The sequence below is a fragment of the Nuphar pumila genome, chromosome 12 (assembly GCF_984573655.1).
Source record: "Nuphar pumila chromosome 12, dmNupPumi1.hap1.1, whole genome shotgun sequence".
Taxonomy (NCBI): Eukaryota; Viridiplantae; Streptophyta; class Magnoliopsida; order Nymphaeales; family Nymphaeaceae; genus Nuphar; species Nuphar pumila.
Genome location: NC_143260.1, coordinates 37,983,222 through 38,055,310, shown reverse-complemented (window position 1 = coordinate 38,055,310; position 72,089 = coordinate 37,983,222). Strand labels below are relative to the sequence as shown.

General features: G+C 37.7%; 1 protein-coding gene and 1 pseudogene across 3 annotated transcripts; one reads left to right on the top strand and one right to left on the bottom strand.

Moving 5' to 3' along the window:
* The window catches only part of LOC149820744 (aspartic proteinase CDR1 pseudogene), a 1,341-nt pseudogene extending 151 nt beyond the window's left edge, over positions 1-1,190 (top strand).
* Positions 1,191-11,948: 10,758 nt separating this feature from the next.
* LOC149820743 (phytyl ester synthase 1, chloroplastic-like) lies at positions 11,949-63,590 on the bottom strand. Of its 3 annotated transcripts, XM_089982421.1 has the most exons (14): positions 62,509-63,590; positions 62,347-62,398; positions 61,462-61,517; positions 59,809-59,967; positions 59,594-59,698; positions 51,526-51,632; positions 50,832-50,953; positions 48,441-48,549; positions 34,248-34,381; positions 33,786-34,155; positions 32,114-32,227; positions 31,643-31,728; positions 30,418-30,745; positions 11,949-12,086 (listed from the first exon to the last, which is right to left on the bottom strand). In XM_089982421.1, the coding sequence occupies exons 1-13, from the start codon at positions 62,963-62,965 to the stop codon at positions 30,448-30,450; spliced, it is 2,169 nt and encodes a 722-aa protein (XP_089838547.1). In that variant the 5' UTR covers positions 62,966-63,590; the 3' UTR covers positions 11,949-12,086; positions 30,418-30,447. The 3 variants fall into 3 exon arrangements, with proteins under 3 accessions (XP_089838547.1, XP_089838548.1, XP_089838546.1); XM_089982422.1 differs by lacking the exon at positions 11,949-12,086 and having other exon boundaries at positions 30,355-30,773; XM_089982420.1 differs by lacking the exon at positions 11,949-12,086 and having other exon boundaries at positions 30,355-30,745.
* Between the last annotated feature and the right edge of the window lie 8,499 nt (positions 63,591-72,089).

Below are 72,089 nucleotides of genomic sequence, written 5' to 3'. Positions count from 1 at the left end.
ACCCAACCTCTACACCCTCTGACCGTGCTAGGCAGGCAGCAGAGCGGTCACTCTTAAGGCATGCCCACTTATCCTCTGGACTGTCCACCAATGGCATTCAATCCAAGGTGGTCCCCGGCCCTGGAGATTACCTCATTAAGCTCGCCATCGGTTCACCGCCGCTTGAGTTCTTGGCGATCCTCGACACAGGTAGCGACCTTATATGGACTCAATGCCGCCCTTGCAAACATTGCTACAACCAGTCGATGCGAATCTTCGATCCCCACCGCTCGTCTACTTACAAGAAGTTGGGGTGCAATTCCACCCTCTGCAATGATCTCTCTCTAGGCCAAAAATCTTGCGGCCACAACAATCACTGCCGGTATGTATATCAATATGCTGATGGCTCATACACGCAGGGCAACCTCGCCTCTGAGACCTTCTCCTTCAGTTCAGGCTCGAAAGGGAAGGTGAAGATCCCCAAGATCGGCTTCGGTTGCGGCCATGACAATGGCGGGAATTTGGCCTATTCCGCGGCCGCCGGGCTCGTTGGCCTCGGAGCTGGCCCGCTATCTCTCATCTCCCAGTTGGGTTCCTCCGTCGGCCACAAATTCTCGTACTGTTTAGTCCCATACGGCCATAATTCGAGCAGCTTACTGAGATTGGGCGAGGATGCAAAGTTTTCCGGCCACGGAAAAGTGCTGCGGACTCCCATAGTGAAAGTTCTGGGGCAGGAGACATTCTATTACCTGACTCTCACCGGTATAAGTGTCGGGAAGAAGAGGCTGCACGTACCGCCAGGAACATTCAAACCTTCGGCCACCGGCGAAGGCGGGTTCATAATAGATTCAGGCACCACCTTGACACTGTTGGTCTCTGATGCATATGAAGTGCTGGAGCCCGTTCTGAAGAGGGCCATTAAACTGAAAGAAACATCGCCACCCCGTCCATTCAGTTTGTGCTACAGTGTTGAGGATTCCGGCGATCTCGAGGGATTGCCGGACGTGACCTTCCATTTCAAGGGTGCAGATTGGGTGATGCCACCCATCAACAGTTTCGTGCTCGTGGGCAACGGCGTGCTGTGCAGCGCGATCATCCCTATCGAAGGCTTCTCCATATTTGGGAACATAGCACAGCAAAACGTGCATGTGGAGTATGATCTGCAGAAGAAGGTGCTGTCTTTTGTGAGGACAGATTGCAGTAGGAACTAGGGGTTTCGGTTCATGTGGCGTTGGACATGGGTGGTATGCTCAGTTTTGCTTGTGATTGGTATTTTTTATGGAGGATGAGCACTTTTGCTTTCAATGATGCTAGAAGAATAACCCCTAGATTGTGTTAGTTACACCACCCTCTAAGATTGTCCTTTGCAATGAAATTCAACGGAATGAACTCTTCTTTATCATGATACCAGTTCATGCATGCTCATAGCAATCTCTCTCTCTCTCTCTCTCTCTCTCTCTCTCTCTCTCTCTCTCTAGATATATATTTATAGTCACTGGAATATGAGAACTAATTTGTGAACAGTGATGAATTTTTTGTTTCTTTTCTCTTGAATCTAACTGTACGGATGTGTACATGCTTGGTTTTACAAGAGCTCGTTCTAAAAATCTCCCCATTTTGATGCATAAACTAGATTTTTTAAGGCTTTAAAAGCAATGGCTCATAATCTTCATAAATATTCAAGCATTCAAAAATCACATTTTTTCTTCAAAATACATGATCTAATGGTTGATTTTTAGTACTTTTAAAATTTAAATCTTTTTAGAAAACGCTTTTTTTCTTCATTGTTTGTTTTAGTAGGAATTAAGGTAGGAAACTAATTAAGGTATTGGCTAATAATTAATGAGTAGAAAACACTTTTTTCTTCAATTTTATTTTTATTTTTTGTAGAGCAAATGTTACAGTTGTGATCTTCATGGTTTGTTTAATAGGAGTCTTTGTTTTGACTCATGTGATTATGGTGAGTAATTAAGTTTTTAAAGGGGTCAAAAAAATCAACAGCCCACAATGTGCCAAAATTTCAAAATATCACATTTGTACTGTCCATGGCAGTTTAGATGCGGCCTTCTTCGGGTGAAAAGATCAGGTACAATATGATCGCACAAATATTTGTGCATTAAGAACCTGATCACCGTCCATCTTTGGGACATGGCCGTCAGATGTAGGACCCAAGACCTGATGGAGGGTGATGGGGTGCTTAATGCACAAATTGTTGTGCAATCATATTGCACCCGATCCAGACTCCTTCAGGCCTCCATCTACATCATAAAAAGCATGATAGCTCTAGAATATCTAAATTGTTCATGAATCTTTCATGAACTCTCGTTGTCCTCCGGAAGGACTTCAAATTTTTTTCTTGTTGTGAGAGGAATGTAAGATGAAGGTATTTTGGATGGACATATGTTAATTATTTTTTTTTTCATTTTTTTGAGGAAAATTACTTCACTTACAATGGGGCTGGGAAACAAGCCAAGCTGATTGTGGTTCAACTCATGTTTGGCTCTTAAAGTGATTGTTCAAACTAGTAAAATAGGCTCAAGCTGAATGTGAACAATAGCTTGACTCATGCAAGCTCTCTAAATAGTAAAAAATACATATGTTTATGCTATATATATATATATATATATATATATATATATATATATATATATATATATATATATATATATATATATATATATATATATATATATGTGCGCAACTGCGCACCAAACCGAGAGAGCGAGAGAGAGAGAGAGGTACCTAGTACATATACCTGTTATCTTGGTTTTCTCTTTTTCATCCTTTTACATCAAGTCAATATAAAAATAAAATAAAACCTAGCAAGTCGTTGTGTTCTATGTCAGCACTAAAAGAAATCACTCTCCCACTTGTTTTGGGAATGTGAATACATGAGGCACTTATTGGACCAGACCTGGGGGTGATTTTAATTTAAACTAAGAAAATTTTGTCTTCCTAAGAGATATTTTAGTTGCAGCACATCCGAATTAAAAAGGTAAACACTGAAAATATATCTGGAGAGTTTGGTTGTTAACGATTTAGAAGCTAATCTGTACTGAGAGTAACCAACAAAATTTTAAGGGAATCTACAGTTATCTTGGTGCCCCACAAAATTATTAAGATGGGAAATTACGGACAAAGCTCGTAGAAAATGGCCTCGGTGCCTGATTGATTGGATTAAGGGTAATAGACCAATTATTTTCTAAGGTCTCCAAGATCACCACCTATTTTTCTGCTCTCAATCCATTGTTCTCCTTCGTATTTTCTGGTACGTAAACATGATTTTTGCTGCTTGCTGGGTCTTGATATACCCTGATCGGGTCTTATATACAATACCTATAACACCCCGATCTGAAACCTCAGAAGTTCGAGTTCGATTGATATTAATTTCCAGAGAAAAAATAGTTCAAAGTTCACATAGAAAAAATATGATAATTTTTTTTTCATTTTATTCTCATAATCAACTTTTTTTTTTACAATGTTCATTATTCATAACAAAAGAAAAACAATTACATCTTTATTCAATGATAAGGAAATAAAATATACCAAGTACTCTGTTGATGATGAAGAAGCTGCTCACGTCCTATTTGTGCTAATATACCTGGAACCTACAGTTGTAATTAAACATGGGGTGAGTCTACAACCCAGTAAAGAATAATTATAAGTAAATAAATATTTAAACTTATAACTGTAGTGGGCTCTAAGCCCCTAGTCTTAGTTTAGTTTTTGACATACCATACAAGTTTGTATATTTTAATTACCCCTATTCATTTCTCAAACGCTCTCTCTCAACAACTATCACTAAGTCGGTTATACCGGTCATAGCCGTCTATAGGCATAGCAACCTGCGTAGAACACCCAAATTCTAAAATGTTGGCTAGACAATGAATCATACACTCCTATTGGTCTCCAGACCACCAGGCATTGTAGTGAAACCACCACGGGGACCCCACTGGTAGCTAGCCGAGAGGTCAGGCTCTCAATCTCGATATGGTTCATGCTACATCCTAACCATGATGGTTATCAACCATCCATGGTTCTCTAGAGTCCCAACCCAATGTGTGTGTAACCTTAAGTCATAACTAAGTTCAACACATTGAACCATATTCACAAAACTTGTACTTCACTCATTCTTTCATGAGTGATGTCGTAAACTGATCATGATGAATCTCACTCTTTAATCTCATGATGATATTAAGACTCACACGATCTCTCACTAAGTATACAATAATGTAGTGTCTATACAACGTTAAATTATTGGTGACCCACTCTCCATGGTGGCTGCACTCTGACCGTGAACCAGGTAGCCCTTACCATAGGTTGCCACTTTTGGAATTTAAGGGGTTATGCATGCTGATCTCAATATATCCATTTATATACCATGAATAGAATAAATGAGACTCCAATCTAAATATAATTTCATCACTATGCATGTTATTAATAATCACACAGACATGCGATCACAAAATAATCTCTTTCTAACATGCATGACATACCACAACTAACATGTATATCATAACTAACATGTATATAAAATCAACTCATAATGTCAAGCATGAAAATTTTATGCATGTCATGGTCTCACTAAAAAATCATGCTAATCATATTCATTTACAATATTACAATAACATGCAACGTAAAAATATTTATTTACATCTAAAATTGCTTATAATATCAATTACTCAAATATGAATATTGTGCTCTTATCGTAATCAAGTCTCAAGATGTTCTACTAGTATGATTTGGTCATTACACAAACATGCTCGCATCAATGCACAAAACCTCTTACATAATTATCAAAATACCCCTCCTAAATTGACTCATGAAACTTCAATTTTTATGTCACTAATTTGACCAAAACCAATAAACAAGTAGATTTTCTTCTACGATATGAATCCAACACACCAAACCTCACTCAATTCAGAGTTCGGGGTGCAAAGTTATATCCATTTTACCAAAATGGATCTCGAGTACCCAAAATGGTATTTTGGTCATTTCAGATTTTGGTACAATTGTAGAATTACCCAATCCAAATCCATCTATGATCTGAATCCAATATAGTTTAACTGAATTCAGATCCATTACTCATCTGGGTTTAAAACTATCTGACTAGATCCAGAACAGTCTCACTAGATCTAGACAGTCTAATTGGATCTAGACTCACTCAGAACAAGTCCAAATCAAACTGGATCCGAACTAAGAACCAAGATTTAGTCAGATCAAATCGGTTTGGTCTGACTCAGGTTGATCCAAACTGGTTCAGCTCAGACCGACTCAGTCTGAATTAGTTCCCCGTGAACCGATTTGGTCTGAACCAGTTCAGTTCATATCGATTCGATCTAAATCGACCCACATAAACCGGTTCGGCTAGACCTGGTTTGGTCTGAACCTTCAACCCAAAATGGTTAAACCAACATTTTTTTTCGTACAGACTCAACCTCTAGAGGCTTCATTCGTCAAGCAGAATCTTAAATGAGGAGCGGTAAGAGAATCACATCAGAGATTTGGAGTTGATCTCTATTTGAACACTCATTTACGCGCGCCATATATGTAATATAAGCAGAAGCCTGTGCTTTATATGGCGGCAACATAAAGGAAATGTATATACTTATTGTTCGAGGTGTGTAACCGAATGAAATATTCTACATATATATTTGCAGAAAGCAGGAGCCTTGGCGTTATTCAACGCGATGATGTAAGTAAATGCATAATCAGAAGTGAAGAATCGGAAATACATAATAAAAAATTGCAGAAAGCAGGGAGTCTTGGCATAATACGATGCGACGACAAAGGTAAATTACACGAGCCTTGGCGATATAAGACGCGACGGTCAATTTCAGATGATATATACCAAGATTTGTATCCAACGATAGTTATGAGGCGAACGAGTGAACACCGAAGTGTCCTAGAGGGCTCAACCAGAAACTAGGGCGAGATACAACCAGACCTACCTTTGGTTTCACCATAAAAAGCTAAAAGGGCAAAGCCCCTTTTATTTACAAAGAGGGGGGGCGGCCACCGACTGACCTTATCCTCTATACCCAATAGGGTACGAGTCGACAGTCAGCGTCGGTCGGCCCTCCCTATGACAAAGGAATCAACCATTAGCATCAGCCAACCGACCCTCTCTCTCTCTCTCTCTCCCATCTTCCTTGATTTTTTTTCTTTTTTCCTACATCTCACCAGCAACAATGGCTGCCAGCCTACCTCTGCAAATCATCGACAACCATGGTTGTCGGCCCTCACCTATTTTCTCGAAAAAAAGTAGGAAGAAGAAGAAGAAGAAGAAGATGAAGGAGGTGGAGGGTTTTACCTCATCGCTGGAGCCGAAATCTGTTAAGCTCCACCTTTTTTTTCTTTCCTCCCTTTGCTCTCTCTCTGCTTTCTCTTGTTCGAGTGAGGGGGAGGGGCGCACCGTGAGGGCTATAAATAGCCCTCACGGTGGGGTGAGGATAACCCTCACCCCCTCTGATGATCGTGGGGGTGAGGTTTATCCTCATCCCCCAATTTTTTTCAGGGGGAACACAGTTTCCCCAAATGGAAAATTGACTTTTCCTTAATAATTTTTTTCGATGTGTATTCCCTCCGACGATCTCGCCGAATGGAGTTACAATTCTACCTCCCTTAAAAAAATATTTGTCTTGAATCTTACCTATAAACAAATAACAAAATTGCTCACAGATGTCTGATTTACACTCCCATGTAGCCTCCTTATTACTATGATGACTCCATTTAACTAATACCAGAGGTATATCTTTAGTTCTCAGTTTTTGTAACTTTGCATTCAAGATTTTGATCGGCTTCTCACTCATGCTTAAGTCATCTTGAACTTCTAGCACTGACTCAACAGTATCCAGTATGTGAGGGGTCAGGCACATACTTCCGCAACATATATACGTGAATCACATTGTGAATTCGAGACAAGGAAGGTAGCAACGCCAGTTTGTATGCCGTCTGATAAACTATCGCGAGTATCTCAAAGGGTCCAATATATCTTGGATTCAATTTTTCTCTTCAACCAAAACACATCACTCCCTTAAAATGAGATATCTTCAAAAATATATGATCACCTTGCTCAAATTCTAACTCGCGACATCTTTGGTCTGCATAACTTTTCTGTCGACTTTGAGCTGCCAAAAGATGTTCTCGAATAAATCTCACTTGGTCGGCCATCCGCTGTACCAAACTAGGCCCTAACAATCTTCTTTCTCCGACCTCATCCCAACACAAAGGTATTCGACACCATCGACTATACAACGCCTCAAATGGAGCCATGCTTATACTTGCTTGAAAGCTATTATTGTAGGCTAACTCCATCAGAAGTAGAATATCATTCCACGAGTCATTATACTTTAAAGCATATCTTTCAGGGTCTAAATGGTTCATTCTGATTATCCGTTAGACTGGGGGTGAAAAGTCATACTCATTTTTAACTGTGTTCCCATAACTTCTTGAAAACTCTGCCAGAATCATGATGTAAACTTTGAGTCTTTATCAGAAATAATTGAATCTGATACTCCATGAAGTCTGACAATATATTTGATGAAAAGTTGGGCCAACTGGTCACAAAAGTGAGTTGTCTTAAAGGCCAAAAAGTGAGCTGACTTAGTTAGTCTGTCTACAATAACTCATACATAATCCATCTCATTCTTGGTTCTTGGAAGTCCTGAGATGAAATCTATAGTGATATCTGCCCATTTCCATTCAGGTATGAAGAGTGGTTGCAGTAGTCCACCAAGTCGTTGGTGCTCAATCTTCACTTGCTAGCACACCAACCACTTGCTTACAAATTCAGCAATGTCTCTCTTCATACTGCCCCACAAAAACATATCTTTTAAATCTTGTTACATTTTTGTGCTACCAGGATAGATGGCATATCTAGAGTGGTGTGCCTAGCCCAATAACTATTGCCTAAGTTGATTATTCTTTGAAATGCACAGCCTATTACAAAATTTGAGAAGTCATTGATCATCAACTTTGAAGTCTGACTCCTCACTTTCTGAAATCTTCAGCCTCACTTGGGCCAACTCAGGGTCTAAGAGTTGTTTTTCCTTAATTTTCTCCCATAATTCTGACCTCAATATAGTTTGCACGAATAATAATCGACCTGGTAAGCATTGGGCTTTTACTTTCTGATGCACGATTGAAGAAAACAAATCCCAATTTGCGAGCCTGGCCAATGCTCCTAACTTTCTGCTAAGAGCATCCGCGACTATATTCACTTTTTTTTGTGTGATATTTTAGCTCAAAATCATAATCTTTTAAAAATTTCAGCCATTTTCTTTGCCTCAAGTTTAAGTCTCTTTGCGAAAACAAATATTTAAGGCTTCGAAGGTCGGTAAAAACTTTAATTTGTTCATCATATAAATAATGCATCCATATCTTGAGGGTGAAAATGATCACTGTATGCTCTAAGTCATGCGTCAGATAGTTGACTTCATGTGTTTTGAGTTGGCGAGATGCATAAGCTATCACCTTGCCATGCTACATTAGAGCACAACCCAATCCCTTATGAGAGGCATCACTATAAATAATGAAACCTCTGAATCCATAAGGTAAGACCAACATTAGAACAATGGTCAAACACTTCTTTATCTCCTGAAAACTCTGCTCACACTTGTCATTTCACTCAAACTTTATGTCTTTCTTAGTGAGCTTTGTCATTAGAGCAGTTAATAGGGAAAATCTTTCCACTAATCGTCGATAGTACCCAACTAATCTCAAGAAACTACGAATCTTGGTAAGATTTTTGGGTCTCGACCAATTGGTGACTGCTTCAATTTTTGTAGGGTCTACCATAATTCCATCTTTAGAAACAATATGTCCAAAGAAGAACACTTGTTCTAACCAAAAGACACACTTAGAGAATTTAGCGTAAAGTTGATGCTCTCTTAGTGTCTGTAGGACTATTCTCAGGTGTTTTTCATGTTGCTCTCTCGTGGTGAAATAAATGAGGATGTCATCAATAAATACCATCACGAACTTATCCAAATATGATTTGAAAACTCTATTCATCATATCCATAAAGGTTGCAGGTGTATTAGTCAGACCAAAAGGCATGACAAAAAATTCATAATGGCCATATCTCGATGTAAAAGTCGTTTTAGCTACATCTTTCTTCTTAATTTTCAGCTGATGATAACCCGATTTTATATCCAACTTCGAGAAACATGCATCTCCTTGAAGTTAATCAAACAAATCATCAATCTGTGTCAATGAATATTTATTCTTGATGGTCATTGCATTCAGTTGTCGATAATCTATATGCATTCACAGTGATTTATCATTCTTCTTGGTGAACAAGATTGGAACACCCCAAGGAGATATTGATGGTCAAATAAATCCTTTCTCCAGTAACTCTTGCAGTTGCTCCTTAAGTTATGCGGGTCCCATCCGATAAGGGGCATTCAAAATAGGAGTTGTTCCTAGGACAAGGTCTATCTAGAATTCAGTTTTTTGATCGGGAGGGAGACCTGGAAGGCCTTCAAGAAAAACATCAGCATATTCCTAAACTATGTCCACGTTAGTTCACTACAAGAAAAATGCTAATTAGCGATGAAAATTTACGACGGATTAGCGAGAGAAAACTATCTGTCGCTAACATTCAAAATATTTACAAAATTAACGACGAAAATATCTCCCTCACTAAATCCATCGCTAATTAGCAATGGATTAGCGACAATATTTTTTCGTCGCCAAAGCACTACAAAAACATGCTAATTAACAACGGAATTAGCGAGGGAATTGTTCCATCGCTAACCCATCGCTAATTAGCGATAGAAAAATTTCTTCGCTAATTTTCGATTTAAACCGTCCCACCTGGGGTGCGAAATCCCCCCGCCCTCCCGTTCGAAATTTAAATCGACTGAGATTTAAACTATTCCACTTACCTGACCAGAGGGCCTCCTTGACTTCTCGAACGAGGACAACTTTGTGGCGGAGGAACGCGAGGAAGAAGAGGAGTCAGAGTTGTCTACTGATGCTGGAGGACAAGGTCGGCCCGACCTCTCTGGTTGCTACTTAACATTGAAAATTCTGCGATGAAATCTATCCAACGCTAATCCGTCGCTAAACTATTTAGCGATGGATTAGCGTCGGATTAGAGACAGATATAGGTCGTCACTAATCCACAGGTTTCTTGTAGTGGATATGGTGAGATCTTCTCTCTCTTCGGTCTTTATGTCAGCTAGAAATCCCATGCATCCTTCTTGAATGTATCTGTTGGCCTTTAGGTGAGATATGATCGTTGGTTTCAGTAGTTTTTTAACACCCTGATAAGTGAAAGTTAGAGTTTAGTTTTTTTGAAAACTAATGATTTTCTTTCTACAGTCAATGGTGGCATGATGATCTGCCAACCAGTCCATATCAAGAACGATGTCTGTCCTTGAAATCGAGTTGCAATAAGTTCACAGGCAACTCACGATTTTCTATTTTCACTATGCAATTATTATATACCGTGTCCACAACGGTGGACTCGCCTACAGGTGTTTCTATCAAAGAACACTGAATCGTGAAAGTGCAATGGGGCAATTGTTTTTCAAAAGTTGAGGGGTGATGAAGGTGCCCTCCGGGATGGTCCAGCAAGGTATTCTCCATTCCCAACTGCTGCGTCGAGTCAACCCATCTCTTGCCTAGCGGCCACAGTGTCCTTAGATAGACAAGATGTTTTCCTATGAGTGACCATATATGTTGCATTAAAATTATCACATAATGAGGTTATCCTTATTTGGTTTATTTATACTCATACGAAATCGTATTAGATGCAAACGATTATGATACTCATTGATCAAAAATATTTTATTTTATTTCATCAATCAATCCAGTACATGTAAAAAACTTATTACTAGCAAGCAAGACGAAAAACAATGCAAGACAAAAAGATAGAACTTAAATAAATAAGCTAACTATTCCTAGCGTTTTGCCACATCACTATTCAATCCACTTGAAGCTTGGTACTTTCCCTGAACTCCTTCATGTCTGATGAGGGTGATTCACATGAAGAACATTCAGGTCATACTGGGGTGAAGCAGGGGTATATGTAGGCGTGGAAGGACTGTGGGTAGGTGAGGCAAGATCATCAGTGGGGTCTTCATCCTTGCCTCTTTCCTCCAAACTCCCCAAGGCTGCCTATATGTACCCCAATCCTAAGCCGCTCTTGCTTGCTTCATCAGCTTGCCATGTTGCTTCAACGGCATGAATCGTCGCCCTCTTAGTTTCTTCAGAAATAAACTCCTCTGGTTGTGACACTCCTCGATTGTTTGCACTCATTGCAGTCACATAATTAGCTCGAGACATATGTCGTTCCCGTGCACTAGTCATATGAGAACCTCATTGAGATGCAAAATAGGTATTAGGGGATGCTCTCCTTGTGACTCCTCCTTGATCCGTCATTCAATCTTTTCTCATCTGGTCATGAACTGAACGAGCTCTTTGACGATGAGACTAATGAATCCTTCGCCCGTAGGATTGTGTCTGCTGCTCCTGAGTAGTGTCGGGGTAGCCCTATCGGTAAGTGTCTCTTTCCTCCAACAATGATATAAATTAGATCTCTAACTATTTGAGCCATGTTTGCCATGACTCCAGTCGGCATTGCCATTGCAGCGACAAACTTATCCCTTTCTACTAGTGTGAGTTTTGAAAAATGAATTTTAAAACAATATTTTTAATGAAAACAAGTGTGAAAGCCAGACACCAAATAATAAAAATCGGTTCGCACGAGTGGTGGAGTCCGGGTCGATCTCAGGGAACATGAGATACTTGTATTTAATCACACAATCTACACTACTCTTTATTGCAAAAAAGAAAAAAATTAATTAAATGACTAAAGAAGTATGACCCTAAACAGAGGGCTTAAACAAAATAAATAGATAGCCTTATACAACCCAATTGAGTTAAATGAATGAAATAATTAAAATCCTAAACTAAAAGAAAGGGGGAAAATGATCTTCAGTGTTGAGGTCTTTGTGTTCTTTTGTGTTCCTTCACCAATCTTTTTTCTATTTCTACTTCCTTAAGGGCTCCCTGTGGGCACTTCTGAGGGCTTAAGAGAACCCCAGATAGTACTTTTAGGGCACAAAAAGCGCTTTGCCGCACGCCCAAATGCTTTCCTGCAAAACACAAAAACAAAACAAAGCAGTACGATGAAAACTAAACAAGAAATTAATAACTAATAACTAAAAATATTCAACAAAAACGAGATTTGAAGTAACTAAACTAAACTAAAGTAAACTACATGAAAACTAAACAAGAAATTAATAACTAATGACTAAAAATATTCAACAAAAACGAGATTTGAAGTAACTAAACTAAACTAAAGTAAACTACACATGAACTAAACTATGAACAAACTAATCTAACAACCTAACACTGAAAGACAAAATAGCAAAACAGATTTAACTCACTAGAATTCAAGAATTAGTTTTAGCAAAACTAATTCAAGAAAATCTAACTAATGATTTAATTAATTCAAGAAAGCAACAATTCACACGCTAATTCATTTAATAAGAACTAAAAAAAATAGCTAGTGCTAATCTATAATAATCAGCTAATTAATCTGAATTAATTAACACTCATTATTAAACACAAGCAAGATTAAAACTATTAACTGATGAATGACAAAATACACTAATTTAGCCTGAACTCTACGCTGGACGGGAATATGAATATAAGCTAACTGAATCTGGAAATAAAACACAAGCTAACCTAATAACCTATCTATTTGAATAAATCAAATTAAGCTATGAACCAAAAAAGGAAACCAGCCATCAGTTAGTATGTTAGGCTAACTAATTTACTTATCAGGTTTGAATTGACTCTAACCAAACAACTGTCTAAACTAAACTACTTAATTAGATGTTAGGAACAATAACTAACTAGCTATTTAATAAAAAGTTAAAAGAACTGACACAATAACCCGCTGATTTCTATGCACTCGTTGAAATAAAATAAATAAACAGCCTATACTATAAACAAGTCTGACTCCACTACCTAACTGCATTAACACTACCCTAAAGAAATATGTACATTGCTATTAATGTAAAGTGACTAACATTATTCCTAATCTAAATCAGTGTCCCCAAATTTGGTGGCTTACCTATTAAATATTCAGTCCTCCTCCCTTAGTTTACACATTGAATATTTGTTTCTTCTAATTTTCAAGGTTATTTTAGCATTATATATTTATTTCTCTCTTCTTAATGCTTTTACATGGCAATTTGATTGTGCTACTTGGGAAAGATATGTCCAATACAGTCAGAATCTTAAAACAGACTCCCAATCAGATGTAAGAATTGAAAAATCTTGTAGCTTCCAAATCCAAAACTTGAAAATTCTAGGATTTATCATCTTTTTTTTTTAAGGAAAAATAAAATAATATTTATTTCAACTGTTAAAATAAAAAGCGGTTAGGCCGATGAGGCATAGACCCCAGTACAACAAAGAGGACCACCCATAGTGACAAACATTTTTGTCGGCAATTTCTCATTTTTCAAAAAACTCACGAGAAATTGAAAGAATTTCATAAATCTCGCATTTTTTTGGCAAAATCTCTGCAATAAAAAAATTAATTAAAAATAAAAAATTATTTTTATAAGGAAATATTAATAAAAATTATTTAAAAAATAAAAATACATGATTTTTTGGTGATAAATAGCTGTTTAAAACGTAAATATCACGTTTAAATAATGGTAATTATGTTTTTTTCATAAATCTCACGATATTTTGAAAATCTCGCGAGAAATTGCCGTTTTAAACTTTCAGGCAATTTCTCGCGAGATTTTCATAAATCTCGCGATATTTGTCACTATGAGACCACCACCGCTTGGACAATAAGGCTTCGTTCCTAAGCGAAAAGGGAGTGATCACCAACCCTCCTTGCTCAGTTGGCTTAGCAACCCTAGACCAAGCCACCATCGTGATCCGAAGGTTTTAAGGATGCAAAGAATCCTCATCATCTGCTAGATGGAGTCCTCGCTGAAGATGATGAAGTCACCAGCAAAGTGAAGTCAAACCCAAAGAAAGACATTGGGTTTATAAACCCGATCCATGTGGTCTCCTGATAGAATTATGAAAATCCGTGTGCTATGAAAGTATAGTCAATTATATGAATTCTTCAAGGCTGTCCCACTGCGAACCATGGTTATCTTTTATTTTTACGATAGATGGATTTGTGGCACAACTACTCCTTTATATATATATATATATATATATATATATATATATATATATATATATATATATATATATATATATATATATATATAGAGAGAGAGAGAGAGAGAGAGAGAGAGAGAGAGAGAGAGAGAGGTTCTGGACCATTTATGTCTTAGACACCTTTAAAAAAACCCACTTGCATGTGTTTTCTTCTTAATCCAAACTTATAGATGTATTTATCTTTACTTATTCACTAAGAACCATGTTTTAGATCAAGCCAAGTTAACAAAAAATTAATTTTTAATTAGTTTTAATATAAACCGTTGATCTTTTGCTGAGCTAAAAACACATTTATACATTCTACTAATTAAAGAATAGGTTCACTTCAATGAGTCTAGATTAATTAAGAGACACGAATCTGAGATGGTGAGGAAGATAAATGATTTGGATACGAGACACAAGATTGGGTGGGGGCAACAAAACAACCCTGGTTAGAAAAAAAATAAAAAAATGACCTTTGTTTGACATTTGGTTCAATGACAGTCCGCAGTCTGCAAACGTATATACGCAACTTGTATGTATGCTAATAGAATTATGAAAATCAATGGGAGAATAAAGTGTAGTCAAAGGTACAAGAAGCTGAGTAGAAGGTTTTCCTTCTACGCAACTGCGGGACAGAGAGTTAGAGAGGAGAGCTCGGCCGCAGCGACGAGGTGAGCATCCTCCCCCTTTTCTCCTTCTTCACTTTCTTCATTCTTTTCTTTTTAGGTGAGTGAGGGCCGACAGCTATGACTGTCGGCGATTCGGAGAAGAAAAAAATAAAAGAGAAGATGTGAGAGAGAGAGGGTTGGTTGGCTGGCCGACACCGGTGGCCGATCTCTCTGTCACAGGGGGGTCGGTCGGTGCCGGCGGCCGACTCGTACCCTACAGAGTAGAGGGTCGGCCAGTGGCCGCCCCCTCTCTGTAAACGAAAGGGGCTTTGCCCCTTTCGGCCTTTTTAGGGCAGACCGAGGGTCGGGCCAAATGAAAAAAAAATTGTTGGTTGAATCGGTTTGGGTCGAACCAGTTCAGATCAAATCGGGTCTAACCGAACCGGTTTATGTGGGTCAGTTCATATCGAATCAGTCTGAACTAAACCGGTTCAGACCAACCTGGTTCAGACCAACCCGGTTCAGACCAAACCGGTTAATGAGGAATCAGTTCAGACCAAATCGGGTCTGAGCCGAACCGGTTTGGATCATCCTGAGTTAGACCGAGTTCTTAGTTTAGATCTAGTTTGATCTAGATTTGTTCTGGATCCAGACTGATTGCTCTGGATCTGATTGGATCAGTCCTGGATTCATATTAGAACTGGGTCTAGATCCAGTTAGACTGTCTGGATCTGGTCGGATTGTTCTGGATCTAGTCAGAATGTTTTGGATCCAGTCAGACCATTCTAGATTCAGTCAGACAATTCTAGACCTAGATGAGTAATAGATTTGGATCCAGATTATAGATGAATCTGGATCGGGTAATTCTAGAATTGTACCAAAATCTTAAATGACCAAAATACCTTTTTGAGTATCCGAGACTCATTTTGGTAAAATAGACATAACTTTGCACCCCGAACTCAGAATTAAGTGAGGTCTAGTATGTTGGACTCATATCGAAGAGAAAAATCTACTTATACATTAGTTTTGGTTAAATTAGTGACACAAAAATTGAGGTTTCATGAGTCAATTCGAGGGTGGTATTTTGGTAATTCTGTAAGAAGTTTTGTTTATTAATACAAATATGTTGGTGTAATGCCAAATCCTACTGTTAGAGCACTTTGAGACTCGATTGCGGTGAAAGCATAGTGTTCGCACTTGAGGTAAGAGATATTATAAGTAATTTTAGATGTGAATAAACATTTTTACGTTGCATGTTATTGTATTGTTGTTAATGAATATGAGTTGCATGATAGTCTTCGAGTAAGATCATGACATGCATAAAATTTTCATGCTTGACATTATAAGTTGAATTCATATATATCTGTGTTGTGATATGCATGTTAGTTGTGGTTTGTCATGCATGTTAGAAAGAGATTAGATTTGTGAACACATGTTTATGTGGTAATTAATATCATGCATTGTGATGAGATTATGTTTAGATTGGAGTCTCATTTATTCTATTCATGTTGTATAAATAGATATTTTGAGATGAACATGCAAGACTCCTTAAATCTCGAAAGTGACGACCTGTGGCAAGGGCTACCTGGTTCGCGGTCAGAGTGCAACCACCATAGAGAGTGGGTTGTTGGTGGTTTAACGATGTAGAGACATTACATCATTACATGCTTAGTGAGAAATGTGTGTGAGTCATAAAGTCATCATGAGATTTAAGAATGAGATTCGTTGTAATCAGTTCACGACATCCCTCGGGAGAGAACGAGTGAATTACGAGTTTGAGAATGTGGTTCAATGTGTTGAACTTAGTCATGACTTAGGGTTACACTCACACCGGGTTTGGGACTCTGGAGGACAATGGATGATTGATAACCATCATGGTTAGGATGTAGCATGAATCATACCGAGATTGAGAGTTTGACCTTCCGGCTAGCTATCGGTGGGGTTCCCGTGGTGGTTCACTGCAGTGCCTGGTGGTCTGGAGACCACTAAGAGTATGTATGGTTCATTGTTTGGCCAACATGCAGAATGGAGGTGTTCTACGGGGTTGCTAAACTCATAGACGGTTATGACCGGTATAGTCGACCTAGTGATAGTTGTTTTGAGAGAGTGTTGGGAAAGTTAATGGAGGTAATTAAAATATACAAACTTGTGTGGTATGTCAAACACTAAACTAAGACTAGGGGCTTAGAGTCCACTACAGTTGTAAGTTTGAGTGTTTATTTGCTTATAATTATTTCTTACTGAGTTGTAGACTCACCCCTATTGTTTAATTACAACTGTAGATTCCAGGTATATTAGCACAAACAAGATGTGAGCAGCTTCTTCGTCTTCAGCAGACTACTTGGTAGATTTCATTTTCTTGTCATTGAATAAAGATGTAATTGTTTTTCTTTTGTTATGAATGATGAACATTGTAAATAAAAAGTTGATTATGAGAATAAAATGAAAAAAAAAAAAATTAACCATGTTTTTCTCTGTGTGAACTTTGAACTATTTTCCTCTGAAAAGTAATGCCAACCGAACTCGGACTTCTGAGGTCCCAGATCGGGGTGTTACCTTAGCATAAACTACAACTGGCCCAAAACTGAAATGCTGTGAATGACCTATGAGGTGAGCACCACGCAATCCTGCAAAACATCAATCACGTCCAAGATAACACCCTGCAACCTGGTTGCAAGGACCTTAGAGAGTATCCGATAGGGAGCACAAAGGATGGATATGAGTCTAAAGGATGTAATGTCTGTTGCGTCATGCACCTTGGGGAGGAGCACAACCTTAGATCGAGCAAACACCTTAAGCATGCTCACATTGTGATAAAATTTAGTGAAGAGCAAGAATAGATCTGAATGAATGAGATCTCAGGAAAAAGTCAACAAGGTACACTTCATGCAAGAAAGGTGCTTGATCTCTTCATTCACCTCTGACAATATGAAGGGAGCATCGAGCAGGGCTGACTGCGCAAGGGTTAGCCGATGGTACAACACGCGTGAAACAGATCCACCCTGATCCTGCTGCGCATCGAAGAGGTGAGAGAAGTAAGAAGTAACTATAGGGAGTAAGTTGGGGCCTTCAACAACTTTGCCATCAATTCGCATGAACTCACGCTTGTTGAAACGATTCTTGTCTGAAGTGTTCTGTAAAAGAAGTCGTATGCTCAACTTGTTTGGTAGGAGCAACTGGTGCACGTCAGCTTGTGTTGGGGATGTTGCAAGTTCAAATACGGTTGTATAGCTGGTGGGGTCGAGCGAGGATCCAGTGCAATGTGAATGCACACTTTTAGTGTGCCGCTGTACCTCATCACCCTCCATCACTTTTTGAGCCTCACAACTGACAAGCTCTATCTCCAAGATGGAGGGTGATCAGTGGCACACTAATCACATTGCAAAAAATAAAATAATCAATGTACTCTACACACGCAACATTTTATTATTTTTATCATAATTTTCAATGGTTTTTAATAACACCTTTAATAGTCAATGTACTATATATATATATATATATATATATATATATATATATATATATATATATATATATATTAAAACATTAATATTATAATTATTAAATAATAAATTTGTTTTCTCATGTCCTATTCTTTAAAAAAAATGCAAACTAAGTCTCGAACTTGTATCAAGTCACAGATCGTGCCTTTGTTTTTTGTGACATAATTTCTGTTGTGTTTTGGCATCACCATCGTCCGTGGCATCCATCTCTACTGCTGGGCTTCTAATCGATTCATGCCACAGTTTAGCCAGTGGGCTTAGCATCAAGTGAGAGATTCGAATTTGAAAAATACAACCAGACTATGTGGGATTGCATACACACACTAAGAAAATATGGAAATAGCGAGGGTTCTTAACTGTCATTATTGGTATTTTTATATCAGTGATGGTCAAGACCGTCGCTACAGAGCCTAACTAGAAAAAAGGCAAAATCTTGTAGACCAAGAGTGAGGGACTCAACCATGCACTACATAGCACGACCATGGGCCACATATTTATGGTTTGTTCACCCTTCTTCATCTACTTAGGGTTATATATATATATATATATATATATATATATATATATATATATATATATATATATATATATATATATATATATATATACATATAGAGAGAGAGAGAGTAAACCCTCTCCGACGAAATCGCCGGAGGGGATATACATTAAAAAAAAAGGGGGAGGGGGGAGGAGGGAGGGGGGGAGAAGGTTCCTCAAAAATCGGAAAACCCCTTTTCTCGATCTGCGACGAAGGGGGGGAGAGGATGCCCCTCACCCCCCCAATCGTGGGGGGGTGAGGTTTATCCTCACTTCACCGTGAGGGCTATTTATAGCCCTCGCGATGTGCCATCCCCTGCACTCAAGCGAGAGAGGGAGACCGAGCAGAGAAGGAGAGAGAGAGAGAGAGAGAGAGAGAGAGAGAGAGAGAGAGAGAGTTGCAGGGACGTACCTGGACCCGACACCAGCGGCGAGGTAAGTACCTTCTCCCCTTCTTCATCTTCTTCTTCGTTTCTTTTCCGTCAAGGCAAGGGGGGGGGGGGGCAGCCATGGCTGCCGACGAGTTTATGTAAAAGAAAAAAAATGACAGAGGGTGAGAGAGAGAGAGGGGGTAGAAGGAGGGGACCGGCTGACGTCGGTGGTCAGCCCTCTGCCACTGAGAGGGACAGAGAGGGGCGGCTCCGACGGCCGGCCCCTCTCTGGTTAAGAAGAAGGGGAAGATAGAAGGCGGTGATGCCCCTTTCCCCCCCCCCGTTAGGGCTTTTAACGGGGGACCAGGTCGGTCCGGGTGCGACCTGGACCGAACCAGAACGGTCTAGGCGCGACCCAGACTGAACTCGTCGATCTGGGTCGCGCCCAGACTGAGTCGTATTAAAAAAAAAATGTGTTTGTTGAATCGGTTTGGGAAGAAACGGTTCATGCCAAACTAGGTCAAGTTGAACCGATTTAAATGAACCTGAGTCAGGCCGAATCAGTTCGATCTAACTGGATCTGGGTTCTCAGCTTAGATCCAGTTTGATTTGGACCTGTTCTGGATCCAAACTGATTGTTCTAGATCTGATTGAACTAATCCTGGATCCATATCAGAACTGGGTCTAGATCAGACAGTTTTGGATCTAGTAAGAGTGTATGGATTCATTCAGACTGTTTTCGATGCAGTTAAAATGTTCTGGATTCAGTCAAGTTATTCTGGATCTAGTCAGAATATTTTGGATCCAGTCATACCATTCTGAATCCAGTTAGACTATCCTGGATCCAGTCGGGCAGGTCTAGATCCAATCAGACAGTTCTGGATCTAGTCAGAATGTTCTGGATCCAGACAAGTAGGTTCGGATCCAGTCAGACTGTCCTAAATCCAGTCAGACAGTTCTGGACCCAGATGGGTAATGAATCTGGATCAAGTTGAATTGTATTAGATCCAGATCACAGATGGATCTGGATCCGGTAATTCTGGAGTTGTACCAAAATTTGAAATGACTAGAATACCCATTTGGATACTTGACATCCATTTCGGTAAAATGGACATAACTTTACACCCCGAACTCAGAATTAAGTGAGGTTTGGTGCGTTGGACTCGTATTTAAGAAAAAAATCTACTAATCCATGAAATTCAGTCAAATTTGTGATGCATAAATTGAGGGTTCATGAATAAATTCAAGAAAGGGTATTTTAGTAATTTAGTAATAATGTGTGAAGTTTTATGTATTAACATGAACATGTTATGTAATAACCAGATCACACTGTGAGAACTTCATGAGACTCGATTGCGGTGAGAGTACAACGTTCACACTCGAGGTAAGGGATAGTATGAGCAAATTTTTGATGTGAATAAACATTTTTACGTTGCATGCTATTTTAATGTTATAAATGTTATGTGCTTAGCATGATAGTTTTTGAGTGAGACCATGACATGCATAAACTTTCATGCTTGACATTATGAGTTGATTTATATACATGTTTGTTGTGAATATGTCATGCATGATCGAAAGAGATTGTATTTGTGAGTGCATGTCTATATGATCATTAATATCATGCATTGTGATGAGACTATATTTAGATTAGAGTCTCATTTAGTCTATTCATGTTGTATGAATGAATATTTTGAGATCAGCATGCATGACTCCTTAAATCCCGGAAGTGGCGACCTGTGGCAAGGGCTACCTAGTTCGCGGCCAGAGTGCAACCACCATGGAGAGTGGGCCACCGGTGATTTAACGATGTAGAGGCACTACATCATTGTGTGCTAAGTGAGAGAGGTGCGAGTATTAATATCATCATGAGCTTAAGAATGAGATTTGTTGTGATCAGTCACGACATCACTCGTGAGAGAACGAGTGAATTATGAGTTTGAGAATGTGGTTCAATGTGTGAACTTAGTTATAACTTAGTATTACACTCACACTGGTTTGGGACTCTAGAGGATTATGGATGGTTGATAACCATCATGGTTAGGATGTAGCATAAACCATTCCGAGATTGAGAGCTTGACCTTCCGGCTAGCTACCAGTGGGGTCCCCGTGGTGGTTCACTGCAGTGTCTGGTAGTCCGAGGACCACTGAGAGTGTATGGTTCATTGTCTGACCAACATATAGAATTGAGGTATTTTACGGGGTTGCTACGCCCATAGACGACTATGACCGGTATAGCCAACCTAGTGATAGTTGTGAGAGAGAGTATTTGAGGAAGATAATGGGGGGTAATTAAAATATACAAACTTGTGCGGTGTGTCAAAAACTAAACTAAGAGTAGAGGCTTAGAGCCCACTACAGTTGTAAGTTAATTGTTTATTTGCTTATAATTATTCCTTACTGGGTTGTAGACTCACCCGCTATGTTTAATTATAACTGTAAGTTCTAAGCATTAGCCAAATTAGAACGTGAGCAATTTCTTCTTCTACAGCAAAGCACTTGGTATATTTTACTTTCCTTGTCATTGAATAAAATGTATTTGCTTTCTTTTGTTATGAATGATGAAAAATTGTAACAAAGAGTTGATTTATGAAAATAAAATAAAAAAAAAATTAGTCAAGTTTTCTCTGTGTAAACTTTATACTCTTTTCTTCTGAAAAGTAATACTAACGGAACTCGGGTTCCTAAGGTCCCAGATCGGGGTGTTAGAAAGTGGTATAAGAGTCAGGTTTACATAGAAAAATGTTTAGCATTCATAACAAAATTCAATGACAAGATATAAGTGTTTGCTCAAATAAGGCACGTTAGTGATTAGATTGTTGCATGATTAGGAATGACTAACGAACGAGGAAACAACAAAGACCCAAGGGCTCAAGACCCTGTTGAGCCTCCCGTCGGAGGGAAAGATGAGTTCATCGCTGCAATGACGATGGCTACCGGAGTTATGACAAGCATGACTCAAATAGTTATAGATCTTACACCACGACCACCTCCAATTTACAACATATCTAGGAGAAGAGATACGTACTGACATGACTACATTGACACTACTTTCGGGCAACAGTCACAGCCCTACAGGCGTGAAACTCACCAGTCCCACTGTTAGAGATCTCGGTTAGTACGTTGTCAGATGATGAGGGATTGGATGGCGGCTCGAGGAGGAGTCGCAAGGAGAGTATCCCCTATCGCAAATTTTGTATCTCGGAGAGAGACTCATATGACTAGTGTAAAGGGACAACATATGTTCTGAGCCATCTAGGCGGCTGCCATGAGTGCAACCAGTTGAGGAGTTTTAAATCTGCATGAGGAGTTTCTTACTGAAGAAAATAGGAGAGAAATAATTTAGGTCGTAGACACAGTATGACTTACTATATAAGCGAATAGAAGCAGCTTAGGACTAGTTCTGACACGAGCAACATCAAAAAAATCATGGGAGGAAGGCAAAGATGAAGATCCCACTGTTGATCTCGCCTTACCTACCTACTCTCTCACTTCATTCTTATATAATATGGGTATCCTCCCTATGCCTGAGGATCCCACGATTGATCCTACTTTACTCCTATATGACTTGAATGCTCCTCCTATGACCCACTCTTAGCAGACGCGAATTAGTTTAAGGAGAGAACCAAGTTATGGATTAATCAAAGAGTAACATGACGATGTATTTAGGAATACTTAGCTTTATTTAGTTTAGTTCAATTATTCCTTGTTTTGCTTTGTTTTCTTCTTGTTTGCTTAGTAATATTTCATTTATGTGTACTCGGGTGATTAATAAAATAAAATAAGATATTTTGAGTAAATGAGTATCGTAATCGCTAACATGTGATAGAATTTTATACGAGTATAAATGAATCAAATAATGATAAGCCTATTACATGATAATTTTTAATGTAGCACATGAGTTGTTTGACTCTATAGCTACAGATAGTTTCACTACCTCAACTTTTGAGAGACAGTTGCTTGTTGCACCTTCACGATTGAGTGTTTCTTACTTGATAGAAACACTTGTAGGCGAGTCCACCGTGGTGGATACAATATATAATGATTGTATAGTGAAAATAGAAAATCGTTGGTTGCTTGTGAACTTATTGCAACTCGATTTCAAAGATATAGACGTGGTGTTTGGCATGGATTGGTTGTCAGACCATCATGCCACCATTGACTGTAGAAAGGAGAGTATCAGTTTTTTAAAACCCCCAGACTTCAACTTTCTCATATCAGGGTGTTAGAAAACTACCAAAACCAACGATCATATCTTGTTTAAAGGCCAATAAATATATTCAAAAGGGATGCACGAAATTCCCGGCCTACATGAAGACCAAAGAGAGAGATGATCTCACCATATCAAATGTAGACATAGTTTGTGAGTATGCTGATGCTTTTTCGAAAGATCTACCAGGTCTTCCTCCTGATTGAGAGATTGAGTTTCAAATTGATCTAGTTCCAGAAACAACGCCCATTTCGAAGGCTTCCTATCGGATGGGACCCGCGAAACTTAAGAAACTTAAGAAGCAACTGCAAGAGTTACTAGAGAAAGGTTTTATTCGATTATCAGTATCTCCTTGGGGTACTCCAATTCTGCTTGTTAAGAAGAATGATGGATCACTGCGGATGTGCATAGATTATCGACAGCTGAACGCAGTGACCATCAAGAATAAATATTCATTGCCACGAATTGATGGTTTGTTCGATCAACTTCAAGGAGCTGCATGTTTTTCGAAGTTGGATCTAAGATTGGGTTATTATCAGCTGAAAATTAAGAAAGATGATGTGGCCAAGACAACTTTCAGATCAATATATGACCATTATGAATTCATGGTCATGCCTTTTGGTCTGACTAACGCACCAGCTGCCTTCATGGATATGATGAATAGGGTCTTCAGACCCTGTTTGGATAAGTTTGTGATGGTATTTGTCGATGACATCCTCATATATTCCACCACGAGAGAGCAACATGAAGAACATCTGAGTATAGTTCTCCAGACATTAAGAGAACAACTATTGTATGCCAAATTCTCTAAGTATGCTTTTTTGTTGGAACAAGTGTCATTCCTTGGACATATTGTTTCTAAAGATAAAATTATGGTAGACTCGGCGAAGATTGAAACAGTCACCAATTGGTCTAGACCCAAGAATCCTACCGAGATTCATAGTTTTTTGGGATTAGCAAGGTACTACTGGCGATTCGTGAAAGAATTTTTCGTATTAGCAGCTCCTATGACAAAGCTCACTAAGAAGGACGTAAAGTTCGAGTGGAATGACAAGTGTGAGCAGAGTTTTCAGGAGATAAAGAAGTGTTTGACCATTGCTCCAGTATTGATCTTACATGCTGGATCCGGAGGTTTCACCATTTACAGTGATGCCTCTCATAAGGGATTGGATTGTGTTCTGATGCAGCACGAGAAAGTGATAGTGTATACATCTCGTCAGCTTAAAACTCATGAAGTCAACTATTTGACACATGATTTAGAGCTAGCAACTGTTGTTTTTGCACTCAAGATATGGAGGCACTACCTCTATGGAGAGTAATTTGAGGTCTTTACCGACCATCAAGCCTTAAGTATTTATTTTCGCAGAAAGATTTGAACTTGAGACAAAGGAGATTGTTGAAATTTCTGAAAGATTATGACTTCGAGCTGAAATATCACCCAAGAAAAGCAAATGTAGTCGCTAATGCTCTTAGCAGAAAGGCAGGAGCACTTGCCAGACTCGCAGATTGAGAATTATTTTTCTTGGTGGCTCATCAAAAGGCATAAGCTCAATGATTACCAGGTCGGTTGCTATTCATGCAAACCACCATGAGATCAGAATTATGGGAGCAAAATAGGGAAAAACAACCCTCGGACCCAGAAATGACCTAAATACGAAAGAAAATTACAGAAAAGGAGGAGTCAAAATTCAAAGTTGATGATCAAGGACTTCTTAGATTTCACCAGAGAGTGTGCATTTCTAAGGACGATCAACTTAGAAATCAATTATTGAAGGAGGTACATCATTCTAGATATGTCATCCATCCGGGCAACACCAAAATGTATCGAGATCTGAAGGATACATTTTGGTGGAGTGATATGAAGAGAGACATTGTTGGGTTTGTTAGCAATTGTCTAGTATGTGAGCAGGTAAAGATTGAGCATCAACGACCAGGTGGTCTTTTGCAACCACTTTCCATACCTGAGTGGAAATTGACGAATATCTCGATGGACTTTTTTTCAGGGCTTTCAAGGATGAAAAATGGGATGAATTTAGTGTGGGTAATTGTTGACAGGCTAACTAAGTCAGCTCACTTTTTGGCCTGTAAGATAACTCACTCTTGTAGCCAATTGGCTCAATTATTTATCAAAGAGATTGTGAGACTCGAAGGAGTACCTGACTCGATTGTTTCAGATAAATACTCCAAATTCACATTGCGATTATAGCAAAGTTTTCAAGAAGCTATGGGAACATAATTGAAAATGAGCACGGCATTTCACCCTCAGTCTGACGAACAGTCAGAGCAAGTCGTTCAGACCCTAGAAGACATGCTATGAGCATGTAGTTTGGAGTATAGCGACTCATGGAATGACATCCTACCATTGATAGAGTTTGTCTACAACAACAACTTTCAAGCAAGTATAGGAATGACTTCATTTGAGACAATGTATGATTGACGATGTCAAACACCCTTCTGTTGAGATAAGGTCAAAGAAAGAAGATTGTTAGGGCCCGAGATGGTGCAGCGGATGGCAGACCAGATGAGATTCATTCGAGAGCGTTTACTCACAGCCCAAAGTCGACAGAAGAGTTACGCAGACCAAAGGCGTCGTGAGTTGGGATTTGAGCAAGGCAACCACGTATTTTTGAAGATATCTTTGTTTAAAGGAGTGATGCATTTTGGTTGAAGAGGAAAGTTGAATCCCAGATATATTGGACCCTTTGAGATACTCGCGAGAGTTGGTCAGACAGCATACAGATTGGCTTTGCCACCTTTTTTATCTCGAATTCACAACGTGTTTCATGTTTTCATATTATGGAAGTATGTGCCGAATCCCTCCCACATATTAGATACAGTTGAGTTTGTGATGGATATACAAGATGACTTAAGCATAAGAGAAAAGCCCATAGAGATTTTGGACGCAAAGGTACAAAAGCTAAGAAACAAAGAGTTATCTCTAGTTCTAGTTAGATGGATTCATCACAACAATAAGGAAGCTACTTGAGAGCGTGAATCTGACATTCGTGAGCAATTCCCACAAATGTTTCCAGGTAAGATTCAGGATGAATCTTCTTTTAAGGAGGGTAGAATTGCAAACCCCCTTCGGCGAAGTCGCTGAAGGGGATATACATTAAAAAAAATGTGGGTGGGGGGGGGGGGGGAGGGGGAGGCGGTTCCCCAAAAATCGGGGAACCCCTTTCCCCGATCTACGATGAAGGCAGGGGGATAAGATAAACCTCACCCCCTATTTACAGCCCTCACGGTGCACCTTCCTCTGCACTCAAGCGAGAGAGGGAGACCGTGCAAAGGAGAGAGAGAGAGAGTTGCAGGGGCGTACCTGGACCCGGCACCAGCAGCGAGGTGAGTACCTCCTCCCCTTCTCCTTCTTCTTCGTTTCTTTTCCGTCAAGGCAAGGGGGGGGGGACAACCATGACTGTCGGCGAGTTTATGTAAAAGAAAAAAAAATGACAGAGGGTGAGAGAGAGAGAGGGAGGGTAGGAGGAGGGGACCAGCCGACCGACATCGGTGGTCGGCCCTCTGCCACTAAGAAGGACAGAGAGGGGCGACTTCGACGGCCGACCCCTCTTTGGTTAAGAAGAAGGGGAAGACGAAAGGGGGGTGATGCCCCTTTTCGCCCCCCTTGTTAGGGCTTTTAACGGGGGACCGGGTCAGTCCGGTTGCGACCCAAACCGAACCGAGACGGTCTGGGCGTGACCCAGACCAAACCCGTCGGTATGGGTCGTGCCCAGACCGAGTCATATTAAAAAAAAATGTGTTGGTTGAACCAGTTTGGGTTGAACCAGTTCATGCCAAACTGGGTCGAGCCAAACCGATTTAAATGAACCCGAGTCAGACCGAACCGGTTTGATCTAACTAAATTTGGGTTCTCAGCTTGGATCCAGTTTGATCTGGACCTGTTCTGGATCCAAACTGACTGTTTTGGATCTGATTGGACCAGTCCTTGATCCATATCAGAACTGAGTCTAGATCAGACAGTTCTGGATCCAGTAAGAGTGTATGGATCCAATCAGACTATTCTGGATCCAGTTAAAATGTCCTGGATTCAGTCAAGTTATTCTGGATCCAGTCAGACCATTCTGGATCCAGTCAGACTATCCTAGATCCAGTCAGGCAGATCTAGATCCAATCAGACTGTTCTGGATCCAGTCAAAATGTTCTGGATCCAGACAGACATATCTGGATACAGTCAGACTGTCCTGGATCTAGTCCAATAATTTTGGATCCAATCAGACAGTTTTGGACCCAGATGGGTAATGAATCAGGATCAAGTTGAACTGTATTGGATTCAAATCACAGATGGATTTGGATCGGGTAATTTTAGAGTTGTACCAAAATCCGAAATGACCAGAATACTCATTTGGATACCCAAGATCCATTTCGGTAAAATGGACATAACTTTGCACCCCGAACTCAGAATTAAGTGAGGTTTAGTGCGTTGGACTCGTATTGAAGAAAGGAATCTACTAGTTTATGAAGTTCAGTTAAATTTATGATGCATAAATTGAGGGTTCATGAAAAAATTCAGGAAAGGGTATTTTGGTAATTTAGTAATAATGTGTGAAATTTTATACATTAATATGAACATGTTATGTAATAACCAGATCACACTGTGAGAACTTCGTGAGACTTGATTGCGGTGAGAGTACAACATTCACACTCGAGGTAAGGGATAGTATAAACAAATTTTAGATATGAATAAACACTTTCACGTTGCATGTTATTTTAATGTTATAAATGTTATGTGATTAGCATGATAGTTTTTTAGTGAGACCATGACATGTATAAACTTTCATGCTTGACATTATGAGTTGATTTATATATATGTTTGTTGTGATATGCATGTTAGTTGTGATATGTCATACATGATAGAAAGATATTGTATTTGTGATTGCATGTCTATATGATCATTAATATAATGCATTGTGATGCAACTATGTTTAGATTAGAGTCTCATTTAGTCTATTCATGTTGTATGAATGAATATTTTGAGTGCTAAGTGAGAGAGATGTGAGTCCTAATGTCATCATGAGCTTAAGAATGAGATTTGTTGTGATCAGTCATGACATAACTTGTGAGAGAATGAGTGAATTATGAGTTTGAGAATGTGGTTCAATGTGTGAACTTAGTTATGACTTAGAATTACACTCACATTGGTTTGGAACTCTAGAGGACCATGGATGGTTGATAACCATCATGGTTAGGATGTAGTATGAACCATACCAAGATTGAGAGCTTGACCTCCTGGCTAGCTACCGGTGGGGTTCTCGTGGTGGTTCACTGCAGTGCCTGGTGGTCCGAGGACCACTGAGAGTGTATGGTTCATTGTCTGACCAACATGTAGAATTTGGGTATTTTACGGGGTTGCTACGCCCATAGACGACTATGACCGGTATAGCCAACCTAGTGATAGTTGTGAGAGAGAGTGTTTGAGGAAGATAATGGAGGGTAATTAAAATATACAAACTTATGTGGTGTGTCAAAAACTAAACTAAGAGTAGATGCTTAGAACCCACTACAGTTATAAGTTAATTATTTATTTGCTTATAATTATTTCTTACTGGGTTGTAGACTCACCCGCTATGTTTAATTACAACTGTAAGTTCTAAGCATTAGCCAAATTAGGACATGAGCAATTTCTCATTCTACAACAAAGCACTTGGTATATTTTACTTCCCTTGTCATTGAATAAGATGTATTTGCTTTCTTTTGTTATGAATGATGAAAATTTGTAAGAAAGAGTTGATTTATGAGAATAAAAAAAAAATTATTCACGTTTTCTCTGTGTAAACTTTATACTCTTTCCCTCTGGAAAGTAATACCAACGAAACTTGGACTCTTGAGGTCCCAGATCGGAGTGTTACAAAGAGAGAAAGAGAGTATGGTGTAACAGTAGACTACTTATGTCGTCCACTGTTATTAGATGCACATACGATCAGTAGCAAGCACTGATTTAACCAAAAAATGACCTTTAAAAGCAGTTCTTGACTGTTGCTAAAGGCCGTTTTTTCCACCCAGCGTTAAAGCCCCTAAATCACAAAAAAATGCAATCGGATGCACTGGGTGTGTTCGATATTCGTTCGACTGATTATACCCTTCTCTATATATAGAGGCTTCTAATGAAGGTAAGGAAGTGGAAATCACTTTTTTCTTAAAAAAATTTCAACTTTTTGTACGTCAAGTATCACAGATGTGATCTATATTGTTTGGCTAGTAGGAATGAATCATGTAATTATGACAAATAATTAGGTTGGCTAGTAGGAATGAATCATGTAATTATGACAAATAATTAGGTTCTTAAAAGGGTCAAAAAATCAACAGCCTACAATGTACCAAAATTTCATAACTCAAAAGATCACATTTTTACATCAAAAAAGCATGATCCAAAGCTTGATCCTTAGCAAACAAACCTTGCCGAACACATCTATATGGTTAGATTGAGTCGACACAACTTGCACCTATAATTTCTAGCTCACTAGTCATTTACCTTCATTAGTAGCAAATATTTTACCAAACATATATATATATATATATCATATTTCTTGTTTCACATGAACTTTAGAAAGTCTCATTCCCCGTTTCTCATTTCCGTTTCCCTTCATGACAACCTTGGGCCTAGGCCACTAGTCTGGCAATCTAGGTTCAAATCCTGTGAACGTCAACCCTTTGCACAATAGCTGAAACAAGGCAACTAGGTTTGGCAGACATAGTCCAGTGTGGTCAGGTCTCTTACTCCACAGGTGGTTTCTCCATTTCTCATGAAAAAAAAAAACAATTGGCATCAAACCTGAGTTACGTCCAGTCAAGCCGACCTCTACCCATACCGGTGCAAATGCGTGGTGACATCAGTGCCCCCTTCCAGCCATACCCACGATATATACTATCACCCATGTATGTCAAAGCAAACATAATCAAATGACTCAAAAGACCAAACCTTGAAGGTGAAAAACAATAAATACACATGAATACCAAAGAAATTTGGAATTATATTTGAATGTAACATAGCATACAGGATATACCATGAGAAGAGCTACCTCCCTACTTCATCTTCAAAATTCAAATGTGGGGATCTGTCTGTCATTGCTCCATGTTGCTTGAAAGATAGACCTCTGAACTATACTTCTGTAGGGGTCCTCTTCTCTTTTCTTCAACAAATAATCAAACAAGCGTTCAACTTCAGATTTTATGTGCAGGTACAATGCATGTGCTTCCTCTTTGTCCTTCAAATCTTCAATTTTGCTAGTTTCGATAGGCTTTCCAAACAAATAATAAAATCGTCCTGGCACCTTTGGCAACATGCCGGGCAAATGAAGGTCTTCCTTTTCTATCTCCCCCGAGGCCCCGCTCCTGTATTTATATTCCAAAGTCAATGAACCTGAAACATAACTCTTCTATTCTTAGTCGACATGTTTTCATGGTATTTGAGTTACAAATTACATTACCCACGACCATTACAAGGTCTTTTTTTGTACTTCAATGTGTTTATGTAGTATTTTTTTTATAAGTGTGTTTATGTCACATTTGAGAATGTCTAAGTGATGGAATCATCATTTCGCCTGAGCAGCAATGGTCATGATCAATTTTGTGAAAAGCGTTGAGGCGTAGCGAGGTGCTCCACAAAAAACTGAGTCGAGGCGTAAAGAGTAAGCCTCAAATTTTTTTTTTGAAAACTTGAAAAAAACTATAATATAATTGAGAAAGTTCTTCTTCATGCCTTACCCTGGCGCCTTGAGGCACAGAAGGCCTTTTGCTCCTCAAGGCACGCTTTTAACAACACTGGTCATGACTATAGTTGAGGATCAGTAAACTAATCACAGTATAGATGAATAATAAACATGTCCAAGTTGGAGTTTGTCCAATGCGGAAGCATAGGCGCAGAGGGTCTTTTGTGCCTCAAGGCGCGCTTTTAACAACACTGGTCATGATTATAGTTGAGGATCAGTAACAAACCAATCACAGTATAGGTGAATAATAAACATGTCCAAGTTGGCATTTGTCCAATGCGGGAGCATAGGTGCAGAGGGCCTTTTGCGCCTCAAGGCGCGCTTTTAACAACACTGGTCATGATTATAGTTGAAGATCAGTAACAAACCAATCACAGTATAGGTGAATACTAAACATGTCCAAGTTGGAGTTTGTCCAATGCGGGAGCATAGATAGGTTCTGCATACTGCCTTGGCATGTTTCTTTCGATCTGAATAAGAAAATTTACATGAAACTGAAACCTGAAAGGCCAGAAAGTACCTCACTCTTATAGAATTTTGATTCAACTCTTCAATCCAGCGTCTAGTTACAGGGAAGCTCATCTGATCATTGTAATCAAGAACCAACTGCCAGAAGGAAAAGTTGCTCAGACTATGATGAATGAAACCACTGAAAGAAAAGGAGTTGCATAAATATAATAAATAAACTTCTGCAAGACTACAGATGATTACAACAGGATGGAAAATGTAAATACGGACCTGTCGATTTTCAAGTAAATTCAGTTGACCACTTACATTACGTCGAAAATATCTTTGGCCTTTGGACAAGTTACTTTGAAGTTACTTACCTTATTGTCGAAAATATCTTGTGGATGCAAGTGGAGGTAGTCTGACTTTGTACTGTGATCTAAACTTTGGGCAATGTTATATTGGGGTGTGCATATGTGTGCATGTGCAAGCATGTGTGTCTTAATTTTCTGGAAACTTTTAAAAGGCCAATCTATTGGCTTACTTCTGAAATATCATCTTCACCAACAGCTGCAAATGGCACAATTGTAGCCCCAAATCGAGCAGCCATTCTCACAAATTCTGATCTTTCAGGCCAAAAGAGCTTATAAGCTTCACCCTGGGAAGCATATCAAGAAAAAACCACATATTGGTGAAGGAAACAACATAAATTCAATGCAACAAGATATTAAAGTACTATTGATTGAAGCAAAGCAAGACAACAACAATCCAATGCCTTTCAGACAAGCAGAATTGATGAAAATGAAGAAGACACATGTAAACACAAAAGAAAATGCAAGAAAAGAATTTTCAAGATAATATTTCAAATTTCTGATGATTTCAGTTAATGCAGTAAAGGAAATATTAGTTAGAACCCACACACAATGGAGAAACATCAAGCTTCTGACTGATAAACTAAATGCCGTGAAAAACTACCAAACAAATTGAAAGAGAAACAACCATAAGAAACCCTAATTTCATTGCTCTTTTCTGGTCGGTAACTACAAATATTAAAAGCATTGGCTAGAAATATACCATATAAAAGCTCCCCATGTTTCAAATAGTAAAAGAATTTAACAGCCCATTGAAAAGGTAGATACAATCTATTGAAATTCTTGAAAATGGACCAGTTTTGTTTTGATAAACATGAAAGCATGAGAAAGACATTAACAAAGTAACATCAAATGAATATGAAGAGGCCAGAGTGGATAGAAGAAAGTGCTCTCCAATGCTTTTAACTACAAAAAAGAGAAAAAAGAGGGTCAATTCTGACCCCTGTTCAAGCCAGAACTTATACACATGCATGTTGACCCTGAACTGGTTTTATAAGTTGATCATCATCTTATTAGAGGGAAAATCAAAGTAGGAAACTAAAGGCAGAACAAGGGAAGAGTGAATATATCTTAACAGATTCTTTAACTGAAGAAAGATGTCAACACCTAAAAGACAAACCATCCATGACTGAGACTGACATCAAAGATGTTTGTATATCCTTTTCATTTCTTTAGTTATTTTATCTTTAGGGCATTCCCTTTCTCTGTCATTTTAGCTCAATCCCCGTGTCACCTCAGAGCTTCCATCATATCAACAACTAGAAATTCTGAACAGTGGCTTGTCTTTATCCCTCATTTCATACAGCTAATAGCCCTATATGATGTGAAGCAATGAAAGGTTGTGAACAGATATAATAAATAACAATCAATAAACAGCACATCAAGTACAGTATAACCCATTATTTGTTAATGCTCTTAATAATATTAATCCAACCGATCTAGTGATAACAATTTATTTTCTCAACTGTAGTAGCCCATTTCAGGTATAAACTGTTCCACAAACCCTCTAAGGAATAGTGCAAATATCGGACCACTTCCACACAAAATAGGCCACAGTGTCGAAATATAAGCATAGTTGTTTGTAATCAACTGTCCTGTTCAGGTGACCAGCATTGACTGTGCATTGTTTATTCCTACAGGGGAAATTTTGTCATTTTACACTTGATAAATAAAGTAATCATGAGATAGACCACCATTTGCCCAAATTACATGATTCTCTATTTTCTCTTCTTCATTTCGCTGTCATTCTTTCTGCGCAAATTACCTTCTGATCATGAATCCTATAATGACAAGAATTCGATCTATAACCAATAGCTGTATCAATCTAAAAGAGGTATAGAATACCTTGCGATGAAGAGCTTCACGCGCACCGCCAGGATACAAAAGAACAAATGACTTTGTGGAAAGAAGTCTAAAAAAATTGGTTGGAGTAACAGGCACCGCACCAAAAAATTTAATATGGTCAATGGAAGATGGCTCTGTTAGTGATTTTTCAGATTCTCTTGAAAACAGAACTGGATGAGCAAGCCCTCGAACAAGAATGTTTTTCTCTCTCAAAAATTCTCCAACAATAGGAGACATTTCAAGCCCCATCAACATGTGATAACCAACAAGCAAAACAGGACCTTCTTTAGGAACCCCAGCAAGACCCCGAACTATGCTCCCATCTTCCAATGTCGAAAGCATCACAGGGCTAACAGCTTGTCGAAACCATCTAAGATTAATAATATCATCAATATTTCCATCAGAAACAGATTTAAGAGCACAAAAATATGGTAATATTCTTTACTAGACAAGAAACTTTACCCATAGTCCCCATCATAAATTTTCCTGAATTCACTTAAAGTAGGAGGAATGTAGTCCATGATATAATCAAGCCGTCTTGATCGTCGATACATACATGCACTCCTAATAATGGTTGCCAAATTAGTACCATCTTCCTGCATAAGTAGACTTCAAATTACACATTTTTTATTAGGACACAATAAGAGAGTATTCAAACAGTAGGAACACAGAAAAATGACAAAAGTTAAAGGAAACCATTTCATGGATAAGAAAGAGAGATGCCAAATGTAACTTCAAAGGTGTACTATGAAAACCCTACAAAAATTATAGCCATAAAACCAGAATGGAACTGCTCCAAAGGATCATAAATCCACTCAAGCACATCCATCCCCATTTTAATAAGTATTCTGTTCTTATAAAATTATACAAGATATCCAGATGGTAATGTCGCAAGATCTTTGCCACTTATGCTTGAGCTTGAAGGCCATGGTTGCTAAATGCAAAAGAAGATCATGCAGCTGCCTCAAACACCATAGACTTTGTTTTCAATAAGTATCTCGATGACCCTAATTTAATTTGTTTATGTTTGAAACTCCTAACATCTAACAGATCCACTAAAAGAAAAGCAAAGAAGTTTTTTCCTAGTTTGAACTTATTTTGTGATCACGATGAAGCAGAGACAACAAGTTATCCTTGAGGTGAGCATCAGGGGCCATGCCCCAGTTACACCTCAAATGATGATTCCCCAAGTCTGGCATGTTTAGCATTTTCCTTATGGAGTTTTCTTGTTTCAATATAACAGTTTTCCCCACTGATAGCTATAGGATAATGTTGGGTTGGGTACCGGGTCCGCTCATGATGGGCGAGATCCGGACCCATCCCACCATTTGAGGAGAGGGCGGTTTGGAAACCGCCCACCTTCCCATTTTCTGAGGACTCCCTCTGATATGCGTACAGATAAGAGAGAAAAAAAGAGGTGAGTCCAAGATGATGCACAAAAAGGAAGAAAAAAGGGGGAAATACACGAAACAGAAAATAGAAAGAACTGGACTGTGTAGGAGTTCTTTTCTTTGAAGAAAGAAAGACTCCATCATCAAACAGGAGCAGTGTGCTCAGTGTATGCACAGTGTGAAAGAAGAAGAAGAGGGTGACGTTTAAGAATCGGAGGGCATTTGGACTTGTGGAATCATCGTTCTCTCCAAGCGAGAGCACGAACCCGTTGAGCAAAGCAAGCATCAAAGATCCTTATTTTTGCTTCCGCAATAACGATAAAAGGTATGTATTGTTATCCTACATTGGTATCAAAGCAAAGTTTTTTTTTATGTTGTTTTTGCTTGCGGTTATATCCCATTGTTGATTCATGGCCGGAACAAAAGAGGTTCATGGTGGACGCATGCTATGGGGGCTTGTCTACATCCCTAGTGCCGAGGGCAACCCGATGGGCCAAGCCTACTCGGCTTGCCATGGGACAGGTTAGGGCTAACGTTTTTAGGCCAGGGCGTGGGCTGGGCATGAGCCAGCCTGGCATGATGGGTCTGACCTGCAGCCAGAAGGGCTGCTAAAACTCAGGCCCGGTTTTGGGCCAAATGTTGCGGCACAGGCCGCAGGTCATGACTTCGCCTTGCGGCACAGGCCGCAGGCCTGCCCAGGACCTGTGGCGGCAATGGCCGTAATTTTTTTGCTCCCAGTTTGCGGCATAGGCCACAGGCTCAGTCCGGTCTGACCCGGCCCTGCGGCACAGACCGCAGGCTCTTATGCTTCTAGCCTTGCGGCATAGGCCATAGGCTTTCTCATCCGGCCTGACCCGGTTCTGCGGCTCGAGCCGTAGGCTTGTTTGCTCCTGGCTCTGCGGCATAGGCCGCCGGCCTTGCGGCACAGGCCGCAGGCCGAGTTCTTGGAACTGCAATGCGGGCTGAAAAAAAAAATTGAACCCTGGAAGGGCCAGGGTCCATGTGGGTCGAGGCATTTTAGCTAATGGTTAGAGCCACGGATGAGCCGGGCATTCATGAATCCGTTTTATTATATATTTTATTCATGAATGTGTATGAATATTATATAATCATATTGATTATACGATGAATTTTTTTAAGTATTTTGGAAGTACTTATTCCATAAGTTGATATCTGATTCAAACAGTCATAATACAGTTTAGGTAAATATAATCATCTTAGGGAAAGTGGGAGATGATTGTGAACGTAGTAATCTTTCGATTCCACGCCCTGTGAAAATTTATATGTTATCTAATCGTGTGATTATGACTGCATATAGATGTGTTAATGATTAGATCATAACATGCTTGAATAACATTTTTGCGCATTGCTTTACTCTTATTTTTATAAGGACATGGTTGCACCAAGTAAATCAATAATGGACTTGGCACGAATTGAAAAACTGAATGGTGATAACTATGATATATGGCATAGAAAAATTCAGTTTACACTGGAGGACGTTGAGGCCTTAGAGGCTCTCAACCATACTATGGATTGACCTGAAATTGGTAATGGGGCACAATATCGTAGGGACATGGAGACCTATGAGAAATGGAAGCGCATGAATACTGTTGCGCGTGTCACCATGCTATGTTCTATACAGGATGACATAATGTACCAATTTGAGCATTATAAGACTGCTCAACAGATGTGGATGACCCTTAAAGATAAGTTTGAGGGAACATCAGCCACAAAGCTAAGGAGGCTGACCATCAAGTTCGATTCATACAAAAAGTCCCCTCAGCACACTATAAGCTAGCATCTCAAGGAGATGGCAAACATGATTAGAGAGCTCAATAGTGTAGGGCATATCCTTACAGATGAACAACAGGTCCAGGTTGTGATTCGATCTCTGCCACATAGTTGGGAGCATATGAAAATTAATATGACTCATAACGAAAGTATTAAGACTTTCGATGATATTGCCCGTCATGTAGAGCTGAAAAATGATCGCCTTGAGGCGACTCAATCATCTAGCATGAGGGCATATATGGTAGAAAGCTCTAAAAGGCCAAATTCTTTTAAAAAGAAATTTTATGGATCAAGGAGGTTCAAGAAGGGTGACAAGAAGGGACAAGACAAAGAGAAAGAAAAGAAGCCTTATCAGCGCTCTGGCAAGCGTGGAAGCAAGAAAAATAAGGCAAATGTGAAATGTTCTAAGTGTGGCAATTTGGGTCACTATGCTCGTGAATGTCATGAGCAGGAGAAGGTACATTTTCTTATGACTCCTATTTTATGTGCAAATGTTTATAGTTGTGCACTAATTATTGACTCTAATTCTATGTGGATTGTAGACTCAGGAACCACTGACCATGTGACCAAAGACCGCACAAACTTCGTCGAATATAGGAAGATGTCATCTGGTTCGAAGTGGTTGTTCCTGGGAAACAACACTAGAGCAGAAGTCAAAGGGATCGAGACTTGCAAATTGGATTTGTGAGGAGGACGATCTTTATTATTATATGATATTCTGCATGTTTCATAGATTCGACGAAATTTGATTTCAGTTTCTGCTTTGTCTATGTTAAATTATAAACTTGTGTTTAGGGATGTCAATGTTGACATCATTTGTGGACAAACTTTAGTTGCTTCTTGTTTCTTGATGAATGGTTTCTATGTGTTGGACACAGAACTTATAAGTTTGAATGTTAATGATGAATGTATTTCACTTGTTTCAACTGCTAATAATATGGATGTGGATGTATCTGTATGGCATGCTCGACTTGGACATATAGGGCAAAAGAGAATGGATAGGCTCGCATGAGAGGGTCTTTTGGAATCCATTGCGAAGATTGAAATGCCTATATGTGAGCATTGCCTTGCTGGAAAGGCAACTCGATTGCCTTTTGGAAAGGCAATTAGAGCAACCTATCCTCTTCAATTAATTCATTCATATATATGTGGGCCAATGAATGTGGCAACGAGGCATGGAGCTTCTTATTTCATCACTTTTATTGATGATTATACACGATTTAGCCATGTGTATTTAATTTCACATAAATCTGAAGCATTGGATTGCTTTAGATCCTTTATGAACATGGTGGAGAATCAACTTGATCGTAGGATCAAGGCCTTGAGAACAGATCGTGGACGTGAATATCTATCCGAACAATTCAAGGAATTGTGTGATGATAAAGGGATAGATAGACCATTAACTACTCCTCAAACTCCGCAACAAAATGGTGTTGCAGAAAGGAGGAATAGGACCCTCTTAGAGATGGTCAGGTCCATGATGGCGCAGACAAATTTACCTATTTCCTTTTGGGGTGATTGCTTGTTGACTACTGCTCATGTATTAAATCGTGTATCATCTAAATCTATTTCTTCAACTCCCTATGAATTGTGGAAAGGCAGAAAGCCAGATTTGGCTTATCTCAGACCCTGGGGGTCTGCTGCATATGTCCATAATCTTTCCCATCAATATGGAAAATTGGGTCCTAGGGGAAAGAAGTGTATCTTTATAAGATACTGTGAACATTCAAAAGGATATGTGTTCTTAGGAGAGAATATTGATGGGAGTGTTTCTGAAATAGATTCTAGAGATGCCACATTTATTGAAAGTGACTTTCTTAAAAGATGAGAGATAGAGCGTCACTTCGAGTTCTATGAATTGGATGATGAAGATCAATCTAAAGAGATTGATCATCATGTTTTAGAGACACAAGAGGATGTGTCTATACCACTATTGGATAGTGGGAGTAACACTCAAGTGGATATTGATTTTGATGAAGATCTGGCAACTCGAAAGAGTTTGAGGAAGAGAATTCCTCGTCGGAGATTCCAAATTGAAGGGGAAGCCTTTGTGGTTTTGCCCCAAGATGATGAGATACCTAAGAGTGTTAGAGATGCTCTATCTTGTTCTAAAAGGGATGAATGGCGCAAGGCAATGGAAGAGAAAATGAAATCCATGGCATTCAACGAGGTCTGGGATCTTGTTAATCTTCCAAAATGAAGAAAACCTATTGAGAGCAAATGGGTTCTCAATATTAAGAGGAATGCCGATGGATCAATCGAGCGATATAAAGCTCGTTTGGTTGCTAAAAGATATATACAGATGGCAAGGATAGACTATGATGAAACATTCTCACTTGTGGTTAAATTGACCTTTATTCGTCTTTTGTTAGTCATAGTGTCACATATGGATTTAGAATTACATCAGATGGACGTTAAGACTGCATTCCTTAATGGAAAACTGGATGAAGAAATATATATGGAACAACCCGAGGGGTTTGTTACTATTGGCTTTGAGCGCAAAGTGTGCAAGCTCAAACGATCCATTTATGGATTAAAGCGGTCATCCAGACAGTGGTATTTAAGGTTTCATGAGACCATCATGAGCAATGACTTTGCTATGATTGATAAGGACCACTGTGTTTATCTTAAGCGTCAAGGTCCAAAATTTGTGATTCTAACTCTATATGTGGATGATATTTTATTGGCTAGTAATCATTTGGAGTTTCTAAAAACCATTAAAGAATGATTGTCTATTCATTTTGAAATGAAAGACATGGGTGAAGCATACTTTATGTTGGGCATAGAGATTAAAAGAGATCGTTCAAGAAGATTTCTTTCTCTTTCATAAGAGTCATATATAAAGAAGGTCTTAGAACGATTTCATATGCAAGATTGTAAACCCATATATACTCCTGTTGCAAAAGAGAATGATTTAAGTCTTAAGATGTGTCCAAAAGAATCTAAAGAAATAGAAGCTATGTCCAAAGTCCCTTACTCCAGTGCAGTAGGCAACCTTATGTACCTTATGATGTGCACCCGACCTGACATATGTTATGCAGTAGGGTTGGTGAGTAGATATCAAGCTAATCAAGGACAAGCCCATTGAAAGGCTGTCAAGAGGATTATGAGATATCTTAAAGGCACATTGGATTCAGTTCTTTGTTACCATAGTGGTAACATGTGTGTGGTAGGCTATACTGACGCAGATTGGGGCGGAGACCCTGATGAGCGTAAGTCTACGTCTGTCTTTGTGTTCTTGATGAACAATGGTGCTATATCTTGGTGTAGTAAGAAGCAGACGTGTGTAGCCTTGTCCACAATGGAAGCTGAATTTGTTGCAGGCTCGTTCGCAGTGCAGGAATGTGTTTGGTTAAGAAGATTCATCAAACATTTGGGACTCTCTTCTGAAGCAAAACTGTCAGTGACTTTATTATGTGATAATCAAGCGGCAATTGCGTTTGCTAAGGATCTCAAGTTTCACAATAGAACCAAACATATTGATACGAGATGCAAGTATATGCGCGATATTGTATCTAAAGGCAAGGTTGCCTTGGCATATGTTAATACCCAAGATATGGTGGCAGATCCCTTTACTAAGCCAATCAATAGAGATTCTTATGTTAAACATGTAAAATCTATGGGTATTTGTAAGATTTGATATGCTAATGTTATTCATATTTCTTTTTATAATCATTGTATAGCATGTTACACATCTATATGAGTATGCTACCAGGTTTGAGATAAATCTTCTCACACAGATTTATCGCCTCAGACGCTGCTTGTGGACGGGCTGAGATGAGATGTAACAAAATCCAGGGTTGTTGAATTAAGAAGCATATCGGATTTTGGGGATATCATGTGATAATAACTCAAAAGAGTGGGAGTACAATGAGTTATGATATCCGCCATATATATGTATATGGGATACAACGCCCTAACTGGGTTAGGATGAGGTCTCGTGTATATTTAACTATATGGAGAGACCGACCTTTCTATCTAAATGTCAAGGGTAACCTGGTTGACCAGATCTGAGGACTTGGATAGACATTGCATGGGAATGTTCATCCTGAAGGACTCAAGTTAGTTTCTCGGGGAGGAACTGAACTAGTAAAGATCTGTACGGCAAAGAATTAATGGTGTATGTATACACTCACTAGAGTGAGAAATTCTTGCCGTAATACGTGAGTCATACCACGTATGTCGCACCATAACTTTAAGTCGACCACAAAAGGAAATGAAGAATGATCCATGCTTCTTTATTGTGTGAGTCCTTTATATATATATATATATATATATATATATATATATATATATATATATATATATATATATATATATATATATATTGGTGTCCTTATTGACTTTTGACCTTATTTTAAGGAGAAAGATGAGTGTTGCTACTTTAGCATGTTGCTTAAGGTCATGTATGATTCGGTCTAAAAGAACATGTCTGGAAAAGCAACTTATCTTGATTCAAAGAATAAGAGTTGGAAAGGAAGATCATTTGACATTTTTTTATTATGCACATGTTAAAAGCTAGCTTATTTTTCCACATCCTGGGGATGTTTGGGTTTATGATAAAACATGTGACATGATCGAAGGCCTTGTCTAGCATAGCTTAACACTATGATATGTGCAGAGGGATTCAGTATGCTAGAATGTGAAAAATGTATTTGATCTAGGACACAGTGAGCTTCTTACCTGGCTTGTGCAGGTATACTTTGTGTCATCTTATTATTTGCAGGTTTCAGGTTTAGGCTATTATGTTACACTAACCGGTACATAATATGCCTCCACTCCCTAAGCTCATGGGTCGCACGGTCCATTTGCCAGTATGGATACTCGATCTTATTCACCATATGAACACGTTTAGTGTTCCTTCTTCTGAGATCTCTTCCCATCATGTGCGAGTGGGAGAATGTTGGGTTGGGTACCGAGTCTGTGTTAAAATGTAAACTGTAATATATATATATATATATATATATATATATATATATATATTATTTAATATTATTATATTTTCTTTTATTATTTTCTTTTTTTAATTTTCTTTATTTTCTTTTTTAGCTTCTAGTTCAATAGAAACTAGATATTTGATCCAGTCAAGTTCTTGTTCGAACTTGACTGTGCAAATAGCTGTTGGACTGTAGTCCAACAGCTATAATAAATGCTGTTGGACTATAGTCCAACAGCTATAATAATAAATGTTGTTGGACTGTAGTCCAACAGCTATATTAAGAGACGTTGGAATCCAACGTCTCTTTTGGAGAGCTCAACTCTCTCTTCCACTTTTTTGTATATATAGGGGTGAACCCCTTCAATGTAAATAACCATGCTTCTTAAGCATTTTGTTCATGAATAAAGTATTATTTATTTTTCAAGTGTTCTTCCTTTTATACCCTTTCAAGGGTCATGCTTGTAGTGTCTCCAATAGACACTTGTTTGTGAGTTATTTGTGTATTTGTTGAAGACCACTATTTCATTACATGGTATCAGAGCTACGAAATCCTTAGATCTTGAAGTACTTCCGCCTCGATTTTCGTGCCACATTTATAAAAGGTGTTTCATCACCTTGTTCTTGGCTCAAGAAGATTTGTTTGAAGAAAGGCGAACTTGTGCTACAAAAAAATTTGGTTTTGTATCCTCTCTTATTCCTTTGTCTACTTTTTTTCTTTTCTTTTTATTTTTCTCTCTCTCTCCTCCTATTTATTCCTCTCTTACCCTTGTAAAAGATGGATGACAATGATAAGATCACCATCATTCCTATGAAGCTAAATGATACTAACTATGTAATGTGGGCTTCGATTATGAAGCACCACATTTGGGGAAAAGGTTTATGGGGTATAGTGGATGGTTCCGATTTGGAACCTAAAGTATCTCTAATCAAGAAAAAGGGTGATAAAGAGGTTCCTCTAACGAAAGAAGAGAAGAGTAAGGCGTTAGCCACTTATGAAAAGAAATGGAAAGAATGGAGGATAGGGCATGCAAAAATTATGTCATGGCTCATCAATAGCATAGACATTAAAAAATGCTCTAGTCTAGCTAAGTTTGAGCATGCCGATAAGGCTTGAGAATACCTCAAAAACATGTATTCCCTTAAAGATATTGCACATGTATGCAATTTACAAGATAAAGTTCGGACAATGACTCAAAAAGATAAAACTATTCGAGAATATTATAATGAGTTGTCCGAACTTTGGGAAGAGTTGGCTCTTCTTGAGCCCAAATGGCATTGTGCCGAAGACATCGAGCTTCGCCAAAAGCAACTCGATATGGAACATTTCTATCAATTTGTGAATGGTCTAAGGCCGGAGTTTGAATCCACCAAATCGGCTCTTTTACATCGTGGAAAAATTCCTTCTATTGTTGATACTATAGAATAGCTCACTATGGAGGAAAATAGACTTGGAAAAAGTACTCCAAAAGTTGATGATGACTCTGTTTTAGCTGTATCTAGACCGGGGAATCATACTCGTACTTACAAGCCGCCTCATTTTGGAAGGCAAAACAGCGACTTTAATAAAAGAAAAGTTATTTGTCATCATTGTCATGAACCGGGGCACTATAGGCCTCAATGTCCAAAGTTAAAAAGAAGAGAAGAAAAAAGAGTTGCATATGTTGAATCTAAGTCAAAAGATCAAGATGCACCTGTGTCTATGGCTCAACTGATGGAAATCCTTCAACCTCTTCTCAAAGGGGTATCCTCCTCAACCGAAGCCTCAACTAGAGCGGCAGTTGCATCTTTCTCCGGTCCAGGTAACTTTCCTTGGCTTTTAGATTCTGGGGCTTCTTTTCATATGACCCCAAATGTTAATAGTCTATCCGAATGTCTTAAAAATAACTCAAGTGTGCCAAAGGTTTTTACAGCCGATGGCACATCTCTTGAAAAAAAAGGAATAGGATGTTTTGAAAATCTTCAAAAATCCAAAAGATTTTTTATCCCAGAAGTTAGATATATCCCTAAACTTAATTTGAATCTCTTATCTGTCTCGCAAATATCTGATTATGGATGTAATATCTCCTTCTCTTCTCATGGTTGTTGGGTACAGGATCGCCAGTCATGGAAGCTGATTGGGGAAGGACTTTTTGGAATTACCCAAGAATGCATTTTGTTATAATATTCAGAAATTAGAATTGGATTTATGGCACAAAAGGCTTGGCCATCCTCATATGTCCAAAATTCAATATTTTCCAAGTTTGAAAAAATTTTGTAATTCTGAAAATTTTTCTTGTAAAGACTGCATTCTTGGCAAAATGAAAAGGTTACCATTTCTTAGTAGAACTTTTGTTTCCTCACAACCACTTGAGTTAATACATTCGGATGTTTGGGGCCTCGCACCAGTTATTTCCAAAGGTGGTTATACATATTATGTCATTTTTGTTGATGACTTTTCTAGACATACTTGGATTTATTTTCTTAAACATAAATCTGATGTTTTTGCTAACTTCCAAATATTTCATAAAATGGTTAAAAATAAGTTTCAAAATGATATTTCTGTTTTTCGCACTGATTCAGGGGGAGAATTTATGTCCAACGAATTCAAAGACTATCTCAATTCACATAGTATTACACATCAAAGATCATGTCCACACACTCCACAACAGAATGGCCTAGCCGAACGCAAACATCGGCACATTATGGAAACTACTAGGACATTGCTAATTGCAAATCAAGTTCCAAAAAGTTTTTGGGCTGAAGTGGTCCTAACTGCCACCTACCTCATTAATAGGATGCCATCTTCCTCATTAAAGAATACAACTCCAATAGAAAAGCTTGTTAATTTAACTCCAGATTATTCTAGATTAAGAGTCGTTGGATGAAAATGTTTTGTTTTCACCATCAGAAATGACAAACTCTCTCCTCGTGCAATCCCATGTGCCTTTTTAGGATATGCTGATAATCAAAAAGGCTGCAGGTGTTTTGATTTTCAAAATAACAAACTATATGTGTCAAAAAATGTATCTTTTTTGGAAAAAGAAAGCTTCTTTGAATTTGAAAAATCCAAGGATGTCACTGAATACTCGTTTTTAATTGATCCAACTTCAAAATCCAATGAATGTGATGTTGGATGTGACCTTGACAATGATCAAAGTCCTATTGTTGTTGAAAATGATGATAATGAAGAGCAAATCCATAGGGATGTTAGTCTACAATATTCAAGACGTAGAGAGCAAAATCTTTCATGTGCATTACAAAAATACTCTGAAGTCTCACCTAGAAGAACGTCTAGAATCTCTAAACCTCCAGAAAAAATTGTGTCTTATGAATCTTTTTCACCCACGTATAGGGCCGCCATTACATTAATACAATCATATGTTGAACCATCATCTTATTCTCAAGCAAAAAATCATATAGAATGGATAGAAGCCATGAAAATAGAATTGGATGCACTAGAAAAGGCCAATACTTGGACGATACAAGATATCCCTCTGGGTAAGAAACCTATAGGTTGTAGGTGGGTATACAAAGTCAAAACCAAAAGTGATGGGACCCTGGAAAGATATAAGGCCCGTTTAGTAGCAAAAGGATATGCCCAAGAGTATGGCATCGATTATGAAGAAACATTTGCTCCTGTGGCCCGTATGACCACTGTTAGAACTTTAATAGCCTTGGCCTCCATTAGAACATGGCCTATCTTTCAATTAGATGTCAAAAATGCTTTCCTGAATGGGAATCTCGTTGAAGAAATATACATGGAAGCCCCACCTGGTATTAGTATCCCTAGGGGTAAAGCTCTTCGTCTAAAAAAAGCTCTTATGGTCTTAAACAGGCTCCAAAAGCCTGGTATGACCGATTTAGTCATGTTATGCTTGATATTGGTTTTCAACCTTGTTTAACTGACACTGCTTTGTTTGTTAAGAAATCTGATGCAGGCATCATTATTCTTCTTCTTTATGTGGACGATATGATCATCACCGGAGGCGACAAACAGGGAGTTGCAAATATCAAATCTCTTCTTAAAACTCACTTTGAAATGACTGACTTAGGTTTATTAAGATATTTTTTAGGCATTGAAGTTGTTTATTCCCCTCAGGGGTATTTGATATCTCAATCTAAATTTGCTTTTGATATCGTTTCCAGGTCTGGAATTACAGATGATAAGAAAGTAGACACTCCAGAAGTTGTCAATGTTAAAATGAAAATTGATGATGGAGAACTTCTTGATGATCCTACTCCTTATAGACAGCTTGTTGGAGTTCTTTCTTATCTTTCCATTACTAGGCCAGATATAACTCATGCGGTTTATACAGTCAGTCGGTTTCAGCATGCTCCCACCTCCGTGCACATGGGAGCGATTTTGCGTATTATTAGATACTTAAAATCCTCTCTTTCACGAGGACTCTTCTTGTCTGCTTCATCTTCATTAAATTTAATTGCATATACTGATGCTGACTGGGGAGGTGATCCCAATAATAGACACTCAACTACTGGTTTTTGTGTGTTCCTAGGTGAAACCTTAATTTCGTGGAGGTGCAAGAAGCAGCAGAAAGTCTCTCTTTCTTCCACCGAAGCTGAATACAGAGCCATGACAACCACCACTATGGAGGTTGTTTGGCTTAGACGATTGCTAGCGGATATGGGAGCTAAAGCAACGCAAGCTTCAAAGATGTGTTGTGACAACAAAAGTGCGATCTACATTGCAAGCAACCGGACATTTCATGAGCGCACTAAACACATTGAGATGGACTGTCACTATGTCAGAGAGGAATACTTACATGGAACCATTGATCTGCCATATGTTACATCAGAATATCAATTAGCAAACTTCTTCACCAAGCCTCTCACTGCTCTCGGATTTCACTTCCTCTTAGACAAACTTTCGCTCATTGTACCGTAAGTTTGAGGGGGAGTGTTAAAATGTAAACTGTAATATATATATATATATATATATATATATATTATTTAATATTATTATATTTTTTTTATTATTTTCTTTTATTATTTTTCTTTATTTTCTTTTTTAGCTTCTAGTTCAATAGAAACTAGATATTTGATGACTGTGCAAATAGTTGTTGGACTGTAGTCCAACAGCTATAATAAATGTTGTTGGACTATAGTCCAACAGCTATAATAATAAATGTTGTTGGACTGTAGTCCAACAACTATATTAAGAGACGTTGGAATCCAACGTCTCTTTTGGAGAGCTCAAAATGAGCTCTCCTCTCTCTTTCACTTTTTTGTATATATAGGGGTGAACCCCTTCAATGTAAATAACCATGCTTCTTAAGCATTTTGTTCATGAATAAAGTATTATTTATTTTTCAAGTGTTCTTCCTTTTATACCCTTTCAAGGGTCATGCTTGTAGTGTCTCCAATAGACACTTGTTTGTGAGTTATTTGTGTATTTGTTGAAGACCACCATTTCATTACAGTCCACCCATGATAGGCGAGATCCGGACCCGTCCCACCATTTGAGGAGAGAGCGGTTTGGAAACCGCCCAGCTTCCCATTTTTTGAGGACTCCCTCTGATATGCGTACAGATAAGAGAGAAAAAAAGAGGTGAGTCCAAGATGATGCACAAAAAGGAAGAAAAAATGAGGAAATACACAGAACAGAAAATAGAAAGAACTGGACTGTGTAGTTCTTTTCTTTGAAGAAAGAAAGACTCCATCATCAAACAAAAGCAGTGTGCTCAGTGTATGCACAGTGTGAAAGAAGAAGAAGAGGGTGACGTTTAAGAATCGGAGGGCATTTGGACTTGTGGAATCATCGTTCTCTCCAAGTGAGAGCACGAACCCGTTGAGCAAAGCAAGCATCAAAGATCCGTATTTCCGCTTCCGCAATAATGATAAAAAGGTATGTATCGTTATCCTACAGATATAATGCACAATATTAAGAACATAGGTATAAAATAATTGGGATGTATCTTTTCTGGAAGTTGATGTTATGTTACAAGGTATTTCTCAATCATCTTTTTCTAGTGATTGAACATTTCCCGCTTATTTCAGTGTATTGTAGAAAAATGCAAGTTGTAAACTACTGATAGAAATGAGATGGTTGCATAAATAAAAAGATGTTCTTAACTTTCTTTTCCGAAAAGTGGATGAGAGAGAGAGAGATTCATCCTGTAAATCCCAATGGCAGTCAACAGATGGACAACCATGCATTTAGTACTGATTATGAACTTATAGTAGTCATCCACGATTTGTAATATTGTATGGACGATTCTAGCCGTGCAGTTCATAGATTGGCAATCTTGGGCAGCAGATGTAGGACTAACATATCCCCCTTCTTAGGTAGTTGTAAAATGTGAAGTTTTATAAATGTCAATTACATCTGTACATAAGCAACTGAATAGCAATCAATCACACAAGACAACTTGATGTCATGGTTTTCCCACACAGTGTGTCGATGATCATGAACAACTGGAAAAGAATACTGTGGTAATCAACATTGTTATGAATGGCTAATAAAGAAAGTCCATAGAAGTTTGATGCAATTAAAAATTGTAAGCAACCAACAAACATAACACTTGTCCCTCTCATTACCAATAAAAGTGTGTGGCCATTATCTTTGAAGTACCGAACTTTGCAATTTGGTATTGTATGCCAAAGTCGTTCTGCTTCATCTCGACTAGGTAGAAGATTATCCTTTCCACTGAAAAGAAAGAAGCAACATCATCAGGATTGATATAGAGATTTGAACGAAGACTGTAGTCCCGACAATAACTAATTAACTACATTTACTGAATGTTGGTTCCAAGATTCAAAGGTAGGACACCCTGAAAAGTTATCTCGAGGATATGAAACTATAATTTGTAGGCAGTATTGAATAGATGTAAAGCAAAATAAATAGAAGAAATTATTCACTTTTCACCTGTAATGGCTCAACCACAAAGTAAACATGAACAACCAAGCGCTACTATCAGAATTGACATTAAATTTGATGATCACAAAACAAAAACAGACAATTAAGATCACAAACTAAAGCAACATATATGTTGTATACATGATATATTAAACTTAATTACATTTTTTTTATGTGTGGCTTGTAGTGTATGATGCAATTTCACTAGAATTACATTGCATATTAATCTAAGACTTCATAGTCACAACACTGGAAGCAGTTTGAAACTTCAAATTTGATGTTCCAAACTACCTAGTCAATCAAGTGAACAAGCTAATTTACTAAGTGTTACATCAAAATTCAATTTTCCTAACAAATTTAAGCCATTTCCTATGTTTGCATACATTGTGTGGTTGTAGCTTCGCATGTGAAAGGCAATTGTTGATCAGAAACGACTGACAGATTATATATGTACTCTACAATCATTTCAAAGTTTCAAGCAAATGTGTAATACAAATGTGTAGTTCCCTAATTTTTTGTTCATCTGTTTTCATGGTTTCATTTTCTTCTGCATTGCAGTTCCAGGCAATCCCTAGTTCAAACATATAAGTTGCAGATTTTTTAAAATTTCCTTCATACTTTTCATCCCTTTCTCTGATGAATCATAAAAACAATTTTGATTGGTTGTCTTACGGTTCTAAAATGTGAGTGATCCAATGGTCAAAATCACAAACACCAGCAATGATGAAAAACAAATAATATATGCAGGGGAAAATCACGCAATTTCTCTACATTCTAGTGCATATAGAATGGTACTCAAGCCCCCCGGCCCACCTCAACTTAAAAAACCATACAGCATAAGGAAAAAGAAAGAAATACTAGAAAGTGAAGACCATATAAACCACAGACAAATCAAGCTTGACCTGATATCCCACGTGGATCACATGCATGACCTATCTCTATTCATTTACAGGTACAATAACTGAGAATCCAAGAAAAGGAGTTTACAGATAAGCCCCAACCAAGAAAGGACTTCAACTACAAATGAATTTCCTATTCCAAATATGCTACCATATCAACGCCCTAAAAGACTATTTGAGTGTCACATAAGATTCCTAAATATAAACTACTGATCCACTGTTTGTGCACTAATTCCAACCAGGTGACATAATATACTCAGTAGATATGCCTACTGCATTTATAAAAGGCAATTCCTTCAGCATGAAAGCATGATCACCTCATTTTCAACTAAATATTTATTTGAGACAGTCTAGTCTTAACCACAGTTGCCCTTCTGCCTCAACTGACAGCAATTGTATAGAGGGTCTGTAATGAAATGGACTAAATCCAAAATACGTTGCTTATGGACATGCAAGAACACACTTCAACACTTGATTGAATAAACCACACCACCCTCACAAGGGTCAAAAATATCTTTGTTATTGCATAAGAGGGCTCTTAGAAGAGTGAAATATCCAAAGGCCTTGAAGGCCTATTTATAATACAAGGGAACACAAAGGGGGCAGCTCCAAGTGGCTGTTAGGCTGCTCCCAACAGTCACATTTGTGACCGTTGGGGGCAGCTCCAAAAGCTAGTTGGATCTGTCCCATCAAATCTGAAAAAGTAAAAAGATACAAAAAATAAAGAAAATAAAAAAAGGGACTAAAAATAAAAGGTGGTCAGCCCCTAATGGGCTTATGCCTATTACAGTGGAAAGACCGAAATACCCATTTGGTTTATATATATATATATATATATATATATATATATATATATATATATATATATATATATATATATATATATCTTAACAGGGTCCACATTACTAATAATCATGTATACTTTTATGGAAACTTTAATAGTAATCACAAACTAGCCTGAGCAAAGAGAGTACACCAGAATAGCTCTTTTGTGATTCCTGATAGGTAAGATCAATAAAAGGGAGTTCTATGAGATCATTAGCAATGCAAAGTACAGTATAGTTATTAATATAAGAAAAGCCAGCACCATGTAGAAATGTGCACATTGAATACAGTGCTGTCTTGTTTGCCAAATGTTAGAGAATTCACAAAAATAAAAATTATAAAATAAACCTGGCAAGAATCAATACATCAGCTTTCACGGCATGAAGACGGGAATTAGCATAAGATGAAGCTGATTTAAGCAGATTCAATTTCCAAAGTAGAGTTCCCTTGGGAATTATATCTGCCAAACCCTGCAATGAATAGATAAAAGTCACATTAAAGACCAGTTACATCAAAAAGTAGTCCAATAATGAAAAGCATGCAACAGAAAATACTAAGAATGGTGCATGTAGTGAAACATCTTTAAGCTCATAACTTCCAAGTTAAGTATCACACCTTCATATTATATAAGATCCTGATAAAAGTATATATATTCTAAAATCTGATGCTCTGGTCAGGGGACCAAACATAAATATGTATTGGAAAAGCTTTACCTAATCTTAGTTTGTTTACAATAATCAGTCCAAGACTTCAAATCTTCAGTTGTTTTTATAAATGGCAGTGAATTATGAAATTCACATATATCCTTTTCTGCTTGTGAGAAAAATCCACATACAAGTCATATTACAGAACAGCCTTTCCTATAAATTTGAGGAGTCAATATTAAAGAATTGCATAAAATTATTTATTCTGCACACATTGCTCAAAGTATAAGTATAAAGCCATCAAAAGTAATATTAGTTGAACATACTTCATGATTAGTCTATTTACAAGAACTGCCTAGAAACATCAAATGTAATAGTATTAGTAGGTACATTCTTACAGAAAGACGTGGCAGCAAAGCAACCAGATTTTCTGACAGTTGATTTAAAGACTCCAAAGGGGGAAGCCCATCTTCAACATCAACCAAAGCCATCTTCACTGGGTCACCTAAATTAGTCACAAAATGCAAAATAACTTGGTGCAGATAAGCATTAAAAAGGAAAAGAATGCAGACCAGAATATAGAAATGGAAAAAAATACCAGAAATAACCTAAAGAACATGAAGAAAGAAACCTGTGGTTCCAAAAAAGAAATGTCTAGAAACTCTCACAACAAGAAATACTGATGTATCCAACTTTGATGAGGAACCCAGCTCTTGCTTGCTTCCCCACAAACTGGGAAAATAGTCAGAAATGATACAAGAAGCTCACGAAGTGTTTATGAAGTTAACGCAATACCGTGTTCACCAACTTGGCTCTCACAATTAACTCTTAGGTAAATGTTCAAACTGATTAAGGGTGCATCTGAATATCAAGGGAAGAAGGCCCCACAGGCTTTTCCTTTTTTTTCGGTGTGTTGTTTTACAACAATCCATTTTTAATTGTTTTCTCATAAGTTCCCCAAGTCAAAAACCAGAACAAGACTCCACCACAGTAATTAGTTTTCCCACATACATAATTGTGGGGCCATTGCTTTTCACTTTCCCAATGCATTCATATGAATTCACCTTTCCCTTTCTTGTGAGTTCAACCTAAATCAGGATTTTGAATTCAGGAGTTTTTAAGTGTATCCATGTACATAAACATTATAATTTTATAGCAGGTAATTAGTCAAACCAGCATTGGTGGGACAGAACAGAATCTAGAAGGATAAACCTTCTAATTGGAGTCCCTGCCCAATCATGATGCAATATTTCTGCAATCTGCTTTGAGTTCTCGTAAGGGTCTGCTTAACCCAGCTTGTTTATTGGCAAAAATTGAAGTTTACTCCAACCAAATTCTAGACACCCCCAAGACTCCAAAGCTTGAAAGGCAAAAGGTTATGTTGGTCTAGAAAGGCCAAAGCAACAATTATTTCGTATTCACTAAACATTAAACAGGGAACTGAAGCTCATAAGACAATTAAGCAATAGCTAACTTCTTGTAGAACAGATGGGTCAGACGAAAGAAATCACCAGACAAAGGAGGCAATGGGAACCTTCTCACGCCAATCACTGCAAAGATGTACGAGGACAATGCGACACCTCAATTATATTGCAAGAGACATGCTACCCTTGAATGCAGCATGGTCCTGTTGGCAATTTTATGGTTACATGCATGGTTACTCTTTCCATCTGCATGTACCAATTCACAAACAACATAACACTATATACGTGTGCATCACAACCAATATCGACCTGGCATAGGTGATAGTTGTTCCAAAGAAGATATAAAATTAAGTAGCTTTCCTGGGGAAAATGCGACAGATGTTTTAAAAAATTAAAAATAGTAATGATAATAATATGAAAAAATTAAGAAATTAACGTAACTCGATTTTCTCAAAATAATTTTGTAAAAACTGCAAAATTTCGGTAATTATCGAAATAAATAAATGTTAAAATTCTTTAAAATGAATACGATAGTATGATATGGATTTGATCCAAATGGATCTTGAATCTGAATAAGATCAAATGAATCCAGTAATTGGATTCAGTTAAGGCTAGTGGATTCAGATCCTTGATGGATCCAAAATCCAATTTGAATTCAATTGGATCTCAATGGATCCAAATACGGCCGAATCTCAATCAAGATCCAAAAATCTAGTTAGAGAGTTCAGAAGATCTAAAGTATATTTTAGATCCAACTCGGATTTGAGATCCGAATCCCAACCCGATTGCAATTGGATCTTGATAGATCCAAATATCTTGTGGAACCTTATTCAAGACTCTGGTACGAGATTCAAGATATATTAAATAGAAGTTAATGAGACGTTAGGAAGAATCGGGAAAGCCCACGTGGAAATGAGAAAATCTGTTGAAAGGAGAAATATCAAGCGTAAGTTTATATAAATTAATTTCCGCCAAAACAAGCACCGAAAGAGAGTGTGGTGTAGCGGGGAGGCTTGTTACCTCTTGCGGTTTGATGCAAGTTCAAAACCCACCGTGTGCACACGTGTAGCATGAAGGAAAATGTTTTTCCTTTTTACATAAAAATCGGAAATAGGCCCAGATAGGTTTAAATAAAATAAATTTCGCACTAATTGCAACGAAATGCAATATAGCGTAGTGGTGGGGTTCGTTGCCCCTGTGAGGATGAACTTTAGTTCAAAAACCCCTGTGCGCTTGGGTTCTTTTTACACGAATTAAGTTGTGTTTTTACCTTTTTGAAAAAGGTAAAACATGGAGGCTAAAGCATCCCTAGCTTTTAGCCATCTCTCCACGAAAAACGTGAGAGGAGTTGCTACTCATCTCACTTTTCCAACATTTTAGGGGAATCCCACCAAAAGTAATGGAGGGGTACCACAAAAGTGAAAAGAAAAGAAGTTAGAGAAAAATCTATTCAAGGAAGTAATGGGTGTTAACGTAAATGAACTCAATCCACAAAATCGTGGAGGATGTGTGAGACGTTTCATGAGTTCAAACAATTTTAAAAATGCTACTTTTAGGGAGATTAATAGGGGAAAAGGGAGGCCTTGAAAAAAAAAACGTGAATTCATTTACTCCACCGTTTTCCTCTCTCTCTCTCTCTCTCTCTCTCTCTCTCTCTCTCTCTCTCTCTCTCTCTCTCTCTCCAACGACCCCTCATTGTTGTTGTGAGATCCTCTTTCTTCACCTTATGTAGAGCCGCAACCGGAAAGGAAGGAAGCAACATAGCTTTGCGGTTCGATTCTCCGAATAAGGCAAGTGGTATAATGTCCTTATGCGTGTATTCGGTGCTCTGTAGTATGAGTATTCTGCAATATTTTTTTAGTTTATGTGGGATAACAAGGGTCGGCTATACCTTAGTGTGTTCACGTAGATCATTTCATCAAACCACACATGGATATCTGTTCTGATCTTTCTTTCATACCTGGATTACTCTAACCGACCATGTAAATCATAGTTACTCATAACAAACGACCATATGCTTATGTGAATACACAACAGGACCCTTATGCATGTTGGACATTAGCTTTTAGAGGAATATTGCAATGAAAGGACCATCTCATGCCTATCTAGCCGGTTTATTTGAGGTTTGATTTATTCTGGTTATAAAATATGCTTCATGCATATGGTGGTGCTGGATTGTTGGTACCAAACTTAGAAAAAAAAAAAACTTATAAACGTTGGTCGAACACTTGATTTCCTCTTGGACCTGGTCACCAAAGTTTTTTTTTTTTGTTTCAGCAATGATAGCTTGCCATAGACCGTTAACTTGCTTGTGTACCGATCGTTCCCGGTGTGATGTAGTATATGACTGCATGGATTAGTGTTGAAAATAACCAGTTGTTGGTATTTTACTTAAGATGACTTGTGTGACCATAAATGAGCGTGTGCGTGCAATGATATTCGGTTTACTCGTGTGAGCATAGATTGGCTGATTAAAGACCCTCTGGTTTTGTTTTTCACCTATGTAAATGCTGACAAAGGTAGAACGAATCCGGATGGTGCTTATGGACTCTTCTTTTGTTTTGACAAATGAGATCCGCAACATAGATAGAAGTTGCGTTATTTCTGAAACAGTCCACTAGGTATCGGTTTGCTCTATTAGGAAGGGAAATAAAACGTGGAAATCGGAACCACACGACCTGCACACATGAATGTTAGAAAAAAAAATTATTACTTCATGTTTGTTGGTCTTGCTCCTATCGTGAATGTTTGAAAATTTAATTTGAACAAGGCATGTTGTATTGGACATTAAACAATTATGCAGTGGCTGCTGATTTTTTTTTTTTGACAATACGTGGCTGAGATTTTTCCTTGGTGAATAACATGGGTTAAGTTGGAAAATAAAACATTTAGTGGGTAGTTCAGTGGGTGCTGATTATTTTATTTTTTTTTGACAATACGTGGCTGAGATTTTTCCTTGGTGAATAACATAGGTTAAGTTGGAAAATAAAACATTTAGTGGGTAGTTCAGTGGGTGTTGATTATTCTTTTTTTTTTTTTTTACAACACGTGGCTGAGATTTTTTCTTGGTCAACAACATGGGTTAAGTTGGGAGATGTGCAGTACCCTACTGGGTACTGCTGCCACTCATGGCAGCAGGCCATCGCCGGTTCGGTAAGTAGGTACACGCCATCAACGTGCTAGTTGAGCATGCTAGGTCTGTACCATGCATTGTTTTTTTTAAAAAGGGGCAACACACACATAGCGTCTGATCCATGAAGCACATTCTTTGGCTGACTCATATAAACAAAACGGAAACATAGTATATGGATTTGGTATTTTCAAATGTAAACCCGTAGGGGTCTGTCCGACCCTAGTCCAATTATTAGTTATCATCTTATAAGCACCCTGCAAACACGTCACCTTGTGGTAGCATAACAGATTGGGGTCTGTCTCACCCCAGCCTATCCGATAACGATCTTCCTAGACAGTATGTTTAATTGCCTTTTTGTTCATAACCGGTACAACATGATCTTATTAGTCAATATGCCTAGTTGTGGTTGCCATCGACTAGCGGCTTGTCTATGACTCAGAGCAGCCCAATTACAGTCTAAAGAGAATATATATATGATACAAAATTTTGCAAGGCAAAAGGGTTCAGTGTGATCTTATAAATGATAAAATACTTGAATTCAGAAAACGTCAAGCGTATACGTGCTCCTGTTCTATTTGGCAATCTAAAGAAAAATAAAGAAAAAAAAATTGGATGGTTTTTGGTCATCATAGCGTACGCAGACACACTTTTACAAAAGTTGCATTTTTGCACTGTTTGTTCCTGAAATGAATGTTTATCTCATTCTCAAGTTGTGAAATGCCAAATTATACTTGTTATTTTCCCTACAAATGAAATGTGTGTTACATTTGAGATTCACTATTATGTACATACTCATAGTAGATCTGAAACACACTTATGCGCACATACATTGGTTATGGCAAAAGCTCACTTTAGTGCACATGTTTAAATAACATAATGATTTTATTATATGCTTATGAAAAGAATGTTATGTATCGATGAATGTGGCACACGAATGAGATATCCATGACATATTCATGGTGCACATGGTTTTTGTAAGTGATTGATATATGAAGGATACGACCAATGTTTTAAAGCATGAACTGCCTATTGTTAAATGCATATGTTTGTTATAATTGCATAAATAAGAAAAAACTACAAGGGCACAATAGTACAAGATTAAAACTGAGCATATCAAATCCTGGTGGAAATTGTATGGGCAATACGATGTTAATGCACTCACATATAAATTGAATGGGGATTGCACGTGAATATTATGACATGTCTTGTGCTGGTTGATCTATGCTTGTTATGCAAAAAAAATTGCATAATAAAGGACATTTTTCATGCCATGATCCTGTGAAAGCTCAAAATCGAGCTTGCGGTCTTGCAGAACCATTGTAGTGTCATACGAGCACTTATGAAAAGTTTTAGACATGTCATATGAGTGCATGGTCAGTGAGGTACGAAACGTACACCTGAGCTCAGAAATGAAACATTAAAATGCTATGAGTATAAGTATTCGGCTCAGAGTTGAGCCAAAATTTTGAGAAATTATGGTTGGTGCCTATTGGGCATTCAATGGGTAATGTGCATACACAGAGATCACCCCGTGTGAGTTGGGATTTTGGAAATCCCCTGTGGTGCAATGACTTGCACACAAAAACAAACAAGAATGAAAAATATGCACACATTACCTAAATGTGGGATTCTGGGTATACATAAAAGACGGTATATGTTACCGATTTCCCGAGATACTGGGTATACCTCAAAACGGTATATGTTACTGGTTACTCAGGGCTTTGGGTACACCTGAAAGACGGCGTATGTTACTGGACCCGAGGTCTACCTTGGAGAGGGTAGATGGTACATGCTCCGTGGTAGAGGTGGCAATCGGGTCGGGTTGACGGGTTGGCAGGTCAGAATACCTCAACATGAACACGACCCGTTTATTAAATGGGTCAGATGTGGCAAACACAAACACGACCCATTTATTAAATGGGTAACCCGACACGACACGGTTAACCCGTTTAATAAACGGGTCGGGTCGACACGACACGATGACCCGTTTATTAAATGGGTCGACCCAATAACATAGACACGATAACCGCACAGGCGCACACCACCACTGGAGAGGAGAGGTCTCAGGTTAGGTGGGTGACTAAAGTGTAAAGTTAGGAGTTAGGGTTAGATAAGTTTATATATATATATATATATATATAAACGGGTTGCGGGTTGACGGGTTCGTGTAAACGGGTTGACCCGCCCGCCTAACCCATTTATTAAACGGGTCAAACGGGTTGACGAGTTGGCATACCCCTAACACGAACACGAACCATTTAAAAAACGGGTTAGGCGGGTCGACCCGTTTACGACACAAACCCGTTTAAGCCAAACCCACCCGGTTAAGAAGCGGGTTGGCGGGTCGGGTCAGATTTTGCCACCACTACTCCGTGGGACAGTTACGTTTTTGTGAGAGCTAGGCGTCTCACCCGGTCCCTAGTCCTCAGAGTTAGGGGGCCAAGGCTATCAATACGTCCTAGGTGGTAGATCCAAGTCTTCTGTAGAAATTACAGGGTGCATCCTAATTCTAGTTTTAGCCATTGGGGGTACTCTCTCGGTCACGAATCGCTCCCTTTGGACCTCTGTACGGTTAGTCATACGGGGTATTAATTAAAAAAAAAGGGCATAACAAACCCCTGTGTGGTCTCGGTCCGCTACGATATCGAATGCATGTGCATACCCGTAGGGTAATTGACAAGAGAAACATAAAGTCAATACACTTTTGAAAGTCTTCAAGTATACACACAATGCATGATGTTGCATTTGTTATGGTATGTTTGTGTTTCACTTATCCGATGCATAGCTTAGCAATGTTTTCCTTTACATTCAAATGTGATAACCTAAATGCGATTCATTCATATGATGTGTCATTCATTGATGTCTATTCTTTATGTAATAAATCATGAAATGCTTGAATTTAGTGAACTATACATTCAGAACTTGTTTAAATATTTATCATTTCTTATATCCATGTGTTGCACATATACTTGTACACATGACACTGAGCACATTTATATAGATATTATGCTTCTTACTCAGACGGGGTAGTCTGACCCTTTCTGAATTAATATTTTCAGGAAACAGCTAAAGATAGGCTATTGCAGTAGTCGTGCGGACGGACCATGAGACCATATCTTCTTTGGATGTCCTGAGGAACTCTGACTTTAAGAAATCTATTAAATTTGTCATTTATGACTTGTAAGATTCCAAGGCAAGATTTTAAATTCGCCCAATGTTATTTAGTCTGTGCTATCACCTATAATCCGCTCAAATTAATTGACTGAGGGATTAATAAAACATTTCTGCTGTTGTTTTAGAAAAAAAAATATTATTCCAAAATTTTTGAGTTAAATATTTGGGGCATTACAAATTTCATGTTATTAATGTGATATTTTCATTTTAGAGTTTTTAATTAATTGGAATATGCTGAATTTTTATTTCAAAACAACCTTAAATATGAGAAATTCAAGATATCACAGTATTCGGTGACTGTGATAGATATACATAGATGCATGTGTGTGTGTGTGGGTGTGTGTTCACGTCTCTCTGTGTGTGTAGTTTGTTAAATACACACTCACACATAATTAGTCATCAATGCATATATGTATGTTTATCATAGTCACCCATCTTTTATGTAAGCATAGGAAAGTTTTTCAAGGAGATGAGAGGACATACATCTGATCTGAATCAAATGTATTAAATCAGAGGACATAACTGAAGATAAAACACACATCATCATCATCAATCAAAATGTCACTAACATATTAACAGAAAAAAGAAAAGAAAACAGCAGATGTTATGCACAATCAGTATCTATCTGGTTGAGCTAAAAGTATCGATGTCAGCTTTGAAACAATCACAGCATAATTTCACACAGAGTTAGTTTCATGAAATGCAAAAGTCACCCAGAAATAGCTTATGATATACCCATTGTTATGCTCAGCAGATATGGAACTGCAACATGGAGCTGGTCAGGAATAGCCTCCAACAGAGGGAGGAAAGGCTGTAATTGCGACTTAGCAAAGCTAGTGGCTGGACAAGGGGAAATAACAAATTTAGAATCCAACCAGAATTTTAGGATGAAAAACTAACAATTTCTACAGTTTTAACATTCATCTAACTTCAATGGCCATTTCACCTACCTGGATTGGACAATATCAATACAAGATCAATAGTAGGGTTACGAGATGCAACAGCTAGAGCCAAGCATCCTCCAAGAGAATCTCCAACAAGATAAATAGGTCTATCAGGAAACAGTTTATGCTCAAACCGAACCGTTTCTTCAACAAATTTCACCAGTCCTGATCAAATTAGAATATTAAGAATTATTTAAGACAAATAAAAAGAAGAGAAGACGACATAATTTCTTAATCACCCATCTGATGAATAAGTTATCAAAATTAAACTCCGAGGCTCATGCAAGAGTATAGAATCATCAGGAAACAGTTTATGCTCAAACCAAACAGTTTCTTCAACAAATTTCACCAGTCCTCAAATTAGAACATTAACAATTATTTAAGTCAAATGAAAAGAAGAGAAGAGAAGACATAATTTCTTAGTCACCCATCTGCTGAATAAGTAATCAAAATTAAACTCCGAGACCCATGCAAGAGTATAGAATCATCATTGTGACCACGAGAAAGCCTTGACATGAATAGAATTCATCTGCTTAGAACGCATGTATGGGCTAACTTGATATGGAAGCATCCTAACTATTAAAGTCAAGATAGTTGCAACAATCTCAAAGATCGAATCAAATTGTCAAAGAAGTTCATGCCATTCTAAAGGTGATTTTCTCAAGATTTGTAACATAGGTGGTCATCTTGACAAGAAAATTAAACACCTTACAATTTCTTCCTGCAAAAGCATACAGAATCAGATTCACTTTACCATTATGATAAGGAAGCTTTTTTATTTCCTTGGAACTTATAGCTGCATTCATTAAAATCATACAGGATATTGATTCCTATGTTTTATAAAATCTTCTCAAGGTTAAGCCTGACAGTTCTACGCAATCTTCATTTAACCCATAAAATCCAATTTCAAACAGATTCATTTGTGCCATCAGATTAACCAAGAAATCACACAAAACTAGAAAATGTAGAGGTACCTATTCTAATAGTCTGTTATCTAATAAATAAAATGTACTTAGATATTGCTTAATCATAGAGCAGCATGGCTGTGTCTGAAATAATCATCCACATATTGCCGACCATGTTATTAGAAACAGGGACAGATGAGATTAAAAATTTAAAACCATATAAGTGCATAAACTACAACATATATATGTGGAAGGAACACCTTGCTTAACCCTGTATGCTGCTTTCAAGAATTGGATTTAATGGATACACCCTGAACAAATGTCAGGCAAGGTAACATGTGCATGACTTTTTTACTATATTAAATCCTAACCTCTCAAATCACTTTTTCTCATGTTGTCATTAGCATGGCTTGTTTTGTGTTTCAATCCTCCTTATTATTGACATGGTAGTTTATACTTGAACTTTAGGTGCTTGAAGCATAATATATATTTGAATATTATATTTATGTAGCAATTTGAACACTTAAATTTTATATATCTCCATGTCCTACATGAGGTTTTACTGTGTGTCCTCCGTCCGGTGCTCTTGTGACATGAATAGAACAGAACCACATAAGAACATTAGGGAAGCACAGTCCATAGGAAGATGCCACAATACTGGTTTATACAGCAGAAAACAATAAAAAAATCAAATGTACAAGCTACAAGTTAAATATCTTTGTGAATGACAGGTCAAAGTTTGGTAGATCAAGACCTTCAAAAGGTGTCCGGTCAAAGATTGGAATGTGCATGCACCGAACTTCAAACATCCTGCAAAATGTACAATAGAAGTCAACACCTTGCTATATCAATGTCAATACCGTTTATACAGTCAGTCACCAGCTACATAATGAAAATTTACTTGCTAAGAACTTGGCATTAGAAGTTCATTTTTCTCATTATCTTTCTTTTCGGCATCAGAATATAACACAAAAAAAGGACAGACGAAAAAAGTAGACAAACAGAACAAACAATAAAATGGAAAAGGGAAATTGTGAAGATAAGAAAAGGTGAAATGTGTTGAAGATGATTTCCATAGAAAATTCTTTCAAAAAAAAAAAAGATTTCATAGAAAAATGTTCAAATGCAAATTCCAGTTGCAGAATCTGGTGCTATTCCACCATTTGGCCATCATATTCAACGTCAAAAATAAATCATTTGCCATAAGAATGAAAAAGAAAAAAAAAATCCTCCTAAAGAAAGGGAAACTATTTCAGGGAACAATGCACTTAAATTTGCAATCAAATGAGGTACCTACAATATGTAAAAAGTTTCCTTTGCCAGAGAATCACAGAAATAACTGGCGTAGCATAGTTTTAGTGATTTGCTTTAACTTGAGAGGAGTATATGATTATTTTCAAATGTAGTATAAGCTGGATATATTCAAAACTATCACTATGCTGACAAGCTGGATATTTTTTACTTGGGTTTGAACTCCATTTGTTTTGGGTATTTTATCAAAGCATGTCTTTGAGTGCAAGAGTGGTGAATGTCTAACTCATGAACATCTACTTAAACCAAAATATAACTCAATTAACAGTAATATGAAACAAATTTACATGTAAATTAAAACAGGATTAAACTAGTAGATACACTAGACCTCCCAAGAGCCCTGTGGTGTGATATAAGTCCCAGTCCAATGCCATCAATCCCTATAAAATTCAAGAGACAGAAAGCATAAACCTTGCCTGAATCACACATAATTGACCAACAAAGATGACGCAAAACCAGAAAACATGTTTCATCAGTTTGTGATGTCTACCAGGCAAAAAGAGCAGCAGAGGAGCATTTTTAACAGGGCGGCCGTATTCAACAGGAGAAAACCAACGAGGCGGACCACCATCCGGTCGGATCAAATCCTTCGAACAATCAAGATAATCTTTCACAGAATCGATCTTAAAGTTAGTATCATCCTCTAACAATATTGGCTCCCTCTCCTCCGAGCCTGACTTGCCGATGGAATACTCCCCATATGGATTCCCATGCCCAATCACCTTATCAACAAAATGGCCCTCCTTCTTTACAACAGAATCAGTAGTTACACCAATCGGTTCACTACTCACTACAGCCCCAGTCCTCACTCTTCTAATCCGACCCCTATCTTGAGGGCTCAATTTAGACTTTGCACCCACTACACAAAATCTGCTAAAAACTTGACGACAATGACAATAAGAACGGCCATAAATCCCATCGGACAATAAGGCAACTTTCGTTGCCATTTTCTTCACATACAACGCCTTCAATCTTAATAAAATCTAGCTAACCCCAATGTCTAATCGTCAGAAACAACAAGTATACAGCTCCTAAAGAGCACCAATCCAATTTTTTTTAACAAATACAAAAGCAAGTAACCTTGCTTCCTCTCTCCCTTCACAGCTAAACCAAATAACAAAAAACCAACATGCAAAGCAAAATATAGGAATTTCTTCAATTGGGTAGGCAACAAATCACCCTCAGGACCAACTGATGTAACCAAGCACCTCAACCACCTTCAGAAAACACACATCAACAACAACAATGGGATTCCTCCACTTGGCTGCTTCAAAGTGGTTGGGGGGGAAGACGACCATGAAATGAACTTCAAGAAAACACTACACAAGCAAGCAGCAAAAAAAAAAGCGTTCGCACCAATATTCAAACCCCTTGGACTAAAAATGTTTCAAAAGATAGGCATATGGTGCACGCCCTATCAACTACCCAAAGAACAAGAGAATAACAATATATTGGCTATTGATTGTCCCCGTCCATCCCTACAAAATTTTGTGGTTGGGAGACGAGAAAAAGTAGAACAAGCAAAGGAAACAAGACATTCAGAAACTCTTATCACATTTCATATTTTAATACAATATTGTGTGCTTTGTTCGTAGCTTGATATAAAGTGTGGAAAGGAAATGCATACTGTAGGACAGGTAAAAATAAATAAATAAATAAATAAATAAAAAGGAGGGGGGACACTTTCTCTTCTCTTCTCTTCTTAGGGAGATAGGGACAAGTTTTGTTGTCTCATGTATGGCCACTACCTCACTGTCCGGCTGACACTCTTCCTGGATTTCAGACTGGCGGTGAAAGATTTAAAATCGCCAATCATAGGGACAAGGAGAGCCGGTGAAATCATTATAGCCAATCAACGGTTATATTCAATGTCTTAGGGCTATGTTTTGATTTTTTTTTTAAATAAAACAATAAAGAAACGTATAATAAAGTTACTGATTCAACCTTAACTGTATCACTTTTCTTTGACAAAATATCACATTTAATCATTAAAAAAAATGACTAAAGTGTCATCTTGAAGAGTCAATTTCACTTGCTAAAATTATTTATTTAGCCTTAACTATAATACAACTACTAAAAAAGTGACATTCAGTGGTTTGAAAAAAATAGTTAAAATATCATTTCAATAAATCAGTTGGAGGCAAATAATAAAAAATAAACTAAAGCGATAGTATGAGCAATATGATGAAAAATCAAACGCCTATTTAAAAAGTTTTCAAACAGATCAAACGTAATTTTGTCATAAGTTAGGCGATTAAATCGTAAAATTCTCAACAATAAACATTATTTTGAAAATATCACTTTTTACTGCTTGTTTAGTAAAATGAAAAGTTGGAGGATGTCATGCGGAGCCACGAGGTCCGTAAGAATGGGGTGTCAACGGGTCGGGTTTGGTTCAGACCCAGATGGAATCAGACCCGAACATGATTTGAGATGATGGTACTGGGTCTGGACCCAGGTCTAATTGGACCCATACAAAAAACATACCTGGATCCTGTAAGAATTACATGAATCAGATAAAATAGTATTTTTTATGATTTTTAAATTGAAAATTTGCCAATCTTAATGGATACTTGGGTCGGGCTCCGGTCTGGTATGAATTTTCACAAACCATACCCGGATCCATATATTAATAGGACTATTCGGGTGCGATGCGGATTCTAATCGGGTCTTCTTTTTTATCACCGAACCCTGACCCTATAGGGTTTGGTGTGGATCGGGTCAGGTCAAACCTGATCCATTGACACCCCTACTGAGGATGGCTATAAGATGGGTGCTCCATGGGCTGTGGGGTACCTGGATCGTATCTGATCGGGCTTGGGCTACAAAATGCAGTCAACGCCCGAATGAACTCAGGTCGGGCTTGGTCAATCAGACTTGATTCGGGTCGGGCTCATGTATAAAATACATGGGGCCCAACAGGCATGTCCTGTTAATTAGGTTGGACCTAAACAACCTCAACCCAAGCCCGATTATAACTCACTCGGGCCAAGCTCAAGCTAGGATGTTGGTCGGACCTAGGGGTGTCAACGTGTCGGGTTTGGTTCTGATCCAGGTGAAACCAGACTTAGACCAGATTTCCAGGTATGGTATCGGGTCTGAACCCAAGTTTAATCTGGTCTGCTATAAAAGAAACCAGACCCGAACCTGATAAGAACTACATGAATCAGACCCAGACCATACCCGATAAAATAATATTTTTTAATCATTTTTACATTGAAAATTTGTGGGTCTTAACCAGAACTTGGGTCAAGCCCAAGTATGGTATAAAATTTCACAAACTATACCCGGGTCCATGTATTAATCGGACTTTCATGTCTGGACCTAATTAAGTATGCTATAAAATTTCACAAACTATACCCAGGTCCATCTATTAATCGGATCTTCAGGTCCGAACACACATCTTAATCGGATCTTCTTATTTGTCACCATACCCGGACCCTATAGGGTTTGGTTCGGGTCGGGTCCAGTCTGGGTAAACCCCTAGCCAGACCCTTCGCCCTAATCAGGCCAGGCCGGTGCGGCCGATGGCCACCTCTGGTAGTCCACAGGTGAAACCCCACAAGAGACTTTGGAAGGTTGTTTACTTACATAAACCAATTCAAAAATTTTATAAATATTCAGGAATTCAAAATTCACATTTTTTATTGAAAATAACAAGACCCAATATTCAATTCTTAACAAATGGACCATGTTTAACACCTAATTAGGGTCAGATTTGAAAAAGAAAAAGAAAATACCTAATTTAATTACACAAAAGTTTCGATATTTTCGGTTCTCATATTACATTTAAAGAAAATTTATTTGTAAAGTATCACCTTATGGTAATATATAACAAAATCATATAAAAAATTCATAATCGCCAGATTGGGAATAAAAATTAGGAAACAATGCGAGATTGAAATAAAAAAGTGATTGTTTCAAATTCTTAAAGAGGAAAGCAAGTAAGAAATTGGTATCAGAAATTGCTTATGAAGCAATACATAAACCTTGAGTACATAAAGACCGAGATTGCTAAAATATAGGAATTTGAATTTTTTCTGTCATGAGAATCAAGATTCTCCTATATCAAAGAAATTGGGATTCTTGAATATAGAAATTATATTTATAATAAAAAATAAGATATATTCAATCGTACCATTGGGATCTGAATTTGCAACGTCCCAACACAAGTAGGGGTGTCAATGGGTCGAGTTTGATTTGGACCCAGGTAGAACCAGACTTGGACCAGATTTTCAGGTATGGTATCGGGTCTGGTCCCAGGTCTAATCGGGTCTGAGCCCAGGTCTAATCGGGTCTACTATAAGAAAAACCATACCCAGACCAGATAAGAACTACGTGAACCAAACCCGAACCATACATGGTAAAACCATATTTTTGTATCATTTTTACATTAAAAATTGCGGTCTTAATCGAAACTTTGGTCGGGTCCAGTATAAAATTTTACAAACTATACCCGAGTTCATGTATTATTCAGACTTTAGAGTCCAAATCTGAGTCATAATTGAGTCTTCTTGTTTATCACCATACCTGGACCCTATAAGGTTTGATCCACCACTTTTTGCTGCAAGTCGAGGATGAAAAACAAAGGAGGCCACAACTTTTTTTCTTGACCGTGCACTGTAACCAAACGTGCTTCCACCGGGTTCATTCCACGTTGGGGATTTGACATTTTTTGTTAGGGGCTCTTTTAGGGCACATCAGATGACAGTGAGGCCATTTTGACATTTTATGTATAGTGGTTCACCGTCAGATTCGATGTGGGGCCATGCCAGATCTGGCGTTCTATATCAAATAAGGGATTGCCAACCTAAATGGGCATTATCTGACTATGAGGTAACATGATAGCTCTGATCATCTAGATATTCAAAAGTACCTTGTTGAAAATGCCTTGCGATCGTAGGTAGAGTTAGCGTGATTAGGTCCATGACCACAGGCATTTTTTGGGTCCTTCCGTTGTTGGCGCCTTTTGTTGTGGTATTAGAGGAAGGAGAAGAGAAATATGAGTTCACCTGGCTTTATAATATGTATAAAGGTATAATAGTAATTTCCTTAACAGGGATCGAGGACGGGATGGGGTCAAGGCACGGTAGAAGTCCATCCTCGCCTCCATCCCACACGAATTTTAATTTTAACCTTCATCCACAGTTCATTCCCCATTTCATGTCCTCCATCCCCAGTCCAAATGCGGCGAGACAGGGTGGGCCACCATTTCCCTCTCATCCACTGTCATCCCTAACCTGAAAAGGTTTCTCCCAGTAAAAACAAACATGTGTGAAGTATCACCTTATGGCAATATATAAAAGAAATCATATAAACAGATCATAACAACCAGATTCGAAATAAAAATTATTTGGCAATGCCAGATGTTTAAATAAAAAAGTGATTGTTTCAAATTCTTAAAGCATTAGAGAAGAGGAAAGCAAGTAGAAAAAAGCCATCATAAATTGCTTATGAAGCAATACATGAAACCTTGATGACATAAAGACCAAGATTGCTAACATCTAGGAATTAATTTTTTTTCTGTCATGAGAATCAAGATTCTCCTATATCAAAAAATTTGGGATTCTTGAATATAGAAATTATATTTCTATTCTCTTATAAAAAATTATAATTCTATTAAAAATTCAGGACATATTCAGTAAGAAGAATTGATATTTTCATGAATCAAAATTCGTTCACAAGAGAATAGGGATTTTCGACCATTTTCGCTTCTTGCTTCTTAAGAATCACCATTCTCACGTACTCTAAGCACTTCTTGGAAATTATGTAACAAGTAACATCTAGGGTAGTCAATCGGTCCGGTACCCAAACCATCGAGTATACCAGAACTTGCTGAAAAACACATTATCAAGTTTGAGTTTGGATTTGAGTTTTGCTGGTTCACAAAAATGAAATACCAATCCTACACTTCCACAATTTCTTTTTTATTAAAAAACCATATAAAAGATTCAGGTCAAGTTGGATACCTAGCAAAAAAAAAATGATCGTACTGTACGATTAATTTGATGTAATTTCTTAAAAAATCTACAATTTTTGATATTCTCTTAATGTCAAAAATCACAAATATCAGACATCAGTAGGACACTTTTACCCTTGGCAACTGCAAATTTATGCATTTTTGAAATAAAATTGTACCGCCCATCGAATATGTCCAATACCTACTTAAATCCAGAATCACAAGTTTCTTTATGTGAATTTAGACTTCATGAACTCACATAAATTTATTTGCGAAATCTCGGTGAAACTGAAACTACAAAAATTGTAAATATTATATTCTTTTGCATATGTCATACTCTTTCGCACATATCATATTCTTTTGTATATATTTCATATTTCACATAAATATATTTGCAAAACCACTAATTTTGCAAATAGATTACTTTTCATATATGGTGAATGCTCTTGCGTAAAGTTATTTGTGAATCTTTAAATATCGCAAATGTCATACTTACATATTTGCAAAATTATGACAAATATACAAAAAAAAATTGCGGATTTCTCAAATCATATGTAAAATCGCTGTAGATTTTCGTATATAATAAATCAAATAACAATGAATGTAAGCAAATATGCATTCAAATCATTTAAACATTCAATGATTTGAAATCATATAAACAACAACATTATATACAAATCATTCAACAATGCTTTCAGTTTGTTCATTCAAATTATTTAAACATTCAACAATGATTTCAGTTTAAACATTCAATAGTGGTCTCATTTTTACATTTAAACCATTTAAATATTCAATCAATGACATTATATACAAGTACATAATAAACAAAGGACTTTATATAAAAATTCATTCATTAAAACATTCAAATGACATTATATACAAATCAATGAGTAAGTCAATGAGTTACAATATTGATCTTTGAATATATACAAAAAAATAAAAAATAATGAAATAAATTTATGTAGTTAAAGATGTTGTGATTGTTGCAAGTGTAGCTTCTTGATGATCTTATTTGCATTCTCCAGAAGGTCAACTTGAGTACATACCATATTCTTTATCATGCAGATTTATCGTTGAAGAATATGCAACCTATTGGGCAGCTACAAATCATCATTGATGGTACATTCTATCAATGACAAACTCATATTTTTGTCACCCTTGCGTCAATCTGAAAGTTTAAAGAGAAATATTGTGGAATAATCCTTCATTCGATCATTCGTGGCATGTGATAGAAATTTGCTAACTGCGCTAGAGTGACTAGTTGGTTGCTAAACAAACCCAAATTGTTAAATGACTTGGCTCACTATTTGGTGATTAACTTCATTTATGTTGTACATCCAAATGTTCTTTCTAGTGATGACCTTTGTTCTCATAACCACATCAGCATTAGGGGCACCAGCTTACCTATATTTTCTTTATGATTAGGCTTACATACATGCATTTATTTAAAAAATACATGAAATATCAATAATAATACTTATGTTTGCCCTAGTCAACCTGCGAAGCGATGCAATGCACGTGACACGCGAGGACCTACCAATCTTAGATCACGACCCTATTCATTGAATTATCCACTCCACATTGTGACAATATCACACATTTAGAGCATTTCAATGGATATGTGCTCCCGTATCCAAACCTGTATAACAATGATTAATAAGAATTAATATACATTATGTATTAAAACATAGTATGTAAGCATATGAATAATTATAAATCAAAAGTTTAGGTACACTGAAAGAATAAATACCTTCAACAACACCAATATCATGATAAGGTTTTTTCTTTCGCTTCTCATGTTACTCAAACTTGAATACATGTCTGCAAATGTGGTTGCTCTTCATGCATATTGATCGACGCGATCTAAGTCTTTCAATAGTTCGATGTATGATGCATTGACTGACTTTCTATCAGTATCGATGAATAAGCATGAGCCAAAGAAGTACATTAAGAATACTCTCACTATCTTATCCACCCTATTACCATCCTTTTCTCTAACACACGATAGTTTTTCCTTCATTCTCTTCACCTTATTAGGGTCATAATTGCACCTAAGCCATGAAAACTTGTTCTTATCTGTTTCAAACACCTCATGACCTGCTTGCAAATAAATATCACACAACTGCTTAAAATTTTTCTATTGTTGTCTACTAACGGGCTCTCCATAGCACTTCAGTCCAATAATTTGTGTCACGTCCTCCAACGTGATTGTCGTCTTAAGATCTCCGAACTGGAATGTATTGGTTGCTAGATTTCAAAACTGCATAATGACTTCTAAGATGAGGTGACTGATGTTCCATAGTGTGATCTCCAAGAATTTGTGAAAATGCATTATATCCAACATCTCATTCGTTTCCTCTCTTAGTTTTAAAAACTATTAGTGTGCTTGGTTCCAGTATAACCAATGCATGGAGGATGTTGGCTCTTTTGAATCAATTGGCTAAGAATCCTGCAATCTAAATTAATTTTACTCAAATCAATCAATTTCAATGAATTTTTATATTTTGCACATATACATGACAAACTAATCAATTACATTCATGTATAATAGCAATATAATCAATAAAATTAGCCAAACAACATATTTGCACTTAAAAAAAACCAAAAATGAACATTGTTTCATTCCATCATTAAACAAAATAGAATTTTGTTTGATTCAATTGCTAAACAAATGGAACAATATTTGATTCAACCGTTAAACAAAATGGAATAGTGCAAAAGGGCACACTATGCTTACCGGAAAAATAAATTGTTTATGGTTCAACGATAAAATGCCTCCAATGAACAATCTAAAATCTTTGTAACTTTTTTAGGCTCTAAATATCATTTTTTTCATTAAAAACACATGATCCAAGTGCGGATTCCTCATAAATCGACCATGCCTAACACATTTATGGGGTCGAAACTGCAAAAAAATACTGGAAGAGCATAAAACCCCATTTAGCTGAATATAGAATTGAGCTGGTTCAAAATCCTAATCCAATTACATTTTTTTACATGTAAATAACTTGCTTTTGTCCAATTTTTTCTAGATCCAATATTATGGTGTATTTAGGATTAAAATTTAACCTTTTATCTCTTCAAATCTTATTTAGATTCATATTCAAATCTACTTATTGATATATCTGGCTAGATCCAGCCCAAATCTATATGTTTGCATCCATAAAAAAATGTGATGAGACCCACATAATAAATGCAAAGAATACAAAGAAAAAGATTTCTTATAAATAAAGATGGTTCTTAGGAAATTAAAGCACTTTTAATATATTAGATTTAGAAAGTGAATCTCATTTAAACTGTACCTAACCTTAAAAGCAAACCTCATAAAAAAATGAATTAACACGTAACCTCAAAAGTAAAATTTAAAAAGTAAATCTCACTCGTGTGACTCATTAAGTTTCATGAAATTTAAAATCTTATGAAATTTTGAAAGTGAATCTCTTTTGAACAATTTTTACTTTTCAAAAACACAACCAAATGTAAAAAAAAAAAAAAGTTTCCTTTGGTTGGCAAACGCTACTTAGATTAACTTAGTTTTTTTTTAATAAGCAAGTTGAGGTTAAGCTGGACTTGCAAAGTTCCAACACAAGGTGATATGACAAACTGCTTGTCCATACAACCAAACGTGCCTCCACAGGGTTCATTCAAATAAGTAAAGGCAGTAAATAATCCACGTTGGGGATTGGGAAATTTTCATTTTGACTAAGAACCATAGTTTTCAATGTAAAAAAGATAGAATATATATATATATATATATATATATATATATATATATATATATATATATATATATATATAAAGTTCTTTTACGAGGGATGAGTGACAAACAGCTGGGAAATGTCCAAGTGGGACTAAGTCACAAATCTAGTTGGACCAGTTTCCCAAGTCATGGTACAAACTTTGGCACTGCTATCTAAGATTTTTTGAGATCCTGGATCAAACCCCAACTGGCACACGGGTGAGCCACGTAAGGCACGGTGGTCGTGGGCCCCACCGGGGTTTTCCTTGCTTCGGCAAGGGTCCCTTGTCATAAAAAAAAAAGATCTCTGAGGGTGCGTTTGAATCTAAGCCTATGGTCTGCCGTTAGCTTTGGCTGGACAGGGAATGGCTGT

Bases quoted from the DNA above. Each gene is read 5' to 3' on its own strand.
- LOC149820743 (XM_089982421.1), bottom strand. From the start codon at position 62,965: ATGGCAACGAAAGTTGCCTTATTGTCCGATGGGATTTATGGCCGTTCT. The intron at 61,518-62,346 runs GTCTAGTGTATC...TACATTTTGCAG, and splicing joins CACCACAGGGCTCTTGGGAG to GATGTTTGAAGTTCGGTGCA. The intron at 50,954-51,525 runs GTAAGAATGTAC...TATTCATTGCAG, and splicing joins CTTTGCTGCCACGTCTTTCT to GGTTTGGCAGATATAATTCC.